We start from the raw sequence: 72,089 nt of genomic DNA on the forward strand, positions 1-72,089 counted from the left end.
GCACACCTGGAGAATGTCTATGGATGACCGTCTTCTAGGATGTGAATTCACCTCATCTCATTATCGTTATACCAAATGTGTACCTGCTGTAAGCCTGCACTTCTCTGCCATCTCCTCCTTCATTCATTCTTATTCACTGCTATCATCCTCCCGCCCATCCCAATGGATGCTTTTCCGTGACTCTTTCGGTCATTTATCTCATTTTCTTACTATCGCTTATGGCTGGTACATGCCAGTTCACAGTAGCAGTGCCTTTTAAGAGTGACACTGACTTATATCCACTAACTTTACACTACTTTCTAGGATGGCTCCCTTGATGGGTATAACAACTTATAACCATTGTTTATCCACATGACTTTTAGGCCGAAAGATTGTGCTATTATGGCATTTTTAGAATTTTAAGTGAGAAAAATTTATTCTGGACAAACTTAAGCAAAACATATGTTTAGGACACAGATTCTGCTCTATGTAATGCATATCAGGAGGGGCCACAGTGAGGCCTCAGCACACCTGGAGAGGCACAATAACACACTGGGATGCGCCCCTTCATTTCATACGTTGCACGTTTTCCTCACCTGTCTCACTGCCGAATGGTTGTCTCTTGTTCACATGGCAGAAAGCAAAGCCATTGGTAGCTGCTAAGTTTGTTTATGTTGCAGTTTTATCTACCTGAGAGGAACTGAATGATGCTTTCTCCAAAACAGTTCCAGATGCTGAAGGAGGGGCTTGCTGTTTCCGTGGCTTGGAAAGAGGGAAGGGAACTCTTCACAGAGGAGAAACACTTCATAGCATGGCAGGCAGAAAATAGCAAGCACCCAGCAGCAAGCCTGCCTTCCACCTTTCCCTTCTGTTTCTCTCAGGTTTCTAGCCTTTTGCGTGATGCCACCCATACCCAGGTTGGGGCTTCCATTATCCACACCCAGAGCTATTTGAAACTGATATAGTTATCATACACCCTTAATCCCAGTATCACACATCCTAATCCAGTCACCTCTGAAAAGCCCCACCTACGAGCACATGAGAATTCGGGGAGACATCAGGATATAAGACCTAACAGTGACCTCCAGAGCCATGACCCATGAGAGTCTGGTTACTATTTGAGCTGGCAGTAGACCTTGGTGTCACCTACATGTTGCTGGTTTTACAGACATGCAGAATATAAGAGTTGTGGGGTCCATGAGGCTTCTACCCAGAGTTAAGAAGGTCTGGAAGGTCAGGCAGTGTGTCCCTGAGAGGGCAGTATGTGAAGCTGTGAGAGAAAAGCTGTGTTGGTTTGGGGCTTATTTTGCAAGGGGAACAACATAATACAGGACATGTACTTTCTATGATTATTTATAAGTCACCCAAAGAACAGTATACAAAAGAGTACAGGAAATCTATCCACACACTAAGACCAAGGAATCCAGCTGAGGGCCTGGATCCCACAACAATGTCCTACATGAGTTGAGCTGAATACCCACAGCTCATAACAATGCCTCCCATGAATCCAACTGGAGGCCCAGAACCCATGACAACGTCTCATGCAGGCCTGTTTCACAGATCTGCTGGGAAGGCCCAAAGGTCAGTGGTGGAATCTACAAAGTCTGTGCCAGCAGGATGAAGGACCTGTGCTAGCAGGCTGAGGGATCTGCACTGGAGCCAAGAAGTGATGCTCAGAAGAACCAGAGCTCCCCCAAAAAGGTACCACAGCCATCCTCAGCAACAGTGAGGTCCCAAGCTCCTCCAATGAGCAGGATGGCCAAGTTCCAATCAGGGAAGCCAACACAGCAAGCTTTTCCAGGAGGCCGGCAGTGCACCATCTTCCTCTCCAAAACCAGGAAGCGATGCTCAAAGTGAGGACCAGAGCGCCCCAAAGTGAACTGAAGCCATTCTCAGTGCCAGAGAGGTCCTGAGCTCCTCAGAGGATGAAAACAGCCAAGTTCATCAGGAAAGCCAGCTCCCCACAGCCTCTCTCAGTTCCCAACAGCCTGCTTCTTCTTCTCCAGGTCTGCCTCTTATGCTGCTGGCAACAGTCCTCAGGTGGGCCTCCCACACCCGGCATCACAGTTACTCAGTTCAGCTGGGGGTTATAAGTTGACCACCAGTTATCAATCCACTACAGAAGCTGAAAGTGTAGTAGAGACCTAAGGAAGTTGGAGAAGTGAGGGACATGGAATGTCTGAGGAGACATGGAGTCAGCTCAAGAGAGAAGACATGAAGGCTACAATCACTGGTAATATGGTAGGGGCAGGGCCACCCAATCCCTTTGGAGATCCTTTTCACTATAACTTGCCTGGATTCTGGACATGGAACTATAGTATTTAATATTGGCCCTGCTGGATTGTGGTCTGGCTTTGGTCCCCTTCTTTCTAACCTCCTATTTTTTTTCTTTTTGGAATGGGAATGTTTAGCCTGTGCGGCTGTATGTTGGCAGAGTAACTTTAACTTTCTTTTTGATTTTTACATGGGCTCACAGCTAAGAGCTTGCCTTGAGTTTCATAGGAGACTGTTCTTGGACATTTCAGCAGTGTTGAAACTGTTAGAACACTGGCAACTCTGAGAGATGGACTAAATTTATTTTGCAAAAACAGGTATATGAGACTTTAGGAGGGCTAGGGGCAGAATGTGATGTTTTTTACCTAGATGTCTCCCAAAGCCTTATGAGATCGTAGCTGGGAACTTTGGATAGTTATTGTGTAATAAGGGCCATTGTGTTACACATAGCTGACTTACTGTTAAGAGATGGTGTCTGACCTGGAAGGTTATATCTCTCTTCAGGGCTCTTCCCTTGCCCCTCTGCCTCCTGCCTGCCGTGAAGTGAGCAGCTTTTCCTGTATGATGCCCCTCTGCCATGCTGTCCTGCCTTGGAGCCAATGGGCTATGGATCTACAAACTGTGAGCCAAAATAAACCTGTCCTCCTTTAAGTTGTGGGTGTTGGGTATTGTGTCTCAGAAATGAAGGCAGAGACTAAGATGCATTCTTTAATTTTAAAATAAAAGTTAACAGTTGAAAAGAACACATTTTCATTTTAAAGATGCTTAAACTTAGTAAAATGTTTAATTATGATTTATATTTCACACTTACTAAGAAAAATATTAGACTTTATAATTCACAATTTGTTTTAAATTTAAAACAAAATTCCAAATATTCCCATAGAACAACAATTGAAATAACTTATCTTGTGATTTTTGTACTATAATTTTTTTATTTTGGATTTCATGTAAATTGTTTATCTTGAATTTGTTTAATTGAATCTTGCATATACTCAGAAACATGAAGTACTACAAGAGGAAGAGACACAAACTCTACCTGGCACAAGTGTGAATCATTTCAAACCATTAAGAACCACTCTTGGAATGAATGAATATAGCTGAATCTGCCAGTGTCTTATGGGGAAGGAGAAGGACTAATTGTGTAAGTGAACATTTTCTGATTTAACTCTCATGTAGAATACAATGCTTAGTAAAGAATAAACAATAGCTAGGCATAACGGTGCATATCTGCAACCCAAGTTGCGTGGGAGACTGAGGCAGGGAAATTGCCAGTTGAAGAGCGGCCTGGGCAACTTAGTGAAACCCTGTCTCAAAGAAATAAAATAAAAAGAGAAGAGAAGAAAAAGTAACAAAAATGTACAAATTTGAAACTTACATGGCACAGAGTTTCACTAAGTTGCCCAGGCTGGGCATGGTGGCTCATGCCTGTAATCCTAGCACTCTGGAGGCTGAGGCAGGAGGATCACTGTGAGTTCGAGACCAGCCTGGGCCACAAAGTGAGCTCAAGACCAGCCTGAACTGCATAGTGAGACCTTGTCTCAAAAAGACTAAAAAATAAAATAAATAAAAAATAAAAAAGAGAGAAAGACTCAACAGTAACTATAACTATTGTTTACAACTTAATAAAAGACCCACCACCACCACTACCACCTTCTATCTTGGAAGGATTATGTTGTCACTGATACTGTTTTAACTGGTGATCATAAAAATCGAACCCACACATCCTTAATCTTATCGTTGTTTTAAGAATCTCTACAGTGTTTTTCCCTGTTGCATATACTGCGGATGATCATCAGCTCATGCTGTTCTGTTCTCTCCTGAGACTCCTTGGATTTTAAACCAGAGGAACGGCTCAGTTAACCTAGGATGGAGGTATAGCTGGAGACTAGGCCAGGACTTAACCTCTAGAGCAGTGATGGCGAACCTTTTAGAGATGAGTACCCAAACTGCAACCCCAAACCCACCTACTAACTGCAAAGTGCCAACGCTGCAATTAAACCTGAATCTTGAGGTTTTAGTTTAGAGAAAACAACTCAAACTTTAACATCTTTTGTCTTAAAAGAACAAACAACACATGGGCCATAGTCTCACCACCACTGCTCTAGACATTCTTATGTGTAGGGAGTTCCAGGCAGGATGAGGGGAGGAGGCAGAAGGGAGAGAGGCAGGTGTGTCAATATGCTTTATTTTTTTCAAAGAAATGTAAAGCAAATACGGCAATGATTTTAAGATTGAGATAGAGCTGAGCAGTAGATAAAGAGGTATTTTATATAATTTTCTATATTTTTGAAACATAACAAATGATAAGCAGCGGAATGAATGACATCACATTCTGATCACTTGAAAGTAAACACAATCTCTTTTCAAAATCATCACAAAAAGTCCTCATTGAAATCAAGGTTTCGGGCCTAAACATTCTCATAGTTGCTTAAATTTCTCCATAGCGAAGAGGGGGAGATTGGAATGGGATAAGAATCTAGAAGCAGACCTGCATTTCTTGGCAGGCAGCGAAGGGTGGAGAAGCAGCCGGTGAGGCAGGTGGGAGGGAACGGTGGGAGGGCAGAGGCTGGCATCAAGGTGTCTCTTACTCTCTCGCAGTTTCTCACCACAGAGGCCTGGGCATGTGGCTTGGTGACAGGCTGCCTATCTGCCACATATGAGGTCCTGGGTTTGATCCTCATCCCTGGAAGAAGAAAGCCATAGAGTCAGCTTTGAACACAAACTGGTTTTCTGAGACATATTCACCTAAGGAATAAAAATCAACCTCCGGCTGGATGTTGTGGATTTCATCTCTGTTGCTATTTCCCTAGGATCCTCTGGCTCATTGTGAGACCACACTGACACCCCAAAATTGTTTCTTCCACTTTGTGAAATACTAGTCTCATTGGTTCACTTGGGAACCTAAATATTTGTAATGTTAAGAATATATGTCCCTGCTAGCCACGGTTGTGTATGCCCGTGATCTCAGCATCTGGATGGCTGAGGCAGGAGGATCACAAGAATGAGCTCAGAACCAGTGACTTAGCAAGACCGTGTCTCAAAATAACAAACAAAAAAAGGACTGAGGACACAGCTCAGTGTGGAGGCAATCAAAAGAAAAACAGGAAGGTGTGTCCAAAGAATCAAACTGTAGAGTGCCAGTATATATTTGGACACGAATCTGTTTATAAATTTGGAACAATCCATTTCTCATTAGATAATTATAATGGCTGATTGCAAAATGGCTTCCCTTCTTCTCTTCGGCAATGTTATTTTGCAGCTCCTCCCATTCAGACATGAACACTGCCCCTTCCACCTTTGAAACCAGGCTGGCTTTATCCCTGTGACCAAGACAGTGTTATAAGAGAGAGCATGCACGCTGAGCCTAGGCCTCAAGAGACCTTGATTGTTTCTACTCTTTCTCTCCTGACTTTGCCATGAAAATAAACTTGGACTAATTGCTGGAGGATGCAGCACCCTGTGGAGCAGAACTAGGAAGTCTGCAAGTTCAAATCTAGCCTTGGCAACTTAGCAATTTAGCAAGACTTTGTTTCAAAATAAAAAAAATCGAAAAGGAGCGGAGATGCAGCTCAGTGCCGAGGCCACCCTAGACCAAGGAAGCCACAGTCAACAAGGCAGCTGACCATCTGAGTTAGCCCAGGCCGGGTCAGCCACGCTACTTACCATGATCTCACATAAGCCACAAGAATTAGAAAGTGGATAAAGTTCAAGGCCAAAAGTTTCGTCTTACAGAACAGCAATAACTAATCGATTCAATTAATGTACATAAGATGGAAGCTCGGTGCTCTAGATTAGATACACCCATACTTTCTCAATTGCTTGAGACTTTAATTTGATATATACTAGAAGTCCACTACTTTGAACATTGATTTGTGACTGTTACTTATTCATAAAGATGTGATTTTTAAACGCATTACTGAAAGAAGTAATCATGGGAAAGGAGTGGGTTAATTTTACTCAGATTAAAACGGCTTCACTCAATACCTGTCACATGACCGTCTCAAATCTTAATGTTATGGCAACATAATCACATTCTTTTGCTCATTAAGTAGAAGGATATGATTTCAATTTGGCTACTTCTCGGAGAGCAGAAAATTGCTGAGATGATACTAATGAAATGCTCACTGACTTACATGCCCTTACAAATATCTCAATTATTTGTGTCGTTCTCTGTTTTCCTTTGACCTTTCTCCACAGACATCTACTTGGCATATCATACAAAGGGATGTTTTTCAGCAGAGAGGGAAGAAAATGTTCACCTGTTTCGAAAAGCTGCCACCAGGATCCTGACACTGGCAAAGATTCTTTCTCTCATCGCCATATTATTTCCCTGAACAGACTGTAATTTCATCAATTTTCCATGCTTACGGTCATGAATGCTCGGCATTACCATATCTTAACGTTAACAAAAAAGGAATTTCATGCCTCCGGTTTTCGCTTGAAGGCAAGGAAGGCGTGAAGACCTCATCAGAAATATGGTGTGTTCATGCTGGCTCATTTGGGGCTCTATGTGTAGGCTGGCCTTTGCCGTTCTTCCGTCTCCTGATGCCAGCGGTAAATGTCCCTCCTACCCTCTGTGCCGTCCTCCTGCCCAGACCGCTGAGGTAACAAGGAGGTCAATACATTTGCTGCAGCCAGTTTTTTGATATAGACAATATTAGTGCTTAACAAGTTGAGACTCTTTTATTTCTAGAATCAGAGTAAAAACCATTTATGGCAACATTTGGATAGCATTTATAAATAATGGATTTGATTTTCCTAGAATACTCCTATGGTTTTAAAATTAGATAAACGTATGTGTCACCTTTCAAAATTTGTAATTATAAGTCATGATAAAGCCTACTTAGTGTTAAAAAAAAAAACCTCTGTCATGTGGGAGAAGTGCCTTACTACATGAACTGATTTGTGCCTCTGGTCTGTTTTGAACTTGTTTCGGACTCTGGTTGTTATTTACTAGGTATAAGTCTTCTGGGGAAAGTTACCTATTATTCAGATGCAAATGTGGCTTCTCTGTGCTTGTTTTCTTGTGTAAAATGATAATTGTGGTGCCTAAGAGTGAGGCTTCAGTTTGTTGACATAAAATGCTCGGAGCAGCTTTGGGATGTGTAAGCACTCAATAAATGTTTATTTAGTGATGTTAACTTGTATTTTAAAATTATTTGTGCATATTTTACTTTTAGGATTTTACTGTTCCTCAAAAAAAACAAAAAGACTTTCTCATGCTCTCTTACGTGAGTTTGATGTTTGGGTCTCTGAAAGCTGTGGACAGAACAAGGATTGATTATCACACCCAGTTTACAGATGAGGAAGCGAAGGCTCTGTGACTAGCTTGCGCTCAGTTAGCTAGGAAGGGTCAAAGGAGGGTCTTGAGTTTGTGCCTCTGGACTTTTAGTTCTTTGTTCACTGCTTCCACCTGCTGTCATTCACCTTTCACAGATGGAGAAGATGCCGTGGGAGCAAAGTCGGGTCCTCATCTTAGCAGTGAGCCTCAAATGTTGGTGTAAGTGTTAACAACTGGGGGTTAAACCCAATGCAGATACGTGGACCCCTTTCCAGAAGATGTTGATTTTAGGCATCAAGGGACTTAGTCTGTGACTTTAGTGACTACCCTAAGTTGTTTCAATGTCTAAGATTCGTGGACCGTACTTTGAAAACATTGTTTCAGAAAGCAGCTACCTTTCCCTGACTACAACTAATACCCATTTACAATTGCCCAGATACTTTCAAAAAATGGAAAAAAGGTATTTTTTATTTGGAGAAGTAGCATAAGCTGACTGAAACATGATCTTGTTTTTGATAAAGCAATGAACAAGATGAACAATGACCCTGCAGCATATAATTCTGGCAGAGGAGATAGGAATCAAACAAACACACAAATAGAACGCAGCGTATAAACACTATGTAGTGGTTAGTAAGAGGAAAACACTGGAAATACGACATGATTCCATATGGAGAAAATCCTAAGAGCCGACAAAACAAATCTGTTAGAATAAGCAAATTCAGCAGGGGCAGACTATAAAATCAACACAGGAAATGTAGTTGTATTTCTATATATTAGCAACGAACAACCCAAAAAGGAAATTAAGAGAATAATTCCAGATACAGTACCATCAGAAGAATGGAATATTTAGGAATTAGCCATGAACTAAGAAGGGGAAAGACTTGCACTACATTGAAAACTATAAAATATTGCTGAAAAATTAAAAAATAAGTAAATAAATGAAAAAACATCCTGTGTTCATGGAGTGGGAGACTTAATGTTGTTAAGATGTCAATATCCTCCAAGCAATCTGTAGATCAAATGCAATGAGATCGAAATCTTGAAGTTGTTTTTTTGCAGACTAGAAACAGCCATTCTTAAATTCCTGTAATCTGAGGGACCACATAGCAAAAACAAACAAAACTGAACAGCAACAACAACAAAACTTGAACAAAGAAGAATAATCTTGGAAATTGGAGACTCATAATTCCTGATTTCAAAATTTATGAGAAAGCTATAGTCATCAAAACAATGTAGTACTGGCATAAGACAGACAAACGGAGCCCATGGAAAAGAGTAACACAGGAATATTTGGTTAAGTGACTTTCAACAAATGCCCAAGCCTATTTGAAGGGGAAAAGATATTCTTTTCAGTAAATGATACTGAGAAGTCTGGATACCCACATGCAAAAGGATGAAGTTGGACTCTTAGATTATAGCATATACAAAAGTCAACTCACAATGAATCAAAAACCTAAACAGAAGATGTCAAACTATGACACTCTTAGAAGAAAACATAGGCAAAAACTTTCAGGACATGGGGTTTGGCAATGATTTCTTGGATATGACACAAAAGTATAGGAAACAAAATAATAAGATAAATTGAATTTCATAAAAATGAAAAACTTTTGTGCAGTAAAGTATACCATCAACAGAATTAAAGGACTACTCTCAATGGGAGAAAATAACTGCAAGTCACATATCTGATACGGGTTTATATCTGGAATATAGAAAGAACCCTGAACTCATTAACAGCAACAGCAAAAAAACCAAGCAGCCTTATATAAAATGGACAAAGTGCTTACATAGACATTTGTCCCTAGAAATATTCAACTGGCTCATAACCACGGGAATGCTGCTCAACATCATTGATCATTAAGGACGTGCAACCCAAAATCGCAATGAGACATCATTTTCACATCCATTAGGATGGCTCTCATAAATGCGAATAAAACCAAATACTCAGGAACCAACCAGCATTGGCCAGGATATGGAGAGGTGGGGCCACTGCACATTACTAAAGAAATGAAATGGTACATCTGCTACGGAAATCAGTATGGCAGCTCCTCAAAAAGTCACATAAATAATTATCATATAACCCAGCAATTCCCCTTCTAGGTGTGTACCCAAAGGAATTGAAAGTAGGAACTTGAGCCAATTTTCATAGCTGCGTTGTTTACAATAGCGAAAAGGTGGAAGCAACCCAAGTGCCTGTGGCTGGGTGAAAGGATAAATATATGGGGTATGTGTGCAAGTTACCCTTAAACATAAGTGAAATCTCGATCCATGTTCCCACAGGGATGAACCTTAAAGGCACTCTAAGTGAACTAAATGGTACACCAAAGAAGAAATATTGTATGAATCTGCTTATATGAGGTACCTGGAAGGGTGAAATTCATATTATATATTTTACTGCAATAAAAAGTAGGGGTTTCTACATGTTTCATAAGTATGAACAATGAAAATACTTGGAGAAAAAAATGGCATCCTATTTTACTGTATTAATCTAATTATGAGAGAAGCAGGGCTTTTTGAAAAATTTTTTAAAAGTATTTTAAAAATATAAAATTAACTCATTAAATTTTGAAGAAATATAGAGGGGCACAAAGTAAAACTAAAAACCTCTCTACTTCTCTGACACTATTATAGTCACACTTTTCTCTGTATGCATAAGACTTTTGTCTGGGTGCACATAGAAGCATACACAGTGTGTATGTGCATGTGTGTGTGTGAGTGTGTGTGTGAGACAATGTGTATATGTGTGCTTTTTCACTTACGGTAGGGTTATGTCTTGATAAACCCATTGTAATTTAAAATATCCTAAATCATAAATGTGTTTAAACGCTAGATATGGTAGAACATATCTGTAATTCCAGCACTCTGGGAGGTTGGGGCAGGAGGATCACAAATTCAAGCCCAGCCTGGGAAACTGAAGAGGCCTAGGGAGACCCTGCCTCAAAATAAAATAAATAAGAAAGGGCTGGCCTCGTAGCTCAGTGTGAAGGCCTTGTATTCAATCCCCAGTCCTGAAAGACAGAGAGGGACAGAGAGAGATGGGGGAGCATTTAAAGCCAGATGTGGTGGTATTTGTGCCTGTAATCCTAGTTACTCAGGAGGCTGAAACAGGACGATCACAAGTTCAAGGCCTAGACAATGAGACACTGTTTCAAAAAAAAGAAAAGAAAGGAGGTGGGGAGGAGAGAGGGAAAGGGGGAGAGGAGGAAAGGGGGAAATGGGAAGAGAGGGAGAGAAGAAGAAGAAGAAGAAGAAGAAGAAGAAGAAGAAGAAGAAGAAGAAGAAGAAGAAGAAGAAGAAGAAGAAGAAGAAGAAGAAGGAGGAGGAGGAGGAGGAGGAGGAGGAGGAGGAAGGGAAGAGGAAGAGGAAGAGGAAGAGGAAGAGGAAGAGAAGAAGGAGGAGGAGGAGGAAGAGGAGGAGGAGGAGAGGAGGGGGGAGGGGAAGGGGGAGGGGGAAGAGAAGAGAAGGAGAGGTGAAGGAGATGAAGAAGAAAGAAAGGAGGAGAAGGAGAAGGAGAAGAGGAGGAGGAAAGAGTGAGAGAGAGAGAAAGCAAGCAAGCAAGCAGGTTACATACTGGGTTCAGTCCCCAGTACCACTATGACCACACGCGCACACACACAGGGGATTCCATAACCTAACCTATTGAGTTTTGGAGCACAGCAACACAAGCAGCAATTGTGCAACCTCCTGACTGAGTAATTATTTGGGCGCTGTAGCTGCTTGGCCCCACCCAACCCAAGAGTATCAAACAAAATTTTGCCAGCTTGCAGAAGAAAAAAATCAAAATTTAAAGTGTGATTTCTACTAAATTCATCTTGCTTTTTGGCATTTAAAATTGAAAACTATCCTAGGTTGAAGCACCCTAAGTCAGGGCTGTCTGCTATGCATACTGTGTTTGTAAAAAATTCAAGGGTCTGGGCTTTAGCTCAGCAGCACAGCATCTGCCTGGCAAGCGGAAGGTTGTGAGTTCAGTTCCCGGTACCGGAAAAAAACTAAAAAAAAAAAAAAAAAAATTCAATTAAGTGTACTGTCCAACAACTCTCAGTTTTCACTTAACTTTATATCTTTCCATTTGGATATTTTATCCTATGGCTTTTTTTAATAGTTACATAAGTTCCATAAATTTTTTCCCACTTCCTTCTCCCTTCTTTAAAAATCCTCAAATTTTCTAAGACATAACATGAATACAGCAAAATACATCTATTTTAAAGGCACAATTCATCAAGGTTTTAGAACTGTATGGACCCTTGCAGCTGCCTCTCCAGTGAAAACAGAACATTTCTGTCACCCCAGAAAATTCCTTTGCACTCTGACCCCAGCAGGCCACACACCCCTCCCCTCTTCCCCTCTGGGCAACCACATAGCTGGTATCTGTAGCCGTAGACCCCATTTGCGTGTTTCAGAACTTGATCTAAAGAAATCATGTATCTCCTGTGTTTGCTTCTGCTCACTTTCAGCATGACAGCTCTGAGTTTTACCTATGCTCACTTGCGGGTGAGAATTTGTTCATGAGATGAGGGTAGGACAATTTGCTTATTTATTCTCCTGATGCGACAGTGTTTGGGTTCTTTCCAGTTTGAGGCTATTAGGAATAAAGTAGCTGTAAGCATGTATGTGCCATGTTTTTTTTCGGGACCTATAATTTCACTTCTCTTGAGTAAACATCTAAGAGTGGACTTCTGTGGAGGAGAAGTATGTGCTCAGGTTTGTAAGGTGCTATCACATTGCTTTCCGAGGTGGATGTACCACACTCATGTACGAGACTTTTAATTACTTCACATCTTCAGCAGGACGTAGTATCTGATGGAAATTTCAATTTCCATTTATCTGATTTTCTGGATATTGACCAATTTTTCTTGTGTTTATTGTCTAACAATAGTATGTAGGTATAATAGAGTCTCCTCTCTCTCTCTCTCCCTTTTCTCTCCCTCTCCCTCTCTCTCTCCCTCTCTCCATCTCTGTCTCTCTCTCCATCCCTCTGTCTCTGTCTCTCTATCTCCCTCTCTCTCTGTCTCTGTCTCTGTCTCTGTCTCTATCTCTCTCTTTTTGTGAAGTGAACATTTAAGTCTTTTAATCACATTAAGTTATTGGCCTTCTTATTGTGAATCATGTCCTTTATATTTATTTTGGACACAAGTCCTTTGTCAGGTACATGCACTGTAAATACTTTTTTGCTAGTATGGGACCTGCCTGTCTCTTGAAGAACAGAAATTTTAATTTAGAGAAAATCCAATTTGTCAATATTTTTCTATATCTTCTTAAAGAAACCTTTGAAGCCTGGTGGTATGGCTCAGTGGTGGAACGCCTGCCTGGCCTGTGTTGGCTCATAAGTTTGATTCTCTGTTGTGCAAATAAAAGAATCTTTGTTTACCTCAAGGTGGTGAGGACTTTCTTCTGTGATCTATCTTGAGTTTATTTTTGTGTACAGTGAGAGGTTGCCCTCTAGGTTCATTTTCTCCCACTGGGGTAGCTGCTAGTTCTAGCATACATAGCCATCAGTAGAAACAATTTGCTTTTGCCACTGAAGTATGCTGATCCTCTTTTTAAAAGTCAATTGAATACATATGCAAACATATATAGTTGGCCCTCTCCTCTGTATTCTGGTTTTGCATCTGTGGATTCAACTAACTCAGGATGGAAAATATTTGAAAAAATTGAATCTGCACTGAACATATACATGCATTTTTTTCTTGTAACCATTCCCTAAACAGTATAATGTAACGATTGTAACACATCTTGTATCAGAAATTGTAAATAATCTAGAGATGATTTAAAGTGTATGGGACAATATATGTAGGTTATATGCAAACAATATACCTTGATATATGTTTTTGTGATTATATTTCCTGGAATCTATTATACCTTATGGATCTGTGGGTTGATGTTTGTCATTAATTGGGAAGTGTTTCCAGCCATTAATTCATCAGATTTTATTCCCTCTACTTTTCTGTCTTCTCTCCTTGTAGGAGTCCATTTACTGCCTGATGTTGTTTTACAGTTCCTGAGGTTTTCTTCAATTTTTAAAGCTTTTGCTCTAGTGTGGATAATTTATGATATAATGTTAAATCCAGTAATCTTTATTCCATGGTATTTAATTTTCTGCTAAATTCATGCAGTATTTTTTTATTTCAGAAGCTATATTTTAATATATAGAGATTTGCTTTTCTTGTTTTTATAATTTCCATTTGCCTCTTCATATCAATAGTTTCCTGTAAATCTCCAAACGTTTTAATAACGTATTTTAAAGGCCTTTTCAGCCTGGCATGGTGGTGCACACCTGTAATCCCAGCACTCAGGAGGCAGAGGAAAGAGGATTTCTGTGAGTTCAAGGGCAGCATTAGCTACATAGCATCAAGGCCTGCCTTAACTACATGGTGAGACTCTGTTTCAAAAAAGCTAAAAACAAAACAAAACAAAATAAATAAAGTCCTTTTCTTCCTCTCCCATCATTTTTCATATACTGGATCCATTCCAGTGACTTTCTTTCCTGCTTGTTCTGGCTCATATTTCCCTGCTGCTTCATAACCTCATAATTTACAAATTACAGTCTGGAGATTGCGGATACTAAAGCTTTGAGGGACTGGGCTTTGTTGGCTTCCTTTAAAGCTTATTAAGTTTTATTCTTATAGGTGGTTAATTCTCTGGCATGTCACATTTATCCTTTAGAGACTTTTTAAACAGTTTATTAAAGTATACTAGGAAAAAGCCTTCACTCTCTGGCTAATTTAAGCCTACTTTTAGGCATGCCTTTCTGGGGGCGTTATTAAATGTTTTCACCTTGTGACAGATCTCGGTACTCTGGAGAGCTCAGTGTCCCCAGCCCTAGGCTTCCTCAGCTCCTGGCGTAGTTCTTCTTTGCTGGACTTGCAGAATCCCACCCTGTGTTTCACCACAAAGGCTCAGGGCCCCTGCAGACTTACGCTGCTTTTTCACCGCCTACCCTTCTCTTTTTCAGGGCTATTCATTTTATGTTTTAGTGGAGAGAGCCTCCCTGAAGTCTGACCTCTGTGCCATTTCTTCAGTGAGGCTGCTGTGCCCCGCTAGTTTCTCCATAACGTTGTAGGCGTTTGGAAAATGCCTCTGGGGAGAATGCTGGGACAATCACTGTGGCTTTCTCCAGTCTGGAAGTGGCTGTTGCGCAGTGTATAAAAATAAGTGTTGCATATACTTTGTCCAATTTTCAGACAAATGTTTACTTTTCCTGGTCATTTTGACTTTGGGGAAGAGCCAGAAGTAATACTGTGAGATCCAGTAAATAAGGTGGATGAAGACACACCCTAATATTTTTACCTGCATGCTTTCCATTGGCTGGCACTGGACAGCAGCCTTCCCCATGTTTTGGGTTTTTTTGGTGTTTTCCCCCTTTTTTTTTTGGTTTTTAGTCACACCTTGTAAAGACATAAAAGAGGACTTCCAGAACTGCTTGAGAAAGTGGCAAGAATGATGGGATAAGTGTTTTCAGAGTGAGGGGGAATATTTGAGGAGGATTAAGGGCAATGTGTCTTTTACTGTATTACATTATAAAAATCTAAATAAAAAACATATTTTCAACCAGCTCTCATATACTATGTACAGTTTATCTTAATCAATAGCACCAATAGTAATGGCAAACCAAGGAAACATTAGATTGTGATCAGTCCCTGCGAGCAGGGATGTATCAGTTTTACGTGGCACATTTGGTGCCAGGCGCATAGTAGGCACACAATAAATGAGTAGAAACAGGAACTTAAGAGTTAACACTGATGTTTCTGGTTATACAGGATTTCAGACCTTTCCATGGGTCAGAGAACTTTCACATGCTCGGTCTCTTTAATCCTCAGAAAAGTAGGAAGCAAAAAGGTGTTTTATTCATTTCCATTTCACAACTGAGCAAGGCAGTGCAGACAGGACCCCTTAAGGGAGATCTTGAGGCGGGCTAGGGAGCAGCAGGGAGCGCGGGAGAATGTTGTTCTTCCTTCCCCGAAGTGGCCAAGGGACTGAGATTGCCTTGGGGAGGCAGGCAAGAGGAGCAAGCCTTTGCCACTGACCCTGGAAGACCTGGGCTCCCAGGACACACGGAGACAGTGACTCCAAAGTATGTGCTAATCGTGTTAGGCATGAAGAAAGAGCTGTTTTTTAAAAACTTCCCCTGAAAATAATATTTCTTTAAAATTTTCTGATCTAGCAGAAAGCTTTAGGGTTCATAGTTCTGAGCACAGAGGTGGCGGATTAAGCATAACCACAACAACTAGCACGAATCGCATGTCTGACACATGTGCTACACGTGTGACTTGCATTATTTCATTTAATCTTTAAGACAACCCAGTGAGGTGGGAACTACCTCTACTTCTAGTTTAACAGGGAAGAAACCTAAGGCTGAGGGGATAAGGAGAAGGATCAATAAAGTCTCAGAGAATCAATTTCTTCATGTGGCAAGTGAGTGTTTTCTCTTCATTTTACCTACCGCCAGAGGGCTCTGTGCAGAGAGGAAGGGCTACATGAAACCCCACAGAGATTTTTCTCTTAAAGCTCTCAGGAATCTCTGAAGTTTTCCTCAAACATGGAAGCATGGCTTCTATAGAATATACTCTAAATAAATATTTGTTGGTTGTAGTGGGAGGAGGCCCATTGATATAGAGGGGGAAGAATCAGTGACCTGGACTCCAGGCACTCATTCCTCTATCAAATGGCTGTGAGATTTTAGGTAAGTCACACAACTCTCTGGAACTTTCCTGGTAAAACAAAAACAGTGGGGTTATTGGAGGAAATGAAATAATACAGATCTTTAATAGCATACTGGAAAGTATAAAACACTAAATAATTATGACAGATTAAAAAAAAAAATCCCTTTAAGAAAACAAAGCAAAAAAGTTCTTTCTACTATCTTGTCCTCTATCCATACTAGTAAACTTTTCCCCAGCCCTAGCTCCCTATGGTCATTATTAGGATCTCTAAATGTGTTTGCTCATAGGCAACGCCTGCGGTCCTTCACTGGTGTTAATGTGGAGGCAGTTTGTGCTCTGGGTAGCCCTTCTGGCCACAGGGCAGAGTGGTCATGGATTGGCTGGTAGTTGTATGTGGTGATGGAGCCTGACTTGTATCCACCTTCATGCTCTGCTGGGAAATTACATCCGTCCTTGCTAGTGGCTGTTGTTTGTTCATTCTGTGGAATTCAACACCCCCCAGCGACCTTGCTCTCTGCATGGAAATCCAGAACACTTGGTCTGAGAAACACCCACCGTCAGGGCCTTTCACTGTCCCCTGATAAACTGCCTGGTGCTCAATGATATCTCCTGCTGTTCCAGCTTGTAAGAAGCGGTGGTCTTGGAATTTAGGAGCACTTCACTTATCCATACGGCTTCTGTATTTTCTGATCCAAGAATAGAAACCACCACATTTTGGCTGTCCTGAAGTAAATTCTCCTGAGATTATGTTTTTGTCTTTCTCTTCAGGGGCTGCTCCATACATAGTTGCCCGATTCATGTTCTCCAATACCCTTACGCATCAGCCCGCTGCTGGGTTCCCAAATCAATGGAAGATTTCCCGCTTTCTGCAGAATTCAGGCAGCCTCTCCAGGGCCCCCAGCTCAGCCTGAAGCCCCGCGCCGGCAGAGGGCTACTTCTGGAGTCCCTCTGCCTTGCACACCTGCTGAGGCTTTTCTGTCTCTGCGCCCCTTCCTTGCAGGTACCTCTGCCACCCCGGCTGGTCTTGCCTCCTATTCCCACATACACACGGGCATGTCCTGGCCTTCAGGTAGAGTTTAAATGCTATCCCCTTTACTCATTTCTTGGTGCTGAATTCTGCCTTTCATAGTTGTGCTCCAGGGAGTTGTGACTGTCTTCCTCTGGGGTCTGCTTTATCTTTGTATTCCCACAATTTCAGCACAGGACAGGCCCCCTATAAATATTTGTTAGACAACATGAATGATTGTAATTTAAATGGCTTTTAGGGCACATCCCATTGGTATCCATATTCACCCAAATTAAAGGCGCCCTTTTCTTTCAAAGTGGCTGTCTGTCGTCCCTCTGAGTTCCCTGGCTGACCCCTTCCCGGGGTCTGTGCTTATTCTTGCTAACTTTCTGCTTTTCCCCATATTAAATTTACTGCTTATATGAAGCCCGCTTGTTTAATTTTTTTTTTCTGTTCCCACTGTTCTCATCTTCCTTTATAATGTATGCAATTACATGAGCTGCCTTTGAAAGCAAGATTAGATTTTAAATCTTGTGATTAACCTTTCACATTTCGGGGATTGCCCGCTCCAAGATCCTTGTGAGGAAGCCCTGTTGGATGTGCGCTAATTTCTCGATTTCGCCTTTTCTGTTTTGTGCTATTACTTTACAACTGGGTTCTCCGCGGCGAAGCTCCTGTTGGGAGGACTTCCTGCCTTGCTACATTTCATGGAAAGATTCCGGTGCGAAGCCTAGCAAATGTAGAAATGTGGAAAACACTCTACACTGGACAGTTGCGGAGTTTTTGCTATTTTGCTGTTTTGCATGCAAGACCTTAGAAAAGAGAGTCTTAAGTTTACTGGAAATCGGAATTACATGTACCTAAACAGAGAAAGTTTTCCTCAGTAGAAAACCGCTTAGTTTTAAACTGGAACATTAACATGCAAGTCATTTTGGCTTCATGAAATTCTCGGTTTTTGGATCATAGCTGTTTATTTTTTATTTTATCAAAGAAAAAAGAAACTATTTTAATCCTTGAAGAGAAGTGTAACTTTTTAGAATTCAGCAGAAAAGTGTTTCTCCAGTTCCCAGTAAAAATGGTAAAAATGTATATTTTTTAAAAATTTCATTCCCTCAGGAAATAGCTAACGACTAGTCTTACAAGTAAACAAGATATTTTCTAATTCAAAGTATTTTACTTCAGATAATTGCAATCATTTCTAAGAATACTTCATCTCCTGGCAGGTAAAATAAAACTAGTATGAATAAACAATCAGTATTTACACCGATGAAAGAAATTCATTTATAGTAATTGGTTATAGACAACATCCTAGACATGAAATTAATTCAAACCCGATTTGAAAGCCCTGATAGTGTTAGAATGGATGTTTAATGTGTTATTAGTTAATGAAATTTTTTCTGAAGACCTGATCAAGTTGCATGGAGCAAAGTTCTTGTCACTATTTTTTACCCTCCCAAAGTGACACTTTAATGAATCGTGTCAGCGCACCAGCGTTAGGATGCGTTTCATTAATGCTCAGCCCTTTTGTTCTATGCTTTACATTTGGAAACAGATTTAAGTATTAAGTGCCTCTAAGGTCTGCAGCCAGGGAATCCTTTCCGAATTTGTAACAGTGACCAGAACAGACCGCATTACACTCTCCAAATGGTGCGGTTTTGCATTTGAATGTCTGAATTATCCCGGTTTCTTAGAGACGACCACAACACCAACATCTTAAATCCTCAAAATACTGTCCGCTTCATTGAATGCTCGTGATCTAAGCATATGTGTAATTATTCTGTAATTCTCCCCAAAATGTGATTCCTTGGAAATGCATACTAGGTTTCCCCTATTGTAAATCCAATGACTATTTCTTTGTGGCCACTTCTTTAAATAGGGTAACAAGCAAGTCTGTGTGTCTGAGCGAACCTCCTTGATAATGATGATTTCTTCTCAAGCTCTCCTTGGGACCCCCATCCCCATCGCAGAAATATGCCCTTCATTTGTTTAAGGATAGAGACCACGATCACAAAAAGGCCATTTAAAACAGTACACATTGCAATGAGAGGATTGCTTGCCAGAAACACGCCTAATGTCACTCACAATAGCCTTCAAAATAGTCTTAGGTAGTTGAGTTAGAATTTGCAAATGTTATCAGAGCCAGCTGTGGTAATCCATGGCTGCATATGGATTTTAGAGAAGAAAAGACTCCCGTGCCTCTTAAAAACAGCTTTGGATGTGATCGACCATGGAAAATTAAAACATACACTTTAAAAACTGACAGCTGGAAAGAAAAGTTGCTGGGTGGTGGGGGGAGGAAGTAGAGTAGAAGAGAGACTTAGGGCTCTTTCTAACTTCAGTTTTTATATTGTAAAGTTTTGCACATTCTTCAGGAAAACGCCTGGGTGGTGACGTTCCCAGAAGCCTGCCTTGGTGTGCAGAGTTTCGGGTTGTAAACGAGATCCTGTGTGAGGAAGTCCTTCGCAAACCATTAATGCATCATTCCAGCTTTGCCGGGCTCTCCTTTCCCCAGCCCCTCGTTAACTCTACTATCAGCTGTCTAATTTGGCCTTTTTTGTTTCGTAGGTTGCAGTGGGTCTGTGGGTATTTACTGGTAAATACGAATGACCATGCAGCGGGAGTAAAGTCAACGTGCAGGGTCACAGTTAGGCTGTGAATAATTTGCTAATCACTCCGAAGCAGGTGTTTGCACTGAGTAATTCCTTGTCGTGGTATAATTTTGCAAAGCACTTGGCTCTTCTGTCCCACACCACTCCCACAGCCCTGTTCCGAGCGGCAGCGTCAGAAGTGATTTCAGCATCACAGGCGCTGGGGGGATGCTGCCCTGTCTCATTGACTTGTTTGTGCTTGGTGAATATGCTTCTAGAAATTCAGAATCTGGGAGAAAATATTGTGCTCAGTAACACAGTCTCGCTGATCAAAGAACTACTACATTTTCAAAAGTCTGGGTGAAGGGAACTATGTCTTCATCATTTCAAAAATACACAAGCATTGAGTGAAGAAATGAGAACGCTGGCAGAGCGGAGGGCAGCAGCTGCTAGCGGGAGAAGAGGAGCTGCCTGGTATCTGACATCTCCCCTCCCTGCCACCAGGCGCTCTGCAGCTTGGCGGGCTATGTTTCTGTTTGCTCTCTGCTAGGCTTTAGGAGAGACCAATTTTAACTTGGAAAGTGACTCTAGAAATTTGAAAGAAATTGCTTAACCCATTTGCCATTTGCCCCGAGAACAGTCACCGAGGGTGCCTGTGGCTGCAGGGTTTGCCCTGAGATGATTTGTGAATTCCAGTCCTTACCCCCAAGTTTGCAACAAAACACTTCGCCTTTATTATTATCTGCACATGTCTCTAGTATATCAGTAGTCTTTGGAAATAAAAGACATCATTCTATTTATAGCATTTTGGTTTTAGTAATACTTCCACTACGAATATCGTAATGTTCGATTGTCGAAAATGTTAAATCTTATTGCAGCATTCCTACAAGGAATGGGAGGGAAGTCAAATCCATCTAGGTCGCTCCAAAGTTTGATGCTAACCTAATGTTAAAGATGGCAAGAAGATCCAAAGAGAAACGTGATATTTTTATTTGGAATGTGATGTTTCACTTTGTGTTACTCATGCTTTGAAATTTATCACACAAAAAATGATTAAAAACTGATCATCCTATATATTCATGTTACATTAGGATTAGTGACAAGTTCTGTTCAGAAACAACTCCAAGGATAGTTCTTATATTTTATTTTCACAAGGAAAACCAGTCAGATCTGCTTCAGCCTCAAAGGGCATGTTTATGTAAAAGTAAATGAAGGCTGGCAGTGAGCTAAACTTTTTAGTTTTCTAAATGGGAAATGGGTTAAAGGCCCCAAAAGCCGTTCTGCTACTGAGCAATCCATATTTCTTCCAAAAGGAAGATTGCTATGTATAACTAAGCAAAGGATGTCTGAAGTCTTCATGTCTAGTTATATAATATTTTTTTAAAAAGTATTTTACTATATCATTTATCTGGGCATTATTTATTGGCCAATCTAAAGTGAAAATATGCTGAACAAGGCTGCCAACCAATTGAAATATATGTCTCTAAGTCTGCTCACCAATTTTAAGATCAGGAGAGCTTCTTAGTACTCACCCAGAGCCTACTTACTGTTATATTACAAGTATTTCTACTAAACACAGATATCTGCTTCCCCCGCTTATAGCAGATTAGAAGCAGCACAGCAGATGGGAAACAAATGAAGAGAGGGTCTCAGACATACTGGAAGCAGCAAGAAATAATAGCTGACAGCTTGATTGTGAAGAGAGAGACAGAAAATCCATATAAAGCAAACATAAAACCATAAAGGCTTAGTGGTCCAGAGCTGCTGGAGGTTTTACAATTTCCCAGCCCTAGGTCTCCCCGATATTACGGCACAGAAGAAAAACTGATGCTCGTCATTATGCCTACACCATCAAGGGAAGATTCAATGCTGTTGAATGTGCCTGACTCTGAAAAGGGACATTGAGAATAATCTCTATTGAAATAGGCTAATATTAAGATCAAAATCTTTATACTTAAAAAGCTGACCTTTTCTTTGGAAATCTGGATTTATAAGGAGGTGATTTCTTTCCTTATCACGCCAAATTAGTGCATCAAAGTTGTTCATGGTTTGGGCGCGCGTAGCCAAATGTTCTTGCTCAAATTGAATTTTATAATTGCAGTTCCTGCTAGAGTGAGACAGCTGGTCCAGTGAAAGCAACAACACTAAAGGGGAAGCAGAGGAGTGAGGGCTGCCAGTCGGCCTCCAGTGCCCACACCGCTCTTCTATTCATGGGGTTCTCGGGCCATCCAGTTTCACAAACAAGGCTTTTATTTTCTTAAACAGTAGCTCAGTAAGTCGTAGGTGATCCTCTCGGTGCTTGACACAGAGCTGAGCCATGCAGTCCCCTCCCATCTTTGGGGAGCTAGGGCCCTGACCTCAAGTTCGTCCTCACCAGCACCTTATTGAGGTATTGCAAAATGGCTCTAGAAGGATTTGGGACCTAAAATATTAATGATTTTTATCTCCTAGTGGTGAGAATGTAGATGATTTTTACCTTCATGCTTTTTTGTGTGTGTTTGCAATGTATCTAGAAGAAATATATTATTTCTGTAATAAGAAAAAATCCATAAAAGCTATTTTAAAAAATACAGACACTAAAGAAAAAAACCTAGGGTGTGAAGCCTTCCAAATCCTCTGTCTCCAAGGCAGAGCTGTTTGCAATAGAGGGTATGACAATGCCTCATCCTGGAAGAAGGATGTGCATTTTAAAAGACATCTTGGCAGCTGTTATCTCTGCCCGTGCAGGCGTCTCCAACTCAGGGGCAACATCTCAGACTCGAGGAGTAAAGTTAGCATCTAGTAAACCAGGGAGATATGGTATCACTGGAAAAATCCCCAAAACAGTTACTCATCACCGGGGCCTCCGACTTGTCTCTGTCATCTAGATTATTACTGTGAAGTACCCTCCTTGCCGGGAATGATCCCACTGTGATTCATTAAAAACCATTTGGTAAGGAAGGAACATTCTTCCAGACTGAATCTCTGGCTCCTCTCTCTGGCTAGGATCATGTCCCGTACAATGTCAGGAAATCCACCGCCTACTAGGAGCCTATCTAACAATACTGGAAAAAGAAAAAGATCCAGGAGGTTAAGGAGGCTCTGTGTGGTTAATGTCACAACAAACACTTCTGGACACTGCTGACAACTTGGAAACAGATTGATTGTAACTCGGGAAAAGAGACCTGGCTTGGGCACCCCCAACTCAGCAACAGCTTGTGGGCACTAAATCCTCTCACTGAAGGTTTCACCTAATCTGAATGAATTCATTTTAAAATCTACCCTTGATCTAGGCCCCTTAAGCTTCTATGGAGGACTAAGGACCTTTAGAGTCAGTGCTAACATAAGATAGGAAAAACCCACCGTTCTTTGTAGCTCGTTGCTATATCCTAGAAGATGACTTGCTGCAGAAACTGTTTTCCTTAATGAAGTTGTGTTCAGAGAGTTCCCTGCCTTTATTATAAAGGTGACATTCGGTGCTTCCTTTTTGGGTGTTTGATACATTGCACAGAAAGGGCACTGGACATGGTGCTAGGACTCTTGGGATGTAGCTGTGTGCACCAGCAGTAGATTTTGGCAAAGCAACTCTTTAGACCTTGGACTTAGCATCAGAAGAGGGAGGCAGTTGAGCTAGGTTGTAGCACTTGGTTTTAGAAGTGCTTTTCCAAGGATGAGGTGACTCAGAGCAAATAAGCTTGGGAAACACATCGGGCCATATCCCTACTTGGAGACTGCAGTTTCTGTTTGCATATTCAAGGCTGAGAAATTCTGGAGTAGAAAACTTTTTCCAATATGTATTTTCAACCCAGTGTTTCCCAAACTTCCCCACTAAGTCACGGGTCCCCCTTTGTCTGGTAATTGCTATTACGAAACCAGCATTCCATAAGTGTCCTCTGAAAATGGTAGACTGCAAACCTGGCCCTGTATCTGGACTGCATTTTGGCAACCAGCTCTTTGTGTAGAGGACTCGATCAAGATCTCCCGAACTGCTAATGGCTTACGGTGGGGGGATCTAATTATTTCATTGGATTAGGGACTTAAGATCCCAAAGTACTCACAGTTCTATGAGCTTCCTATAGCTGCTGTGACATATTCCAGTGAATCTGGTTGCTCAAAACAGCAGCAATGTATTTTCCCAGTGCTGGAGGCTGGAAGCTGGAACCCATTGGCCCTGAGCCCAATCAAAGTATCAGCAGGGCTTTCCCCGCTGGGGCTGTGCTCCTCTAGGGGTTTGGGGAGGAGTTGTTCCTCTGCCGTCCTAGCTTCCTAAAACTGCAGCTCCTTGATTGGAAATAACCTCATTCCAACCCCCAGGCCACACTGTGTCAACCTTTTCTCTGGGGTGTCATATCTCCTTCACATCTCCCTTGTCAGCTACGTGTGATGGCATTTGGGTCTCACTTGGATGACCCAGTATCCCGTCCCCCAGGGTCTACAAAGACACTTTTCCAAATTAGGTGACATTTACAGGCCCTGGGATTGGGTCCTGGTATCTTTGGGTTACTATGGTAGCCTAAACCAGGAGTTGGAGCTGACAAAGTGTTTCAGGCATAAATGTGAAGTCCTGTACTTGGCAAAGACTAAATAAAACAAGATTAAAAAGTACAGGGATAGCTAGAAGGTGTACTGATCTCTTAAATGCTGCTTATTAGTTCTGCCAGGCAGTGCTGCCATCATGAAAACGTGAGTCACTGGAATTGTGTGACCACCTGTAAAAGGAAATGTGACATGTCTTATAGTTATTATCCCCACTCATTTTTGGAATAAAAGCCCTTGTGCAACAAACCTAAAGAGCACTATTTTATAGTGTTGACTCAGGAGGGCAGAGACCCATCTGCAAATACATGAAGCTTCGTGCAGCAGAAGAGCCAGCAGGCTTGTTCTTGTGGCTGTAGGCCTGATATTCTGTCCCAGGAGCAGGGAGAAAATCTGGCTCAGTCAAAGGAGAGGCTAAAGCTCCTGCAGGAAGTGAGTCTCTCAGCACAGAGGGAGTTCTAGCAGAGACAGGGCAGCTGATTGCAGGAGGGCTGGAGAGCCCATTTCTCACCTGAGCGTTGGGCTTTGTGAGTTCTTTTCCCCAGTAGAATGTCTGCCCCATGACAGGGCACGTCTAGTCACTTTCTGTGTCACTGAGACACAATACCTGACCCCTGCAACTTCAAGGAGGAGAGGTTTATTTTGCCTCACAGTTTTTACGGGTTCCAGTCCATAGTTGGCTGGCTCCACGGCAGAGCAGCATGGCAGGGGTGCGTGGTGTCCAGGAAGGAGAGAGGGGGCAGGTAAACCCCTCCAGCCACGCCCCCAGTGACTGCCTCTTCATGCCAAACCCCGCCTCCTAACAGCAAGTCACGTGCAAACTCCTAGAAGTCACTCACCTTCCAAAAGCCCTTCCTGTGAGCTCAGAGGCTTGGGGGGCAGCTAGATAGGAACCCTCATAGGGCATATGGCCTGTTTTATCGTACTACATTCCCAGCCTGTTTAGTGGTGACACACAGGGAGTATTCCAAAGTGAAGAGATGCGTGTAAGCACGGAAGAAGTACAGCGTGATAAGATCGTACCGACTAAGTTTCAGGAAGATTGAGGTCAGCACCTACCGGGCGTGGTGTGAGGCACAGTCTGAAATGTGTCTGCAACTGTGGTGAGTGTCCAACAGCTTAATAAGGCTGAGCACAAAGTGCCACGTGAGCACGTGGGAAGAAGGGGTTCCTTTCATCGGGCCTCGGAATGGGGAATTGGTGCGGCGTTCTTATTGGGCCCAAGGGCAGTCAGGGAAGGGGCTGGGGCAGAGAGCACGGTTAAAGCAGAAAGACTTGCAGGGGGAAAGGCTTGGAGATGTGATGATCATGGCGTATTTGGAGAAAGCCAAGGCAGTCTAGGTCAGAACAAGAGGCCGGTGGCAGATGCGACCTAGAGACGGAGCTGGCAGCAGAGACCGTGCTCAGATCATGAAGTAATCTTCCTTCCAAGGCAAACCAGGAACCCTCACTTCATCCTGAAGGCAGGAGGGACCCTGGAAGGTTCAGGAGCAGAGCTGCTGTGGAATCTTGTGCCACAGGCTTCTGAATCCCAGCTCTGGTGCTACAACTAATTTGGTGGCAAGGACCTTCCTGTCTTAACGTTTGCCTCATTGGTCTCCTGTGGCCTCCAAAATGCTCTTAGCATCACTCCTGAGGGCTTTGTGAGTTCTTCTCCCCAGTAGAATGTCTGCCCCATGAGAGGGCACGTCTTGTCACTTCAGCATGGCAGTATGTAACCCTTAGCACCACTGGCTATGAGCATGGGGTAGGGTTTCTCTATTTCTGCCCTGGCTTTTTTTCTCATGGGAGACTTTCCTGTGCATTACTGCAGGGCATTTATCAGCTCCCTGATCTCTGACCATGAGATGCCAGTCACACTGGCCCCCACTCCTCAGTTCTAACAACTAAAAATGTCTCTAGACATTGCCAAATGGCCCTTGGGGCAAAGTTGTCCCAGTGAGAACCACTGGTATAGAGCAATTGCACTTACGATCTGGAGACACCAGAAGGAGACCAGCTTAGTTCCTTGATGGGCTGGGTATGATTTCCCTTGCTGCTTCCTTTCCTCTGTGAAAGACTTACATTCTGCTTCCTGCCTGGTTTTACTGGGCTATCTCTCAGCTTCTCTCTATTGCAGGCTCCTCATTGAGCAGGAATCATTTCCAGGACCGGAGTGTTAGAACTGGTAGGAAAACTGATGGCCCCTACCTCGAACAATGAATGATGGGCTTGCGGACTTGAGCACTTGGCTTTTCCAAGGGCCACTCTGTGCAGAGTACAAACTGGCTACAGGAGAAGGAGGCACACCTGGCCTGCAGATATGCAATCTGTGGTAGGTACAGTGCTGTTTACACTGCAAGCAGCACACCTCTTGGTGAGGCACAAGCTGTCTGGCTTACTGCAGTAGCCTACTGCCTTGGTGTCTAAGACCTATCTAACTGGCACAGGTATCTTAGCAGCTTGGGCACTGTAAGCACCTGAAGTTCATGACCCATACTTTAGATGAGAAGTGCCCATCTAAATAGCATATTGTAAACAAAATTTATTCACAAGGAGAAGCTCATGCTATTAAAGGGAGGAGGTGGGACAATTCTGCAGGTGATTTTATTTTGTATTTCTATTGTGGGTTCACCATCATTAACTCTATGTATATTTATTTATTTTTTCCCTTAAGTACAGTGTTTTGGACTAGATGTTTTCTTCCTCTCATGTTCATTCTTTCCCATTTGTATTCAAAGATTCACTGTTATGCATAGGGGACAAAGAGTCCAACAATGAACCTAGGTGTCCCTGTACTATTTTGGTGACCTTGTGCTATTTGAAGACTCTTCAGATTCCTTCTTGGATATGTCACCTCTTGGCAATGGATTGCTAATGAATAAAATGTTTCTGCTGTTTGGGCAAATAAGGAGCTCATCAAGCTGTGGCTTAATTTGATCAAAATAATTCAGTAAATAAAAGCAAAACTAGAATAGTTCCAGCTTCCCATGGGAAGGTAGAGTCTATGCAGATTCTTACAAAATTGAAATGCTTCTACCAACTGGTTATCTATCACTCCAGCAGCAATCCTTGTGGCATTTAATAAAAAGCTGCTCTTTCACATCCTCAGAGAAATCTCCTCTCTTATCTTCTATAGCATTTCTTTTTTTTTTTTTTTTTTTTTATTTTAAGGATAAAAGGAGGGAAACATTAACAGACATACAACATTTTACAACATATCACAAGCACAATACAGACAATACAGAGTTACAAACAAAGTGGTAGGGAATTAACAATGGTGGTTGTATTACATATTGATATCTTCAAAGTGGCTTCTCATGAAAACAGATATAGACATGCAATACTGGTCAACCAAAGACTCATTGACAGTTTCTTTCAGCATAGAAACAGCAGATAGAAGAACAACCATGTTATCTATCCTGTATATACATACATACAAAATTTTTCCTTCTTTCCCTTCTCTTTTCCCACATCCCAGAAGCCCTTTACTCTTCGGTGGTTTCCTATCATTTCACAGTGTCTATCATACCTCCGAGTTTAACTTAACTCTTTCAAGTTTTACACTAGTGACACAATGCGGTGCTTGCACATGTATGTTTGATTTATTTCACTTATGAGTATGGTCTCTAGTTGTGACCATTTAAATATAAAGGCCTCGAGTTTATCTTTCTTTACAGCTGAGTAATATTCCATTATATAAAAGTACCATAATTTTCTTATCCAATCCTCGGTGGATGGACATTTGGGTTGCTTCCACATTTTAGCAATTACAAATTGTGCTGCTATGAACATAGGTGCACATATATCACTGTGATATGATGTTTTTTCATTCATTCTATTTTAAGGAACACTCACATTACTGCCTTTCTTTGTATAAGGAGCAGTTGCTCCTTCTACACTGTAAATTCCTGAATACCTACAACTGTCGGCCTCTCTGCCTCTGTGATGTCTACCCAAATGCACAGATGCCCAAATGACACTCAGAATGTCCTTGTTGGCTGCATGAATAATAAATGATTTGAAGTTGGAGGTACTACAGCTTTTGAAAAACATACAATATATTTAAAAAAGAAATTTGGAAAACAAACAAATAGAAAATGAAGTCTCTATTTCCATTGTCAATGTCACTGTGTATACTTCAATAAATTAGTATTTTTCTTTATATAAATGCAACATATTTTACCATAAAATTACATTCATATTTTTGGGGGCTGAGGATTTAGCTCAGCGGCAAAGTGCCTGCTTGGCAAGCGCAAAGTCATGAATTCAATTCCTGGTACTGGAAGAAAAATGAAAAACAAAACAAAAAAAATTACATTCATATTGTTTAAACAAGACATTTATTTAAATAGCAAGACACTGGACTGAGAGGGAAAACTATATAGGATTCTTTTCTTTTTAAAGAGTAATTCACTCCTGTATAAAGACAGATTACCCTACATGTAACAACCATGTACAAAATGTTATAGAGTTGTCCTTGATTTTACAGTGATAAATGAAAAACATTAAAAATTTTCCAATCAGACAAGGTATGCGAGGATTTTTATGTTGTCTTTTCTGTTAAAGCAGTGAGAGCAAAATAACTTACTGTAATGTAAAGGTAAGAGCTGATGAGCAGGCCACTGATGGAGAAAAGGGATTATTTTCATAGAACCGGTATTTCCCCATCCCTTCTCCATTTGATGTCAGTCAAAGCATATTGTTGGCCATTTAGTAAAAAGAAAATGCAATATGCTTGTGCACATATACCAGATACTTTATATTCGATAAAGGAATGGGGAAGGGGTAAATGAAAGAATAGAGAAAAGTATATGGCAGTAGTCAGCATGTAGTGGAACCAAATTGCTGCTTTCTAATTGAGAATGTATTCTTGGTCTGTAAGACGCATTCTGGTAACTGGTCTCCTGGAGTAGGGTTGTCGGAGGTTCTCTTTTTAGTAGACACCTCCTGTCTGCTGCTGGACCGTGTCAATTGTATCTTCACCCTCCATTTCCAACTGTGCAGGTGTGTCTGTTTCATTGATTGGCTGTCATCAAATTGCAATGTGATCTGCCTCATTGACAAACCCTATTGTTCACAATAGGCTTTCATTCATTTACTAAGTGGTGTGTGCCTCTTAATCTTAAACTGCACTGCAGAGCCATCCTGTGCTGCCACCTTCAAAGTAATAGTATTGTTATTCTCAGTCTTGACTCCTTCTTGGGCTTTTCATTGGCCGTAATGAGTGCCTGAGTCTTCTCAGCTGCTGCTTTACACAACAGGTACCAGGTCCACACCATGAGCACACGAGCCGCTCCAAGGACGGCAGAAGGAGGCAGCAGAGGTGGCCGAGGGAGAGGGCCTTACAGTCACATTTACACATGAGTTTCCATCTTGCTTTATTTCCCCTTACAAGTTAATGGGAGCATCTTGTATACCTTTAAGTATTTTCCAAAACACCATTTTGAACAGATGCATAATATGTCAGTGATGGCTGGATAATGATTTACTTCCAGATATAGAATTGGCTTTAGTATCAACTATGTAAAAAAGTGTTGAGGAATATCCATGCAAGAATAGGCTACCTGTTTCAAAGAAGTAAAGTTATTGTCCCAAAAATTATGAATAGTTTTAAACTATTTTCTGCAATTTCTTTCCATTTTTCTCCATAGGTGCCGAAAATGAAATATGCTGGCGCTGTATAGACACTGTACTCACAACAGTGAATGAAGATCAGTGTGTGAGTGGTAACAGTCACAGTAACCACAGTAAAGAGTAACAATGACATCTCTGCAAGTTATAGCTCAGAATGTGCCTGGGCAGTCACTCAGCTCCTTTTGGATCTAAGCATATATCAGTTCCATCTTACAGATGACAAAACCGAAGCTTGAGAAGGTCACGTGACCCACTGAAGTTGTTTATGATCTTTGACCACATCAAGAGACCGAAAGAAAAAAAAAGAAGATATGGAGGTGGAGAAATGGGGGCCAAAGTCACAGAAAGGATCATGTGAGGTTGCTAAGTATATCCTCAGAGGCAGTGTGGAACACTTTGTGAATAGATCAATAAAACACTGCTGAAGGTTGAGGGGTAAATTTGAATTCTTGGAAATCTTCACAAAGATTGGCCCCTTAAGGTCTTATATCTTAGAAATATTTTTCTAAAATACCTTGATCAATTTACACCATTGTGTGTGCCAATTATGAGTTGGAGATAATGCCCAAAGCTGGAGGTGATTTTATCAAGGAAAGGATGCGGAGAACTTGTTTCAGACACCCAGAGAATGTCAGAGTTAGAAAAGACTTCCCTACCTGAGTGTGGTGGTGCAGGCCTGTGATCACAGATCCCAGGACTTCTGTGATCCCAGGACTTGGAAGGCTGAGGCAGGAGGACTGTGGTGAGTTCAAGCCCCACCTGGGCTACATAGTGAGTTCCAGGCCAACCTGAACTATGTAGTGAGACCCTGTCTCAAAAGACCAAAGATAAATTAAAACATCATCTTCTCCCACTCATACAAATTAAGTCTCAGAAAGAAGTAATTCAGTCAAGATTACACAGAGATTCAGGATCAGGGTTGAGGCCAGACCTGAGCAATACAGTGTAGATCTGGACAGAGTACAGAGAAAGGACCACATTAAAACAAGGCAAAGCAATTATTTTTAAGTTCTAGAGCAAAAGGGTATTAACTTACTTGATTAAATGCTATTGTGTTATATCCAAATCCAACCTCACTTTGAGCTTAATACTAGATAATGTCTGTATAAATTACTAAAATAAACTTTCCAGTATTTTTGTCTTATTCTATGCTGCCTTTCACCTTTAGCTAAGTCATTTATTGAGGTTATTTTATACAAGTCATACAAAGAAGAAAGTAAAATCATGAAGGATAAAGTGCAAATAAACCGGTATTTCTAAACCTAGTTGATTCTCAAAATCACCTGGTTCCTTTTTGAAAATAGATCCCCCGATCCCCCTTGAAAGAGTAATTTAGTAAATCTGATGAACTTGACTATTTCCCATGAAATTGCTTTTGAAAAATGCAAGCATTTTCAGTTTTAACCAAATCACTGAAAATGGCACTGTGAATGTTCAAAAAGTTTTCAGACCGTGAACATAGAACTGTTTTTTTTTTTTGAAATGCCAAAACAAAGTGACCATACTGCTCAAAAATTAACTGTAGGAAGTAAACTTTTGCAGATCTGTTTAGAGTGACCCCATATTTGGATATGTCTGAGAAAATTAAGTTAGGGAGTCCGCAATAGTTAATAAATGGATTTTCTGTTGTGTAAATGTTTATACAGATGTTGTAAGTGAGACTTTTTAAAAAACTCCTCGGGTTGCTGACAGCAGACGACTTTGCATATGTGTGTTAACAGGAGAACGTGCTGTGTTTCCGATGAATGGGGAAGCGGGTCTAAATGACTTTCAGATTAGCTGGAACAGATGGGAGGGTCACAGTCCAACAACTTGACACAGCGACATAAAGGCCCTGTTGAAGTGGAGTTCATTGCCTCGGACAGACACTGTCAATCAGCCCAGGCACTCCCTCAGTTAACTAACAGCCTGGGCCTCGAAAGATTTTTTAAAAAAGAACAGTGAAAAAAAGCATTTGGTGGCAAGAAGTACAGTTTATCCATTCTATGTTAGCATTGAACTCCATCTCAGAATGACCACAGTTTTAGAAACAAAGCAGTAGATGGTAGTCACTGTGGAAATGAACCTGGTATATTCTTGGTATCAGCAGCTTTCGCTAATAAACAATTTTGCAAAACTTAAGACCACATTATGCATTATGCTTTTGAGGTTCCTGCTAATACACTAATTAGAAAACAGTGCAAAATACCAGAACAAAGCAAATACAAGTTGGTTGGTTTGGTTTTGTTTTTTGATTTTTATAATCTACTTGAATTTTGACCTACTGTTATCAGAAAGACATGTCTGTACAGTTATTAAAAGTTGCTCTTCTACCAGGTCTAACTTTATCACTTAATCTGCATTAAGCTCTTGTATGTGGCCCAAAAGGCAGAAAGCAATCAGCTTCTTTTTTTGTCTGTGGCAGTGGGGATGGATGGCAGGAGCTCTACCCCTGAGCCACGTCCCCAGCCTCAGCAGTCAGCTTCTCTTCCGCTGTGAGCTACTTTTTCAAATTAGGTGGCGTGGGTGTTAGCTTTGCAATCTTCAGGCCACTAGGGGCCCTTGAAGGTCTGAAGACTCTGCTAGACCATGAAGTTGTTGGTGGCTCTCTCCAGAAAGCCACGGCTTTCTCTCCTGCTTTCACACTGCTGTCTAATTCTAGTTACAACCAAGTACCCCTGTGCCTCTGTGCAAGTTGCTCAGAACCTGGGGCGCTAGCAGGTGCAGATGGGGAGGTGGTGTTTGCACTTCCCGGTCAGACAGAGACTCTGATCTGGACCATTGGCTGTCTGTGGACCTAGTCATTTAGTCTGCCAATGACTGTAGCCTTCATGTCTTCTTTCTTGAGCTGACTCCATGGCTCCTCAGACATTCCACATCCCTTGCTTCTCCAACTTCCTGAGGTCTCTACTACACTTTCAGTTTCACTCTCACAGCCTCACACACTGCGCTCTCAGGGACACACTACCTTGGGCAGCAGAAGTGCTAATTAGTAGAAGCATTGGAAATCTTGGACAGCATGTATCGTACTACATCATGACCTGATAGCCAGATCTTTCTCCTTGTACCTTACATGCATTTGAAATGGCCTCTTAAAATCAGATAGGCAGGGAGAGCATCTCACTGATGTTGCTTCTATGGCATTTATGACATTGGTGTCATTTTACATCCTAAAAACATTTTTAACAGCAGCCAACTACTGCAACTATAGCCAAAAGCTTTAGCAGGTGCAGCTTGGCTCTGTGTTTGCTCAGCGAATAGCATCACTGTTTCCTCCCCAACAATGGCCTATCTTGGTAGCCTGTCTCATAGAGAGGGAGAGGAAACCTGGAGAACTGTATGACCCCAGCCTAGTCACAGCTGCTTAGTCCCTTGTGGACCCTGGGTCCAAGTTCCCAATGAGAATCTCTCTCCTGGGGGTTAGAAATGTAGGTAGTGGAGCAATGTGCATGTAGTTTAGCCAGCAGGGATACCCAAAGCTTCATAAAAATCAGACTTGGGGATAAAAGAAACCAACAGAAGCTAATCTGTAAAGAGGAAGAATAGATTAGCTGTGGGAAATGAGCCACAGTAAGAGTTCTCTAAGGCTCTAGGCAGAGGAGATAAAATGGATATTCTTTGTGATCCCTCAAAGCCTTGCCATCCATTTTGCAATTCTTTTTTGTTGTTGTTGTTTTTTTTTTTTTTTTTTTTTTTTTTTGGTACCGGGAATAGAACTCACGACCTCGTGCTTGCCAGGTAGGCACTGTGCCACTGAGCTATATCCCCGGCCCTCCAGTTTGCAATTGAGTAATGGTCAACTCCCCTTTATTCTTAAACTAGACTCACTTCTATTCAAATTAATTTGATGGAGTTTCTGTTCTTTGCAAGCAAAGAGTCTGGCCAGGACGCCATGGAATTTCCATTTCTTTATTTACAGCTTGCACTGAGTACTTATGATGTACCTAGCATTGCCCTGGCATCATGGATACAGCAACGCATAAAAGGTAGGATACCCTCCTGAGGGGCTTAGAGTTCACGCCAGCTGCTGGGGGGCTTCTGCCGAGGAATGTGAGGAAGTACATCAAGGTCTTCCCACTCCACCTCCTTTCCTTTTCCATCTATTTCTTTGGTAACCTGACCTCTAGGTGGCAAAAGGCACTTACCAGGTGACTATCTTATTTTTTGTTCCCTGCTTTCTCGTCTTTCTCCAAGTCCAATTTTCATAGAACCCTGCTAAGGCATAGCTATGTATTACTGATGTATTATAGTTTACTGTGGTGTTTGTGTCTTTTATATATTCCGGGTGGGGGGTCTCCCAAACTTAGTGGCTTAAAACAACAACAGTCATTCCATTCTATTCATGCATCTGTAATTAGAGCACAGCTCCACCTTTGCTTCAAGTAGCATTGCTTGGAACAATTAAACTGAGGACTGGAAGACACACTTTCAAAATAGTTTATCTACTTGGCTGACGGTCATCTGGAAGCTTAGTTGGGGCTTAGACCAGGAACTCAGTTCTTTCTACAAGGACACTGCTGCTGCTTGGGCTTCCTTAAGGCATGGTGGTGGGTTCTAAGTGTACACCTCTCATGAGGAAGAAGTACTTGAATGTCCTAATCTTGAAAGTCACATAGAGCCAAATTCACCACACTGCATCAGTTCAAGGAAACACCAAAGAGTCATCAGGGCTTAATGGAAGAGGAAGTAGATTCCACTTCTTGAGAAACAGCAGGGTTCTTGAAGAGTGAGGTAAACAACATTTTAATCTGAGTTCTATTTTAGTCAGACCTCATCCAAGAAACAGACAGCCACCAAAATCAGTGAAAGTTACAGAGGTATTAACAACAGGAGGGAAGGATAGCTCATAGTAACAACGTGTAGGAGGCATAGCTCAGCCTTCCAGGAACTGGAGCCTGGTCAGCTCACTCTCCATCTCCCTCTTTCAAGAGTCTGACACTTGCTTCTCACCATATGTGCAGTTCGGCCTCCACATACCTTACCTCCAACATCCATGTGACTGTAAATGGCTGCCGTGCATAAATTCCACACAACTATCTAGACAACAGCCTGGGAGCCTTCTGTATCTCTGCATCTCTTGGCCAAAGTATATAAACTATTCAGCCTTACCTGTAAGTTGGCACCCTGGGTCTGGTGTCTAGCCTTATTCCCATCAGCTGTACTGAAGGAGGTGTTGTCACACTGGATGAGTATGACTTCCCTCAGGGATACAAGGGGAGACACTGACAAGGAGAGATATGGTGCTGTCCTAGTCATTGTCTTGACTCTGAGACACAATACCCAATAACCTCAATGTAAAGGAGAAGGGTTTATTTCAGCTCACAGTTTTAGTCCTTAGTTGGTCAGCTCCAAGACGGGAAGGCACAGTGGAAGGGCCTGAGGAGTAGAGACCTGCTCGCCTCATGGTGGCCAGGAAGAAGAAGAACAAAGGGAGGAGCCAGGGAGCGAGATATATCCTTCCACGCCAAACCCCCAGTGACCCACCTCTTCTGACCACACTCCACCTCCCATAAGCTTCCATGAGCCCCCACTTCTACATGCACCAGCTGTGGGACATCCAGACATAAGCCGTAATGGGTGGAGCAGGGCACAGAGTCGGGGTGGAGGGGTTGAACATGGCAGAGCACCACCTTCTTGTGAGGTCCAGGTAATTTAATATAAATCAGGCTTTAAAAACATGTCTCTGCATACAGACAATGCTCAAGAACCATTTGATATTCTTAGTATTTATTAGGCAGTCATCCCAAACAGGCGTTCTATTGTCTTCCCGAACAACTAAATAATATGTGTGTTTTAGATACTGTGAGACAGGAGAGGCAATGTTTTGAGGCAACATTACGCTTAGCATTAACACTGAATGATTGTCATAAACATAGGCTGATATTAATGCTGAAAACAATGGCAAAAGTAGGCTAGAAAGAAAATACCTTGAGTAAAAGCACGCTGATGCCTTTGTCTCAAGTGTGTTCAAGATTTTAAAAAATCACTAATGATATAAATAGGATAATACATGTGGATTAAAAAATGTAATTCCCAAGGAAGAATTAATCATCACAAATGTTCAAAGGTCAACTAACCAAGTAGCAAATATATATAAAACCAACTTGGGCATGGTGTCACATGCCTATGACCCCAGTACTTGGGAGGCTGAGGCAAGAGGATTACAGCAAGTCTGAGGTCTGCCCAAGCTGCACAATGAGTTCAAGACTAGACTATAATACATAGTAAGACCATATCTCGAAAAACAAAACAAAAACACAGAAAACAACACACACATATATATTTGGCATACACACACACATATATATTTTGATATCAAGTAGACAAAAGGACAATTCTTTGGATAAAATTAGAAAAATATATAAACAAAACTTTTCAGGCAACCATGTATCATAGAAAACATTTTTGTCACTTTCTAAATCATTACTTTTTAGTTTTTTTCTTTTACCCAGTGGTTACTTAGGAACATAGTATTTTAAGTTGTATATTAGGTTTTCATTTAAATTTTATGAGTACTTAATGCAATTTGAAATGTGTTGAGCTTTTGTTTGTAGCTATCTGGTATAATATTTTGTAGCCATTGAATATAATTTTTATTGTGGTAGAATACGCGTAACCTAAAAACTTACCATTGTCACCATTTTTAGGTGTGTGATTCAATGGCATTTAGCACCATGGAGTAGCTGTTTCAGCATCACCATTATCTAGTTATGGAATGTTTTCATCATGCCAAAAGGAGACCCCATACCCATCAGGTAGTTACTGCCCATTTCCCCTTCCCTGATCTTCAAGCAAACACTAACCCACTTTCTGTCTACATGGATTTAGCTATTCTGGACATTTCATAGAGAATTATACAATATGTTGACTTTGCTGTCTGGCTTCTTTCAGTTAACATAATATTTTCCATATTTATCCATGGCATATCATCTGTTCATCCATTTTTGTGGCTGAATAATATTCCACTGTGTGGATATACCACATTTTGTCTGCCTGTTTGGATTGTTTACAACTTTTGGCTATCTTGCTTAGTACTTCTATGAACAACATTATGTGCATGTTTTGTGTGTAAGGATGCATTTTTTAAAGGAAATTTAACATAAAAGGATTATAAAATTTATGAGACAAAGTCTACAAAGTTATATTGCAGTAAGATTCACCTGAAATCTCCAAAATATTCACAGTAATTATCAATGAATCTCAGAACTATGGATATTTTATTTATGTATCTTTTTATGTTTTTCATTATTTCCACCATTAACAAATGTTATAACAAGAAAAAAAAAAAAAGCAACGCACTGAAAAAAAGTGCTTGGGCAATGAGAACATAGAAGTAGTGACTATCACCTCTTCTTTTGGGGACCATGATGGACAAGGAGATGACAGATGATGTGATACCCAAAAGTATGGAGTATGGCAGGGAATTTTTTACAGATGGGTAACTTGAGAAGATTTATATTCTGCACAAAAGGACTCAGGAGAAATGAGAGGATAATAAGTTATGAGAGGAGAAGGAACAAAATCCTGATCAACTTCAAGAAGTCAAAAAAAGGAAGTGATTAACAATACATCTTAAAGGACTGGTTTAAATAAGGAAATCTGTAATTTTTTTTAAGTTTTCTGGTGAGAACTCAGGCAGATGGAAATTAAGCTTAGGTTTACAGAGAAAAATTTGATGGACTTCATATCAGATAGACTTAATATTCACAGTGAACTAGGCAAAGCCAAATATTGGAATGAATAGATTAGATTTGTGTTGAAAGTTTGAAAAAGAAAAAGGAAAGATTGGAATGTACAAGGTAATTACTCAATCTGCTGTTTTTGTCTTCCTTGCATTCTCAAAATTCGTAACTTATATTTGCTCACTTAAAACTTTCCTCTAAGTATTTTTTTGCTTTTTTGTTGCTGCTTTGATTCTGTTTTATAGGTCAGTAGGTTTTAGTACTGATTACAGTACTTACTGGAATTGTTTCTATAGTTTTCCTTTGTTTCTTAGAACAGCGCATCTTACCCCCTTTTCTTTTGATTCACTGACTATTTTCACATAGGCAGAGAATTGCCTTCTTTTTCTCATCCTTACAGTGAGAGGTGCTTACTATTTGTCCAGTGTGGAGAGTTCTATGATTCTGTTTGACCTTTATAAAGCTGCTCTATCCTCAAGTCAGGGAAAAGTGCACATTTCAGATTCTGATTCACTATAGCTTTGTTTTCTTGAATCAGTTAGAATTGAATCTGGCCATATCAGAGATGTGAAATAATATTTGAAATGAGACAGAAATGTTTCTAGCTCATGTAAAAATCCAGCAGTAATCAATCTAAGGCAGTTCTGTGTCTGTAGGAATGTAGGCTCCTTCTAACTTTCTCCTTTACTACTCCAAGGATGTATTCCCTATTCCCATGATCCATGACAGAGTTCCGGTCATCACATCTGCATCCAGGTAGGAGGATGGAAGAAAGAGGGAAAAAGAGACACTAGCACCAACCTCCCTTAATCACCTATTCCTACTTCCATCCTATTGGCCAGAACTTAGTTATGTGGTCAACTCCTACATGCAAGGAAGGCTGGGAAATGCATTTTTATTGCAAATAGCTGTGTGTCCCACTAAACATTCCATTTCTTAGGAAGAGGAAGAGAATGACTGGTTTCTAAGGCAAATTCTGTTACTCTTTCACTATCAGAGACACGTTCATTTCATGGGGTAGAAGGAAGTGACTATGAGAGGTGTCAAAGTGGGGCATGTGCTTCTGCGTATGAGTTGTTTTCTTTGTGAGTGTGGTTGTCTGAATTACTGGTATCCTGGCTTTCTCTCTCTAGTTTGCAGTACTGCTCATGCTAGGCACCACTCTTGGCAGTTTTGTGGAAGTTTTAGCAGCCCATCCACCCCGTCAGGTATGATGTACTCCACACATTCCTATTCTTTTTGGAATACAGCAGTCTGCCTTCAGGATGTCTTTGGGGGCTTGACATGTGTCATTTCATGAATTTTCCCCCAACAAATGCTACAAACTACAGACTGTTACCTGGGTCCCATTAGTGTTTCTTCCAACTCTAACTCAGAACATCTTTTTTCCCACGTGGCATAACAATAATCCAGAAATATGGTACTGCCTATGCTACTACCTGCAGAAGTTCCTCAATATTACTGGCATTATTCTCTAGCTTTCAGGTAAGAAAGATTTCTCCCTCTAACAACTGGTTTTCCTTGGTAATTTTAGAAGAAATTTGTTGAAGCCAAGGACATTCATCTAAGGCTTATTATTATATTCTCCAATTGAAATCTTTTTTTTTTTTTTGGTCTTGCCTGGTAATATTATAGTTGTAACTTAACATTTCACATGTACAAATGGGCTGCCTCAAAAGTTGAGATATTAATATGCATAAGACTTTTTTGTTATTGTTTTCTTGCAGTTCTGGGTATTGAACCCAGGCCTTAGGCATATCAGGCAAGTGCTCTACAACTGAGATAAATCTCCAGTCTTATACACATGAGACTTTAAAGGACTCAAATCATTTTATCAAAAAAACCTCCAGGAAAGATAAATACCACTGTGCTTAGAGAAGTTTGGGCATCTTGGATCGTAAGCCAAGCTTATGGAGAGAGGATTTTGGGGGTAAAGAAGCACATTAACTGGGTGTGGAGTCAGAAAACCACTAATATCACAGGGATCCAGTCCCTCAGTCTCTCTGAGGGGCCATGTGGCTTTGTATAACATTGCTGGTGCTTTTGTACCGTTTTGATCCTATTTCCTTGCTCTGTATCAAATGGCTTTCTCCAAAATTCCCCAACTAGATATTCCAACACCAGGTCTGCCTCAAAATCTTTCTACTTGGCTCTAGTAGTTAATTTGTTAATTTCAAATTCCCAAGAGAATTATCTGATGAACCCAGTTCCAGTTTGCTGGCAGACATACTTTACTTTTATTTTATTTTATTTTATTTTATTTTATTTTATTTTATTTTATTTTACTGTGTTGTGGGGATTGAATCCAAGGCCTTGCACATAATAGGCAAGAATTCTACCACTGAACTATACTCTCATCCCTGCCAGCAGGTTTCTTAAACCTTAATCACGGGTCACCAGAGAAGCTGCTCTCAAGTTTATGGCCAGCTCACTTCACATCCCTGTGGTACAGTAGAGCAGCAGGAACTGTAGCTCCTACTGAACTTGCTTGCATTTGGCTTTACCCTATGTTGCATCTAGGAATGCTACACCTTTATCAACTCCTTTTAGCCAAAAAGAATAAATGCCAAACTCCTTAACCAAGCACTGAAGGTTTTATGCTTTTAAGTGTGAAGCTCCCTTCCCAATCTTGCCTCCCCTCTCACTTTCTTTTCCAGCCTGACCCATCTATTTCCTTTTCTCTCACACTCACCATAGATACTCCCATCCCCAGGCTTCTGCTCATGCTGTGTCTCCCTTGCCGTCTTCCACTCCTGCCACCTTTTGAAGGCCAGCAGAAATAGCCCAAAGAGGAGCTATTCTTTGTCAAGCATCTGCCACATATCAGGAATTCTCTTAGGCACTTTACATGTGTAACTTTATTGAATCTTCTCCACCTACCTTTGAAACTAGCCATTGCTACTCCCATTGTGCAGGTAGGAAAGAGAGGTATAAAGAAGTTAAATTACACACCCAAATTCTCACAGAAAGTAAGTGTCCAAGTTGAGATACTCAGTATCTAACTTTAAAGCTGCTACTTTCTTTGGCATCATGTGTAGTCATGAAGAATTTCAGGCTGACTTGTACCTGCTGTTATCTTGTCCTCCTTTGAGAAGGACTTGCTGTCTGTTCTGTGTGACTGGTTTGACATTTAATCAAAGATTACTTATAATACCGATTGTTTTTCAGAATGTGAACCTTCACTCTCCAGCTAAGTTTTAAGACACTGGCTTTCAGTGGGAGTGGTACTGGCCCCATAAAGCATTTAGAGATTTGTATGTGGAGACTGGTTATCACAATGGCTGTGGAAAACAGTTATCACTTACTGTACAGGAACAATGCCCAGGACAGTCTCATGCAATGAAGAATTATTCTGTAACCCACAAGATTTTCCAATGTCCTGCTGGATATCCAAGGTTAAAATGTGATTATAATTAATCAACTGTTATGGTTTGGATCAAGAATATCACCCGAAAGTCTCATGCACTTACAGGGTTTTGTGAAGGTGATTGGATCATGGGTTCAGAGCTGAATGTGCTTTTAGGAGGTGGAGTCCAGTCAAAAGAGGTATGACACTGAGGGGATACCCTGGAAAAGTACAGATTCTTCTTCAGCTCCTCCCTTGTTCTCTGCTTCTTGAACACCATCATGTAATCAGCTTTCCTCCTCCTGGCTTGGCCAGTCTGCTATTTCTGCACTGGAGCAAGCCAGCCATGGACTGAAACTTCTGAAACTGTGAGCCAAACAAACCTCTTCTCCTTTAAGTTTCAGGATTCAGTGTTGTTTTTCACTGAGAAGAATGTGACTAAGACAGATTTTGGCATCAGGAGTAGAGTTGTTGCTGTAACTACCTGACCATATGGTTCAGAAGACTTTGGAATTAGTTTCTGGAAGGAATTTGAAAATATTTGGAGATATAGGGTAGGGAAACTCTGTAATGCTATAAGATGATCTTGTTAGGAGGTTCTAGTCAGAGCCCAGAAGACTGGAATCCTGATAGAAATGCAGACAGTAAACACTAGGTTCAGGAGGTTTCAGTTGGAAACAAGGACTCCACTAGCAGTTTGGCCAGAAGCATTTCAAGGCAGCTCAACCTTCAAGCTGTGGCATGAATACTGCTGGCTTCCTTTAGCCCCAGTTTATAATGAAAATTAGGAGCAAAAAGTCCATTTGAAAAGTTTTCACTTTCCCTAGAAAGAAAGTGGCTGCATAAGGAGGGTCTAGAGAATTTGGTTCCTAAAAATATTAGCATTATAAGGAAGCCAAGTATCTTGGTTACTTTTCACTCATTGCTGAGACAAAATACCCGACACCTAGAATTAAGGAAGGAAAGGTTTAGTTAGCTTACAGTTTGTAGAAGTTTCAGTCCATACTTGGCTGGCTCCAAGGCAGAGTGGCACATGGCACAGGACAACTGTTCATGGTGGCAGAAGACAACAAAAACAGCCAGGGCAAAAAGGAGGAGCCTACAAGCAGCCTCTTTTTCTCCCTTCCATATGCAAACTATCTGCCCCAGGGTGGGTGTAGCATGCACACCCATAATCCCAGCATTGGATCATGGATCAATCATAAACTCTAAAATCCCACCCCATGACTGCATGAGGCTTCAGGGTGACATCCAGACACAAACCATAACACCAAGTACAGTACTTTGCATCAGGATAGTAGAAAAGGTGACTTGAAGGCATCTTAGGAATCAGCAAGATTCCCACCCTTTAGAAGATATCTCCAGGTCAGTCTGCTGAGAATGCCTAGGTAATTGGTTCCCAAGAATTTCTCTCACAGTTCTCAGCCATCAAGGCAATTGGAGGCCTCTGTAGCCATTATACAAAGGAGCCTGTTTACTGCCTAAGTGTGCAACAGATCCTGCTATCCATGCTGCACAGATATCCACATTATTGATATGGTACTAGCTTTATGGGCATGCAAAATGCAAGAGCTATGGGCTCTAGGAAGCTTCCACCCAGATTTTAAAAGAATGCCTGGGAGGCCAGGCAATGTGCTCCCAAGAGAGTAGTGTGTAAAGCTGTGAGAGTGAAGCCAAAAACCAGAGAACCTAGGAAGTTGAAGAAGACAGGAATGTGGAACATCTGGGGTAAGATGAAGGCAGTGAGCAATCATGGGAGATGTGGCACGCAATGTTATAGGGGCAGCACCACCCAAACCCGTTGGAGTTCACATTTTACCACTACTTGCCTCAGGTGCTGGACATGGAACTAGGAGATTTAATGTTTGCCCTGCTAGATTTTGGTGTTGCCTTTCTAAAAAAAAATTCTATTCACCTATTTCTCTCTTTTGGAATGAGAATTTTTACCCTGTAGTGTATGTTGGAAGTATTTATTTTTCTTTTAAATTTTTACAAGGGGCTCACAGCTGAGTTTGCCTTGAGTCTCAGAGGAGACTTTGTACTTGGACTTTTTCAGCAATACTGGAATTGTTAGGACTTTGGCAACTCTTAGAGATGGACTAAATGTATGTTGCATAAAGAAACATGCATGAGTCTTTTGGGGGCCAGGGGTATAATGTTATGGTTTATATCAAAAATATCCTCCAAAAGCTTCAAGTGCCTAAAGCCAGCCATTGCTTTTGGAAAGTTATGGATCATGGATTCAGAACTAAATGTGTTGCTGGAGATAGGATCTGGCTGGATGAGGTGGATTATTGGGGTTGTGACATAGAAAGGTATATCCCCCTACCTGGTTCCCTTTACTTTCTGTTTCCTGGACACCATAATATAAGCAGTTTTCCTTTACTTGGCCCAGTACCATGCAGCTTCTGCTCTGAAGCCAGCCAACGTGGATTGAAACTTCTGAAGTGTGAGCCAAAATAAACCTCTCCTCCTTTCAGTTGTGGGTGGTGGGCATCATTTGTCAGTGACTAAGACACGAAACTAAAACCTAACACTGTTTTATATATAGACACTAAATAATTCTTGCCCAGTTTTAATGCATAGGAAAATTTTCAGAAATGCAACTACCATTGTTAAAAAATTGACTAGGACCATTATACATTTTTTAGTTTGGTGTTTGGCCAGAAGTTTTTTACCACTACAGAGAATTACATCCACTGATTGCAATGCTAATTGTGGTGTTTAACATATAGCTTGACATTCTGCTTTGATAAGTACAGTAGTACCTCAGTTTATGAGCTTAATTTGTTTTATAATTTGGAGGAAGATGGCTGCGTTTGTATTTGTGTGGGGAAGATGACCATGGTCTTGTTTGTCATCCAATGTGGAGTTTGTGAACAGAAGCAAAATTTTGCTGAATGCTTTTGTTTGCAAACTGAATTGTTTGCAAACAGAAGTGTTTTTGTACCGAGGTATGGTACGTAGACGAACACTTCTGACCTCTCATAATTATTAACCTTCCTCAAGCAGTTACACATTGAAATACATTCTGTTTGACTATAAATTCATTCTGTTATATTTATCCTTTGTATTGTTTATAGGCATCACAGAACTTGTTTAGAAAGTACATCGGTTACATCACATGGTAACATAGGGATCATGTCAGCACAGTAAGGGGATGGGTAACACTGTAGTGTTTGGAGAGAAGAGGGCTGGAAAACAGGGCTCTCATTCCAGTAGGGCAAGGACCAAGACTCACTGTGGTTTGACTTCTGAGACTCCTGGTGCAACCTAATGTATTCTGAAAAGAGCTAGAAAGCATATAGGATCTAACAAAGAGCGAGATGGTGGCTTCTAGCAAGCCACTTAATTTTCAAGGGAGAGGGTGAAGAAGGTCCCTTTCTCTCCAGTGTACTCCTGCCAGATAGCTGGGTAGGCACAAGCCCAGCTCCTGAATATGCCTCTGATCCCACAGTTCCCTGCTTTGACCTCTTCCTCCCCTGGCCAATCTCAGCAATGCCAAGTCCACTTAAATTTCTAAGATATAATTCAAGAAGATTTTCCTGATACTCTGTTTTGTTCTTCAAAATGAACTAGTCTTTCATCTGGACTACCATGGCATTTTCTCTATACCCCTCTAGTAGACAATGGGATTGTTAAAAACCATGTCTTACAGTTGTTTGTTTATAGTCTCATTTTCCCAGCCAAACAGTGAGTTCTTAGCCACAGGGTTCTATCCTGGCTCATTTTTGTATTCACATACCTAATATAGACTGATCACAAATAGTTGCTAAAAGCTAATTGATTGCTCAGATGTAGTCTTGCTTTACAAACTTGGAGAAAATATGTTTCAGAGGAATATGTTCTTCCTGGTGGATGAGAATTGGGGCAGGATTTCTTTTGAACAGCTTTCCCTAGTACTTTCCTTCAGGGAAGACTACACTACTCCTCAATGGGAAAAATTAAAACAATAATGTATTAGTCAGTGTTTTACTAGAGAAACACATATAACACAAGAAATATAAATGGGTAAGAAAGTATAAGATTGGCTTCTGATGGTCAGCCACAGAGTAGGATGAGGAAGTGTGTAGCTCTGGAGCTCACTGTAATGTCCCATGTGAGTCTGCATCTGGAGGTGGATAGGTCTATAATGGCAGGCTGAAGGATCCACAGCAGAAGCCAAACAGTCTGTGCTGACATCCACGAGATGACATCAATGCTGAAGGTGAAGACTGGAGCTCCTCCAAAGTACAGAAGCAGACCTATCCTTCCTCCTCATTTCCCTGTTACACCATCCAGGTGATGAGCTGCCCTAGGGCAAGTCTCCTACACCCTAGGGTGTAGAATTGTTAAGCCAGTTTAGTTAAACTTCTCATAACTAAACTTCTCAAATTGACATAATCAAGTATGCACACCCAGTACACACACCCACATCCACTCTGGTGAAGAAAGATAATGGTAATATGCTCAGTGAGGCAACCTTTTCTCAAAGGGCCAGTGCAACTGACAGTTGAAGACCAGGGCTACTCCATGTAAGGAGTGAATTCCTTAGGGTTTCATCCAGTGTGACTGAGGTTTGATATTTTGAAAGTGAGACCTCAGGAGTAGGTTTCCTTGAAGTTTGTATATTAATCCATGACATTCCAGTGAGAAGGAGAGAAGGCTGCTCCAACTTTTGGATTCATTATCCTTTTTCTAGTTAAAAGATCTCTTGATTCTTCTAGGAGAGAAGAGCAAAGTGTTTACTTTGCTTATTTCACATAGAGAAATAACAACTAGGCAAAGAATGCAGAATTTTTAACAAAACAATAATTAAAAGTCCTATGCAATGTCTTTTTTAAGTCCATTTTCTCTGTCCATTGCCTTTATGACCTTTTAAACAGTCCTTCAAGATCACAAGCACTGGGCTGGGGTTTTAGCTCAGCAGCACAGTGCCTGCCTGGCAAGCATGAGGTCGTGAGTTTGATTCCCAGTACCGGAAAAAAAACACACGCACACACAAAAAAGATCACAAGCATTTCCATTCCTGATGTTTTGGTGAGGCAATATAACAATATGCATCTACCTAGGACATTTTAACACTTGGACTGTAAGTATTAAGGCAGACATAACGTCTCCTTCACTGAGAAGCCAGTTTAGAAAGATCCAAATGACAGGGAGGTGAATGCTAACATTTGGAAGGCAGAGGCTGACCTAAAAGGGCTCCTGAGAGGCCAGTAAACAGAAGAATAACACAAGCTAAAATATGGTAATAAATCTTGTCTTTATTCAACCCTGTTACCAACTGGAAATATTACCAACTGCAGCCAGTTATTATGCAGCTAGTTATTTTTCTGTTGCAAGTATATTATCTATGTTAAGCTTTAAAGAAAAGCCTGTGAGATAGGTGATTATGAACTCTGCTTTTCAAATGAGAAACCTGTAGCACAGAAAAGCAAGTGACTGGCCTGAGGTCTCATACGTTAGTAAGTGGTAGAGCTAGATCCAAATCTAGCCTGGTACACACAGCTCTACAGCCCTTGATCCCCTGGGATACACAAATTCCCGTGCTCTGTAGGGACACTCTTCCTCTTCCCAAAATCCAAAAGCACAGCGTGAACAACAAAGAGAGGATTTTGTTTTCTGCAACCAAAATAGTAAATAAGAAGAGCAGGAAGAGGCCACAGCTGCTGGGAGTTGGCCCTCACCTGCAGAAAAAAGCAGAGATTCCTCCTGGGGATGGATGGCCTGTTTTTTTCTGTTGTTTTCGAAAGAGGCTTGGCTGTCAGGCTTTGATTCAGAACAGGAGTGCATTCAGAAGCATCCTCTGGAGAGGCTGGGAAGCTGCTCACATCCCCGGAAAATTCAGTGGGAGAAAAAGTTTATGGAAGCGAGTAGGAGTTTATTCAACAGTGTCTGAGGCCTTTCAGAGCGTGAGTGAGGGGCTATAAAGGCGCAGTCAAGCATGGGCTGGGAATTATCTCTGTTGGGTGCCTACCTGTGACAGGCCCTCAAGAGCTGCTAAGAGGCTCATTCAGTGCCCGAGGAACAATGGCCAGTGGGGACAAACAATTCGGAGGAGTCTATCATTCTGGTGGTGTTATCTTTAGCACTGAATAAAACCGGAGTTCCCCCTTTCTGCCTCCTACTCAGCACTATTTTTAGGAGCCAGTGGTACTTTTCAACTCTCTTTCACTATTTTTCAACAGGTTCACAAGGGCACGAAGTGCAGTATATAAAAAGAGGATAATGACTTGGCTTGAGTGCAGGAAAAGGACGGTGAGCGGAGCAGCCAAGCTTGCCGGGACTAGAATAGATGAAAGTTTGCAGAAGAGTCGAGAAGAAATGGCTTTGTCTGCATGGAGAAACTGCCTGTTTCACATACAGTACTTCTGAGATGCTGACATGGACCTTCTGAAGTTCAAAGTTTAGAGAAGAAAGAGGCAACTCTGAACAGCTGAGTGAGAAGTAGGAGGGATGGTAGGCGGCCCTCAACACTATTCACAGTTGTCCAGTGCGTGGCTTGGCTGCACGGAAGCTGATGTGGGAGCTTTCTTTGCACAGCTGGCTTCGTGGGCGACTGACCCCTCGGTCCCAGGGAACCCATCCTTAGAAAGATCCCACATCGATTTAATGCTCTGTGTAGCCGTCTTGAAATTCTTAATAATTTTTAACAAGATATTCCAAATTCTCATTTTGTACTGGGCTCAGCAAATTATGCAGCCAGTCCTGGCTTAGAGACACAAAGAGCTGTGATATCACACAGCCTCCTGACACCAAGCCTTGCTGTGCCCAAGTTACCTATAGGGTTAGGAATATAATTTATATTATATACACTCCCCAGCCATGCAGCCACTTTCTTTTCTGTTTGCTTGTTATGCTTGTGTTTTCCAGTCTTGTTTCTATGATAGAGAGAGAAGAGAGGCTGGTTTGGGGTTTTGTTTTTTTAATGTGTGCTATTTTAACATCCCACAGGGAGTAGCAGTCCCTGTCCAAACCTGTATCTGTGTTATGTCATGAATCCTACCATACAGGGTCCACACCGAATACCTTATTTGGGATTTTCTTGCATGATTCTACCCCAAAGGCTGAGGGTGAGGGGAATGTGGCTCTTACTGAAGCCAAGCAAGAGCTGGATTTGTCTTGGGTAGACTTTTTCTTAGTTTGCCAGGTATGGAGAAAAGAAAGGTCAGCCTTTCTGTCAGAGAGAGCAATGACTTTTATGTCTAGGGTTTTATCAGCCTAGCCATAGTCCCCAGTCACTGTTGGTGCTAGCCAGAAGGCAATGTTCCTGGGAATAGAGGAGGGACAGGAGTCAGCACTGTAGGAAGGGTCTCCTCCACGGACCGGGACTGGAAGTCTCTGCCATTAAACCGTAGTAGATAAAAACCCTGTTCAACAGTATAATTATGGACACATGACATTTGACCTCTCTGACTTTTGAAAGAAAATCCCTCACTGAGGGTAGAAACTACATATGGCAAACTGTATGACACATCAACTTTTGCCTTTTAAACTTTTTCTGCTTTTAAGAAGAAATTATAGTGAGGAATGATAACAATGACCACACCTCCAGGAGACACGCTGGGATAATGATGACAAATGTGACTTGGAATCTTGATTCCTGCATCTCTCACTGACCATGGGCAATTTCCAAACCACACTGATCCTTGATTCCTTCATCTCAAAAAAAGAAAAAATTGGTAATAATGTTCCAGTGTCCTGTGAGGACCAAATCGCTGAGCACTCTTACACATGAAAATGGATAACATTGGAAAAGGGAGCTCGCAGCTGCAGTCCGCTCTATTATGCAGATACAGCGTCCTGGCCACCTCTGTCCCCTCCCACCTCTGTCCCTACTACAGCTTCCCAGTCTTTCTGGGCTCTGGGAGTGGACTTGCGCCCCGCATCTGGAGTGTCTGGGTGACCTGCTAGCGCCAGAACCTCCATCCCAGTCAAGGCTTCTGGAGACCCCAACCCCTCAAGCCAGGCTTCTTCGTGGGGTGATCTCCGCGATCGCCATCCTCCCCTCGACACTGCAGTGTTACCTCACAGATGGAGGACCCAGGCTGTGGGAAAGAGGAGACCATGACTTATCGGAACATATGGTTTCTTAATTCAAGTTAAAATGTCTGAACCCTGTTGCATCTGGTGCCATTTCAGTTAGTTAAAAATGCCACACAAGGCTGTGACTAAAGGGGAAGAAACGGAGAAAAATACAGTTATTACACACTCAAGAGCTGGGTTTTGCGGCTCATTACCCAGTGGCCTCCGTGACTAATTAGGTTTTGTCACTGTTGCCGGGTCATTATGCCTTAATTTTTTTGCATAGTTATTCAGCCGTCACTTGAGGAGAAATGAAGGAGAGAAATACCCTTCTCTGTCTCTCCTGCTCTGAATCACTCAGGCTAAACAGCTCTCTGGGCAGAGAGTACCCGAAACTGATGAAATGATCATTTTGCCACAAAGGGACAAAGCACTGTGAGTGGATTAAAGAGGCGCTTCTTTATCTGATGGCGGAGACCTCATTGAGCCACGGAGGGTACCATTCAGTGGGGGAGATCATTAACTTTGAAGTTAGTCATCCAAAGATAATGTTTGTCCCTTTGCTTCCTTTGTCACCCAACTGGCCTTAGCAACCTCTATTTTTTGACTCATCCTTGAAAAATTGGGGGAAAATGCATAGTAAAATAAAGCCCTTAGGTCTTCCACAGGCTGGAGGCCTAGGTTAATTTTTGCTAGCAGCAAAGGAAATTGAAGACACCATGGTATTAGCACAGTGGGGCTTGTGTTGGGTCCGGGTAGTAAAAGGACCCATGGGGAGAGGAGAGACATTGGTGTCAATCACGGGGTAGGACGCCACAATGGCCTGTAATTGGCATGGGTCCACCTTCTACGTCCGTCCCGCTGAGCCTGAGGCCCCCGGCCCACTCTTGAGCTCCATCGCTAACAAGTAAACAATTTATCAGGGTTAGGTCTCCTGCGGGTTGCCCCATCACACACTCCATTCAGCCCCGGTACCCCCCAGCCCTCGTGCTAGCCCCACCGCACACACAAAAATTTACGTACACCGTGCAATTTGGGGCAGACGCACCATGTAACAACAAATTTACAACAGGCCTACCATGAAAATGGTTGTGTCAATATAGCTGCAAACTGGGGTGGCGGCACAGCTGTGTCGGGCCAGAACTGGTGGTCCCGGAGGGCTGGGGGGGTGTCACAGGCACCGAGTCATATCAGAGCTGATTATGACCCCGTGTTCTTGACACAAGGGCTCACACAGATGTTCGCTGGAATCAATCAATGTCTCACAAGCAACCTAGCCATTTGGGTACCATTCTCTGGATTGGTTTATTCTGAGTTTTGTTTTTCATGGGTTGTAGTTGTGGCTCCTCAGGAATCACGGGGCAGGGCCCCAGTCTTCCATGGGACGGTGAGGATCCTGTGAGGAGGATTTAGGATGGAGTTAGCTGCAGTATGGACAACCAGGTGCTAGAATGATCTTCCAGTCTGTTTGGAAGTCCCACCTCTGACCATCTCCACCTTGTGACTTGTTCAAGTTAGTTCCTTACCAGAGCATGTTTTGCAGACTGCACGCACTCTGTTGGTGTTAGACATCCAGCCTAAGAGATAATTGCACATAAAGAGGGAGGTTGCTTTGATGGGGCATCTCCTATGTGGCATGCTGTGTCTCACCTCATTCTACAGCAAGGAAGGAAATATTATCATCTACGTTTTACAGATCGGGAAAGTAAGGTTTCAAAAAGGAAAAGGATTAGTAGGTGCCAAAAATGGAGTTTGAACCAAGTTTACCCAAATTTGGCCCTGTTTCCATGCAGTTTTACAAGGAACCAGGGTCATTTAGAGACTTTCACACACAATTTCTTCTCCAGGTTGATAAATCACAATCCTGTCTTCTGAGAAGTAGTTCTTTGTACCATTAGGATGGGGAGGGAAATTCCTATGAAATGGACCGAGCTTTTCAGTATGAGGTGATTTTGTCCATTTGTCATTAGTTTTAAACATTCTCTCATTGCCTTTCCCTGTGAGTTTTTTTTTATCCAATCCAAGACACCTTCTACTATCACATATACCATTATTTTTATGCCACAGACTTTAGAGTGTTACTGACTGTAGCATTTATCCTTATGCAGGAGATACTAAAATTTTCAAAAAGTATGCACTTTCAAATCAAATATATGTATCTGGATCTTGATACTGTGGGGCTGGTGAGTTTTTGCAAGTTCCTGGATGAAGCAAGGACTTGGCCTACTATTTCTTTTTCTCATATGCTAAGGGTAATCTGGACAAAACCAGTATTTAGCAAAGGGCTGAGACACAGTCACCACTGAATGAACATTAGAAGAATAAAGTGGTGAGTGAAGTTTCTGCTGTCTTAACTTTCAGTTCCTAGAGGAAAGCAGGAATGATACTTGGGAGCAAAATACAAGTCTCCAGGTGACATTTTACACCTGGACCCAGGGAAGAAGGAGGTCAGGGGCAGAGGGGGAGCCCCCTCCTGCTGATACGGGTGGAAGTGTGGCTGTCTGTTTTCCTGGACATCTTGGGGGTCAGGCTGCCAGCATCCCACCTCTGGGCATGGAAGGGAGAGGAGCAATCTAGGAGTCCAGGAGTGCCAGCTCCACTGTTCTCCTTCACAGCTGAGACGAAGGAGCAATGCTATGCTAATCAGTGCATGAGATAAGCTTTTTTCTTTTCTTTTTCAATTTTTGCTTCTTTTGCTTGGAAGCTGGATAAACAGCAGAGCCTGTGCAGCCACATTCCTCAGTAGAGGCCATGGGCCCTTGTCAGGAGTGTGTGGGAACCACAGAGAAGTAGACAGAGCCAGCCTGACTGGGAGCCCCAGCAGTGGGCAGTTGGCAGCAGGATGAACTAAGGGGAGTTACAGGCAACTGTGTCCAGAATCAGGGGCAGAGAGTAGAAAAGCGCCCTCATTAACCAGCCCGACATGAGGCCTCTAGAGAGGAAACTTCCAGAAAAGAGCAAGTCCTCTGAAAGAGCAGAACACTCACATGTAGTCTCCATCCTCCTCAAGGGGTCTGCAGCCTCCTGTCTCTTCCAAGCCTCTTGGGCTCCCCACTCCCCGCTGCCCAGCAGGCTAGAAGCTCGGCAGGTTTCTGCCTCTGCCCTTGTGCTTGCTTCTAGTAGCCCTTGCACTTGTTGGCTCTTCCCACTTTATCTCCATCTGTCAAACTCTTCATGATCTAACCCTCCTCCTACTCCATGTAGCCTTTCCTGATTTCTTCTTTCAGGAGGGATACAGCGATGACCACCTTTCAGCCCTGTGGCACCCAGCATTTTATACTTTGTGTGATTGTCATTTGGTGTCCTTTCTGATGTTGGTTAGAACTGCCCAATGCTTTAGCAGTCCCATGGCCTGAAAGCTCCGTGTCTGTGAAATCGACCCCTCCCTAGGTGAGGCTTAGCACTAGGAAGGGCAGATGTAGATGCTTAGAAGTTCAGTTCACCATGCTGGACACCGAGCAATTTTTAGAACTTTCTCCCTCAAAACACATCTTTAATGTCAAAGAATACAAAAAATGCAGAAAGAACCTCTTAAGAATTGCTGTAATCATACCATTCAGAGATGCCTAACTTAAAAGATTTTTCACTTTAGTTTGATTTGCATTTCTTATGTATTTAGGTAATTTTTTTTAAAATTTGATCTGCTATTTTTTTCTCTAAACAGTACTGTTTGGACTGATTTCCTTCTGTTAAATTTTTCTTCTACAGATAGTCATATTTTTTTTTCAATATGGGAAATTTCAAATACAGGAACACACAGAGAATAAAACATGGAACTCCAATAGTACAGTGAAGACTAATAGATTAATACTATGATGAATTAACATGTGCCTCTGTCCCCTTATATTTCTTGTAAAATTAAACTTAGACTTCAAAATGTGGTCCTAGGCCAACAATGCCAACAGCACTTGTGGTTAGAAATGCTGATTCTTGGGCCCTACCTCAGATCTGTTGAGTCATAAACCGTGGCTGAGTGTCCAGCAATCTGTTGGGTCACACCCACCAGGTGACTTGAATGCCCTCTCACACCTGAGAACCAGGGCACCTGAGCCCCTCTAGGCTCAGGACTGATCTTTCTGGGGTGCACCTTTTGCTTCCCTTCTCTATTTTGTGATGGTTGCCACCATTCATGATCACTGCCCACAACAGGGTTTCTCCTCCTCAGCACTACTGACGTTTTGGGTTGTTGTTTTGGGGCATTGTGCTGCGCACTGTAAGCTTTTGAGGAGTCTCCCTTGCTGTCCACTCACTGCACACTCTGAGCACTGCTTCCCCTCAGTTGTGATCACCCAAATTGTCTCCAGACATTGCAGATGTCCCCCAACAGGCAAAACGGCTCCCACTGAGAACTGAACTCTATTCATTATTTTCTTGGGCATCTAAGTGATGCCAAAGTTAAATATCTTATGGTTTCTCTTACATGACAAACTCAAAATATGATCAATTTGAACAATACAATAAAAGATAAATAATAGGAAACAGGGAGGTAGACCTTATACAGATGGGAAGAGGATCTAGAGATGGAGAAGGGAGGAGACAGTAAAAGAAAAAGGACTGAGATACAATATGTATGTTTACCAACTCACCATGAGGAATGCATTCATTGTGTATCACAAGCACACACTAACAAAAGAACGTTGATGTTCTAAGTATACCATTCTATCTTCACATATTACCTGGTATACTTTTACAAAGAATTTGCCGTCCACAACAGATCATTTAAAGTCACAAGATACAATTAGTCCAGCAGAGAGTTAGGTTTAGTGCTTAATTCTTTTAACCTCATTTACCAGTTTTTAAAATAATGAGTTGGTTCTGTATGATCTTCCAAAGATCGTAGAGGAAATTTTGTTGTAGAATCATATAATTACCACTGAGAATTATTAAATAAATTAGGCTGAATGTATTTGATCCATGGTTCTGTATTATTCTCATTGACACTCAAATTGTCTCAGCTTTGTTCAGTAAAAGACCCATCAAATTGGCCTCATTTAAGTGGTGACAAAATACGTAAGAAGGTATGTGGAAGTTTAGTTAGATAGAGTTTGAAAGTCATCAGCTGTAGTAGTACGAGGAAGGATAGGCCCCAGGTGATGCTTTGTGTCATAGCTTTTCCTCAACTCATTTACTCCATCAACAGACACATACTGACCCCGTCTCCCTGCCAAACCCTGTGTCCAACGCTGGGCATAGAATGGTGAAGATGGGAAGGTTCTCGCTGCTCATAAACAGGGTGACCATGTGTCCTATTATGCAAACCAGGATACTTTTAAGAGCAAAAGAGAGTGCTAGTAATAGTAAGGACACTGGCTCAATAGGCATAAACTGGAACTGTCTTAGGTAATCTTACAGAGCTCCCACTTGCCTGCCTGGATTATAGCCACTGGGCTTAGCAGGTGCAGCATCCAAACCCTAGATCTGGGTATGACTGTTAAGAAGGAATCTTCATTCCAGAGGCCAACTTGCTGATCACACTCCCAAGTACCAAGAAAGAAAGCGAAATCCAAGTTTCCAAATCTAGGCAAGCCAAGTAGGACCAATAGTGATTGATGCTCATTCTTCAGATAAAGGTTCCTTAAATTCCTTTGATTCAGACTTTCAGTGTCAGAATTTATCCTGTGGATTGGAGCAAGCTCATTGTCAAGGGAGGCATTAAGTGCCCAGCAGTCAGTCTGAGGGGTCTGATGTACTGTGATCTTATCTTACATCCCCCCTGACCCAAGACAAGCTTCTCCAGATCTTAGGATGTCTTATCATTTGCTGCTACATTCTAACTTGGCCACTTGGGGACTGAACTATAGTTTGGTTTGCTAGGCTGAGCAATTGGCTGCAGGCCACAGAAATATTTCTGGCAAATTTAAAGAGGAATACTCTTTAAGATCAAGGTATATCGCATAATCGACAGCAAGTTAGGGCTCTAGGCTCAGAGAAAGTGGTAAGTCCTGTTAAGGTCATGCACAGAAACAGTCTCAGGAGGATCCTGGACCACAAAGGTGCTCCGGAGTGAAGCGCCCCCTAGTTGTCCTTCATCCTTGCTTATAGAATGAGAAGGAATAGCTGTCTCCTTGTTACTTTTTCAAGAAACAGAGCTGAGTCTCCCACAGGATCCATGTGGAGGGGCTTTCCCCCCAGGGACAGGGACTCTGATGCTTACCAGCTAAAAATAATATCAAACATCCACTGGAGGTGTTTAAATAGAAGTATCAAATGAAAAAGTGCTTTATTTCCATGTATCAATTTCTGCATTGTGAGAGAAACTCAAGGAGCTGAATGGGGTGACGGACCTTCTCTTTGTTTACCCACATAGCTTCAGGGAATACCTTTGTGCCTTAAATGCTACATCTCCTCTCTTTCCGTCCTAAGTCATCTAGTTGGAACCAGTGGAGTATCATAGTTGGTAGAACTTTCGGGCATTGTCTGTGAAGGGTATTATCGGACTTGCAGGGAACTAAAGGCAAAAAGAAGCCTTCTAAAGGATCCAAGAATCTCATTTGGTCCAAGATCTCTTCCTTCCTGGAGTGCTTCTTTCCAGGAAAAAGTATGCTTAAATCGAGAAGAATTGGGACACTTGATATATTAATAGCAATTAACAGCAAGTTATACGTACTTGGCATTTACTAAGTAATAGGCATTGATGTGACACTTTGTATCATTATTTCTTAATCCTTGCAACAATGCTTTGAGGTTGATGCAATTATTATCTGCATCTCCAGATCATATCTACAGGCCCAGGTCTTATAGCCCTGTGCAATCAGCCCAGTGCAGTCAAACTCAGAGACCACTGTAATCAAAGAACCATGGGCCTGCAATATCAACAAGGAAACTGAACTGAAGTTCAACCTTAATTTGCAAAGCTGGACTTGAGTCATGTCAGGCCAGCTCTCATGGCTATGATTGTGAAGTCGTCTAATACAGTTTGACTCATGAATAACTCTTATGTTCACTGACAGATAGTTGTAACCACCGAATAAGTTAGTGGTAGGTAAGTTCTCTCCTGTTGTACCTTGTGTTTAGATGTGCTTCCAAAGTCTCATGCATTCATAGGTGGGGCTTTTTCAGAGGTGGCTGGATCTAGAATGTGTGATTGACTCATAGTGTAATGCAAAGATTAAGGGTATGGGTGCTATCTGTCCTAAAGGTGGGTAACCTAGGTACAATATAAGGGATAGAAAGAGGCTTGCAGCTAGTTACCTGTAGTTTGCTGCTTGCCTTTTTTTGCTACCTTCTGCCTGCCATGAACTGTTTCTCCCCTGTGATGCCCCTCTGCCATGCCACACTGCCTTGGAGGCAGCCAACTATGGATCGAAACCTCTACAAACTGAGCCAAAATAAACCTTTCCTCCCATACATTTGAGTGTAGGGTATTTTGTCTCAGCAATGAGAAAAGTAACCGACATCGCCCAAATTACAAGGGTATAATGAAAGTCTCAGGCTAAATTCCTCCATGCCTTTAGAAATTTCTAATTTCTGGGTATAATTTTTACACCCTGTCACTCTGTCCTCCATGTCTGACCACCTGCCAGGTAGCTGTTTTTTGAGGTGCTCCAACCACACCCTGTATGAAAAAATTCACCTGAAATAGACATGCCAACATCCCTGGCAAGTATTCTGTGCCCTCTAGCTAGTATCATATAATCAGGAATCCTCCTTAAGCAATGGCTGAATACAGAACCAGTTAGGAATCAAGTATCAGGGAAAACCAATCCCAAGGGATTCAGAATGTAGGTCTCAGTGGATTCTTATACCTCCTTCATTCGAAGGTAGGGAGTGGCTCTAAACTATTTTCACTCACCCTTCTATCTTGAATGCCTCTCACATCCCCAATAACAGCCAATTTTCTAATACTTATTATGCTATGAACAGGACACTAATTTCCACAGTTCCACTGGACTGTATCTTTTCTGAGATTGCAATAGATGGATATTAAGTCCTGCACTAGCCAAAGAAGGATTCTACTTAATTTCATTCTTTAAAATATGTAGGTATCATAAATCATCTGAACTGGAGATTAAACTTATTCTCTCATTTTCAGAGTTTGGAGAATACAACCAATCTATCTATTCTGAGATTGCAGCCAATCATTCCTAAGTAGTGAATTCCTGACAGTACACGAACTTTCAACTCCTAGAGTTGCAGCTTAAGCTCTCTAGCACATCCATACTGTTGTGTGGATGATACCAAAGACACTGCAACTCCCATAGTGCCATTTCCAGGGCTATCCTCTTGGCCAGAAAAGTCCCCAGATCATAGGAGCCAAGAGGCAAGAGTCTTTCTCTACTAGTTTTGTTCCTTCAACCTCATTTAGCTTTTCATTTCACTTCAGTTTCTTCATCTGAAGGAAATAGTAACACCAGTCAAAACTGTCACAACACAGCATTGTTAAGAGGCTCAAGTGAAATGTAAATTATTCTCATTATGTCTCTGTCTGCTGACTTGCCCCTAGGTTCTTAGAATCACTTAGGTAAATTCATTTGATGATGGAAGCTCTATAAACTCTGAAAATGAGAGAATAAGTTTAATCTCCAGTTCAGATGATTTATGATACCTACATATTTTAAAGAATGAAATTAAGTAGAATCCTTCTTTGGCTAGTGCAGGACTTAATATCCATCTATTTCAAAACATCCTGATGTGCTACTGATTTCCCCCCACCCCACCAGACTTTAGCTGAATGTTGAACAGGCCTGGTCTGAGCTTTGGTTAACAATTAAGCCCTACTAATTAACATTTGCCTAATCCCCTCTGTGGATCCAAGGTTGTATTCTCCAAAAACGTGAAAAACAGCTAATTATTAGGGCTTTGATATGAGATCCCGGACATCCAGGGTTTTCCCCTTATTTCAGAATCTTTGGTGGTGCAGAGACAAAGCACTTAAGAGATTAACTTAATGTTTCAATAGCATGTTTCATCTTTTGTTGTGCAAAAGGGAAAGGAAGGTTTTGATCCTTTTCCCAAGGAGGAAACCTCTCTCCTCAGGAAATGTATGGCATTAATTTTATCGCTTTTATTTTGGACAGTCTACCCTTTACAATTATAATAACATAGAATGAGGCCATTTTGAAATCAATATCTTGTTTTTATGTAGTTTTCTACCTGCTCTGTGGATCCATTTCTTCAGTCTATCAAAAAAGACAAAATGATTCCCTGTTCTACTGGCCCTTGGAATTTGCAAAATCAAACTGAACATTTGAAATGAGCCAGATTTGAAAGGGGGAAGTCTGAAATAGTTAAGCTATCTGTGGGATTTTCATTCATGAGTTTGTATTTCTATATATTAAATTAATTGAACACTTTCTGTGATGTACAAAGTGAATAAAATATAGTCCCTGCTATAAGGGGCATTCTTACATGTAGGGCACAGACTGTTCTCCTGTCTCCCTTGCTGCTCCTTTTTAAAAATCACTTTATTTCTCCTCTCTGAATCTCATCAGTGTCCTCTCAAAGGTGAAACAAACCCACACTGTGTTATCTGGACTCAAGATTGAAGATTGGCTAATTGAAAAAGTAAACATTTTACATTATTTGAATGTCTCAAATGTCAGTGGAATAGACATAAATGTTGTCTAGTTTAATCCAGTTGGTATTGATTGGATGCCTCCTAGCCCTGATGATGACAGTTGTATCACTTCATTGTTTTATTCTTTCACAAAGGCGATGGATATTAGGTCTTAATAATTCATCCCAAAATGTCTGGATATCTTGCTAACTAAGTTGTATTTGGAAGGTTTTGTATATACTTTTTTCAAATCAGTAATATATCTGGGTGAGTAAATCAATTTTTCTCTTTTGACCCAGCCAAGCAAAACAAAATACCAACAACAAAAATAAACACACACACACACAAAAAAAAAAAAAAAGCAGAAGTTTTATTTTATGAATCTAAAAAGTACAAATAAACCCCGGAAGCTATTCTGCCCTAAGGATGTTGCTGCAAATGTGACACTGATGATACATTCATTCATTATCTAGCTTTGGATGCTGCTAAAATACCTGCCTCTGGGCATCTGCTCCCTATGTAATGGATTTCTACAATCCATCCTTTTGAAAATGATATAATTCTATTTCTATTCAACCATCAAGTATAGGTGAAATAGTGAATTGTGGAACTGCACTTGTACAGGAAATGTCTTCAATGGCTGTTGATACTACAAAGTATTTTGTTAATTTCTTTTCCTGGTGGCCAGGACGGTGTGAGAAAGCAAAGGAAAGTGTCCTCACCACCTAGTACCTGAAGTACCTAGGACAATGATTTCTTCACTCAGGTTCTCAAGGTTTCATCTGAAGCGGGTAATAAAGAGTTTACAGGGATTTTTTTGAGGATGAGTGAGACAAAGAATGCTTTTCTCCAACAAATGGCCTTCCATTAGGCTTATGGATGCATATTTTACCACCTTTGCAAACTAGTATTGTTGTCACAGACTTAAAGCTTGTGTTCTTATGTTTCCTACCATCTCTTCCTGCCTCTCCGCAAATGCCACTGTCTGGATTCCTTAAGCTTGCTTGAAGCTCTTTCCATGACGAAAAATCGTAGTTCCCATTGCAATTGCGTCCAAGGAACATCTGCTCAGAGGAGCCAGTCAATATTGTGGAAAAGTTCAAAGAATGCAGATCATTAGTAGTGTCAGCTTTACAACCAAGAGGTAATGGCATTAAAGGCGATGGTCATAATACCCAACAATAGTGACCTCATTAACCAGTGATTTATCATGATGAAAAGACCTGTTTAACCTTTGGTCTCCACAAGCTTTCTCCTTTTAACAAAAAGATCTATTATTTCAAGTTGTCAGGAGATAATTTGTGAGTTGTTAAAGGACAGATTCAATTACTCATAAGACAATTATATGGTAATGGTGCACACCACAAGGTGCCTACACAACCATTTTTTGTTTTCCTTGGTCATCTTTCTAGGGGAGAAAAAAAAACCCCAAAGCACTCATTCATAAGAGTTTGATGACTTTCATCACAAGAAGCAACTGGACTTGTGCCTTCTTACAGCCTTCCTGTTGATATCTGATTACAAATCAAGTTTTTGTTGAAGTCAATACAAAGGAGACTAGAATTAAATGAGTTTACTGGTTTTTAAGGAGACATATCAAGTTCCTCTGTCAGTTCTGTGTACGATTAATAGAGGGATGGTGGCAGGATCCACTCTCCTGCTGGTTGGGTCTGACAATATTCGGGGCTTCTCTCATGCTAAGGAAACTGACCCAGAATAACTTCAGAAAAGGCAAAAAAAATAAGGAAAAATTCATATCTGGGGTTGAGCAGATTGCTTGGAATTACTAACTCTAATGGCTAAATTGTGTTCCTCTGGTCCAAACTGAATGAGGGATCAGAACTCTAACATCTGTGCCACTCTGAATGTGGGCCTCTTTAGAGCAGAGACTGTCAGTTGTGACAAATGGAACCCAATTGTACGGAGGCTTTTGTGAGGTAGACAAATGTCCATCAAGGTCTCAAATGAGACCACCAAACTCAGTTCACTTGTGCCTTCTCTCTAATTTACACCCTGGGTCCTCAAAGGTGAAAGACCCCGCTATTTGATCATCTGACCACAGTAAATAACACCAACTGGAGAATTTCCAACTGAAGGTGTTTAGAAAAGACCCAGCTTCCCAAGTGTGATGACAGGCACTGGCTCACATTGTCTTAGTCCTGGTGCGGGCTGGGGAAGATGTGTGAAATAAGACCATCCTCCATGAGACCAGCATTCAAGGGTAAACCTGACCCCAGATATTGATTAGAAATTAAAATTAAATTAGAAATTTAAATGCTATTCTGAAGAAAACCTGTTGCTCATTATTTATATCATATACATATCTTACATTTTTCTTTGATTTCTTGTTCCTAACCACTCATTTTAAGTGTTTATACCAGTACTTTCCTTGAGAATAATACTAATTACCCACTACTTAGTTTCCACTGCCTATAAAAATTTCATTTTTATTTTTAAAAATGGTCTTTTCTGGATGATATTCATTTATGATTCATAGCAAATAATTCATTTATGATTTCATTAGAAAAAGATAGACAGTATCAAATTTTAACTTTATATTTTTACCTGATTGGTAAATATTAGGTCTTAATAATTCATCCCAAAATATCTGGATATCTTGTTAACTAGTTGTATTTGGAAGGTTTTGTATATACTTTTTTCAAATCAGTGATATATCCGGGTAAGTAAATCAATTTTTCTCTTTTAACCCAGCTAAGTAAAACAAAATACCAACAACAAAAATAAACACACATACACACACACACACACACACAAAAAAAAAAAAGCAGAAGTTTTATTTTATGAACCTAAAAAGTACAAATAAACCCTGGAAGCTATTCTGCCCTAAGGATGTTGCTACAAATGTGACATTGATGATACATTCATTCATTATCTAGCTTTGAATGCTGCTAAAATACCTGCCTCTGGGCATCTGATTGTATCATTTCATGAATTTTATTAAAAGAAATATATAGATTCTCTTGAAAGACTTATAGCTCCAACTTAAAAATAATAGAAAAGGAGAATCTTTCTGAAATTGCCAGCATTAGTTTAATCAGTTTAGTTTCTATCCATTACTTCCATGGAAGTTCTGAGGCAGTTTAATGAAAGTGCAAGACAGACAAAGTGAGAAGTCTAAAATCATAAAGCAGAAGAGTTGAGTTATTCTGAACCATAGAAAAATGTTTAGTTTAAATCAAAAGGGAAAATATGACATATTATCTATCTCTCATTTATGATAAATGTAAGTACATGGGTTTATCAGTAAAGTCAGACGTTTTCCTGAAAAAAAAAAAAAAATCTACAAGTAAGTCCTTTATAGGTGGCTGGCCTTGAATGATTGGCTTTAAAATGAACAGCATTTAGACTGTGATCTCTTAAAGTCCAGGCTTCCACAGTGTAGCACAGGAAAAGCCTGGAAATAAAATCTTTATATAAACCTGACAGTTCATGACATGAAAATATCGACAAACTAGAGGAAAATGCAAGGTGCATTATCTTAGCTGAAAAACTTATAAGTAAAGAAGTAAATACATTTTTAAAAGCTATTAGCAAATAAGACAAGGGAAAGAAAAGAGAGGTATCAAAACTAAGCTAATTATCTAGGCCACATGACTATATTACAGGAACTAGCCCCATCACTTAGGAAGAGCAGTGCTAGCCTCAGATAATAGTCCAAACAAAGGACAAAAGCCTTAGTATGATTTATAAAAACATTGAAAGATTTTATGTTTGGTTTAATATTTAGTTTGCTGAAGCAAAGAAAAACCTATTTATTTTGACTACTATAGGTGTCAGATCTTGGTAACACCACTGTTTTGGTTATTTTTCTCTCATTGCATTTTTCTCTCAATGCCCAGAATTAAGGAAGGAGAGGTTTATTTAGCTCACAGTTTGTGGAGGTTTCAGTCCATACTCGGCTGGCTCCAAGACAGGGTGGCAGGGCACAGGGGCAACAGTTTGTGGCAGCTGAAGACAGCAAAAGCAGTAAGAGTAAAATGGGAGGAGACTGAGAGTAAGCTCTTTCTGTTCCTTATATTGTATGTAGGCTACCCGCCCTAGGATGGGTGTAGCATGCACCCATAATCCCAGCAATAGACAATGAATCAATCACAAACTCTAGGTTCAGCTACCTCTAAAAAGCATCCCTCCCATGACCGTGTGAGGCTTTGAGGGTACATCCAGACCCAAACCACTTTGCTAGCAGTAAAGAAAAAGACATAGTTGAATATTCCTTATTAGTTACAGATTTTGCTGGCTTTAAGATCATCACTTTGAAGAGCAGTTCTTATAAGGTCTGAATCTCTGAGGGCACAGACTCTGCCTCGGTTGCCTTCTCTCTATTGGTGCTAAGCAGTACCCTTATCTACAGAAGGTCTCCCTACACTGATACTGGCAGCCACCTTGAACACATACTGACCTATCTAGAATAGTACTTGTAGAGCTACCTGTACTGTTGGATCAAGGTTTCTAAAATTCTGATTCCATAGCTGGTCTCTATATATTTGAAATACAGTAAGAATTAATTACTAGATAAGTGAAATGAAGAAAGTAAAGACATATAAACCACAAAGACCAATATTTATTAGTTTCAATTAATACAATAACACAAACAACAAAAATTTAAAAAGAACTACAGAAGTGTATACTTCATTCCAAGTATATGTATAGACAATTGATACTCAGAATTGTTATTTATTGTACTTACAAATAAATGTAAGTCATAACCAAATTGCCATTCCTAAGTCATAACCAAATATTAAAATGAGTGAGATAGAAAATCTCACACTTAATACATAATACTTAATACATTGCATACTTTGACCAAATCTTGCATATAAATGTTATTTTTGTGACCCATGTTCATTGAGATGTAACTGACACACAGCAAAACTTATTCATGTAAGAGGTACACTTCAACAGGACAAACATGCCAAGTAATGAAATCAATCCACACATGGGCTGTTTTATCCTTCCAGAAAGTTCCTTGATACCCTCTTGTAATTAAATTCTTCTCACTGCTGCCAGCCTCTGGTAGCCACTGATGTGATATTATGGTTTTTCCTTTCTGTAAATGACATATAAATACAAGCATATATGATTCAGCTACTTCTGTTTGGCATCTTTCATTGAACATAATGTTTCTGAGATTCAGCCATATTGTTGCATGTCTCCACTAATTTTCACTACTGCATAATATCCCATATGTATGGAATATTGTGTAATTTGTTTATCTGTCCACCAGCATATGGACATTTGGGTCATTCTAGTTATGAGTAATTATGGATAAAGCTACTGTAAATACTCATGTAGATGCCTTTGTGTAGTTGTGTTTTCATAACTCTTGAGTTAATCCCCAAGGCTAATGAAGCTTATGGTGATGATGTTTAACTTTACAAAAAATGTGCCAAAGTATCTCAATGTCACTGTGCCAGTTTGCAATTTGACCAGAAAGATGCAAGAGTTCACTGCTTGTGAATACTTGATATGATCATTTTTTGAAAAAATTGTTTGCCATGTTTATAGGTGTGAAGTGTTATTTTTTATATATGTAATAATTATGTCTTAATTTTTATATATGTAATAATTATGAAGTTGAATATCTTTGTTACTAGAATCTTTTTCAGTGAACTATCTGTTGAAATTTTTGTCCATTTTTTTCCATTTAAAATATTTACTAGTCACATATGCTAGGCGTTATGTTATATGTTGAAGATGATTAAATTTAAACAACATCATGGTCTACTGGAGACATGTATTTGATCAAATAATTAAAATGCAATATGGCCCGGCATGGTGGCACATGCCTGTAGTCCCAGCACTCGGGAGGCTGAGACAGGAGGATCGTTGTGAGTTCGAGACCAGCCTGGACTACAAAGTGAGCTCAAGGCCAGCCTGAACTGCATAGGGAGACCCTGTCTCAAAAAAAAAAAAAAAAAGAAAGAAATAAAATGCAATATGATAAGCACATGGGCCACACTTGATATATAGAATCACAAACTTATGAAGACAAGTGCCATTACAGTTATTCTGCAAGATGAGACTGGCACAGACAAGATAAACAACATAAAACCAACCACATCATTTAAATGAAAAATTTTCAGCTCTCTGGAGGCTGAGGTAGGAGGATCTTTGAGAGTTAGAGCAGCCTGGGCTACAAAGTGAGCTCAAGGCCTCATAGTGAACTCTGTCTCAAAGTGAGACTCTCAAAGTGAAACCTCATAGCCAGACTCTGTCTCAAAAAGACAAAGATAAATAAATAAATAAAGTTTTTAAAAATATATAAATGAAAATTCCACTTTAGAAAACTTAAATAGTGCAGATATAAAATAGAAAGATCACTATTAATATTTTGGTCTGTATACTAGATAAATGAAATGAAGAAATTAAAGACATATAAATCACAAAGACCAATATTAATTAGTTTCAGTTAATACAATAAGACAAACAACATAAATTTAAAAAGAATTACAAAGAGGTATACTGCATTCAAAGTATATGTAAAGACGATATATAGACATGTATGGATATATAGATACACACACATATCTACTTTCTTTAAAAGTGTTTTTTGCTTATTTACCAATATATAATTATTTTACACCTACATTTTACCAGAATGTTTTTACATGCTTAATATTAATCTTCCATGACATCATTTTAATGGTTACAGAGGATGTAATTGTACCATTGTATGAACATTCACAAATTTCTAAAACAAATTTTCTGTTATAAGACATTTTAATTGTTTTCAAGTTTGCATAAGTAAAAACGATTCTTTATTGAATATTCAGTAGATTAATTGTTGCAGACTTGAACAACGTTTTCTTTAAGATAAATTTCTTGCAGGGAAATTGCTGGCTTGAAGGATATGCTTTTTTTCTGGCCCACACAGTGTGTTAATTGTTTAATTAATTTTTAAAAATTTACACATAATGATTATACATATTTGGGGGTACAATGTAAATTCCAATACCTATATACAAAGTGTAATTATCAGATCAAGATAATTGGTATATCTATCACATCAAACATTTATCATTTCTTTGTGTTGGAAGCATTAAAAATCCCCCTATGATTATTTTGAAATGCACAATGTATCGTTGTGAACCATAGTCAGCCTACTGTACTATAGAACTTTTTTCCAACTCTCCTGTTGTACCCACTAACTGTCAAAGGGCAAAAATATTTTTAAAGTCTTAATGAATGTTATAAAATTATTTCCTGCCTATACCTTATAATGTGAGCAACTGCTTTGAGGATAACAATATGCAGCGTATTAACCATTGCTGCTCTCCTGCAATCTTGTTTTGAAACTTATACCATTGTTTTTAGACTTTTTCTTTTCTTTAAAGTAAAAAATAAAATTATTTCCTGGAAAAATTATATAAATTTGTATCTATCAACAGTGCAAAAAGATGAACACAATAGTAATACCTTTAAAATGAATTTTTTGATAAGTGAACATTTTCATCTCATTTTAAGTTACAATTATTTGGTTAATAGTAAATCTGAACATGTTTTGTGTGTTTGCTGTTTGTATGTACTGTATTATGAATCCCTCATTTAGGTGCTTGACCTATACTTTTGCCTAACCGTTCATCTCTTTTTAATTTGTAAGATTTTTTTCTCTTTTGGTGATAAGGATATTACAAATGTGTTTTTTATTGTTTGTCTCTTTTAATGATTATAATTTTTTCTCATCAAAATGTTCAATTTATGGGTTTTAATCTGCCAATCTTTCCTTGCAGACCTGTGTAGAGTTATTCTTATGAAATTCTTTTCTTCTATGAATACTTAAATATTTGTCTTTTCTTACATTTAAATGTTTAATGCAGTTGGAGTTCATTTTGGTATAAAAAAGGAGTAAAGCTTTAACTTTCATCCCATGTAATGTGCCAGTTCTGCTGGTTCCATTTATTGACCTTTTTCTTACTATTTTGAAATGTATTCTTTATCTTATAGAAATTTATTACACACTTAGTATGTTTTTGAACTTGAAATATCATTCCACAAAGTTTCCTGCCTTTTCTAAAAATGGCAGAACACGGTGCCGCAGTCTCTTAATTACTGTTGTCCCAAAATACATTTTGATATTGTGTCCCAAGTCCTGGTCTATTGCACATATTACAATACTTACTCAAAATGTTCTGGTCTTTCCTCAAAATTAATATTTTAAATATACCTAATATTGTATCTGTGTTTAGAACATGAACTAGAATTTTTATTGAAATTTCATGAAATTTACAAATTAATCTGGAAAGAACTTATTCTTTATTAACAATCAGCTTTATCACTGAAGAATAAACTAGACCTCACCACTTATCCATGTTTTGTTTATGTTCTTCAGTGACATTTTATAGCTGTTTCAACTAGTTTTACATGTTTTGGTTTATTTGAAGCATTGTATTAGTCTTACCATTACAACTGACATCTCTGTTTCCATTACATTTTCCAACTGACTTATTTTACAGTGTTTCATGAATAGATTTTTGCTAAAAGTAGAACACTAAATATTCTGATTAATTTCTGTAGCAGTTGAGCTTTTTTTTCTTGGGTTTTACAAACAATTATACAATCTGTAAATAATTATGACTGTTTCTAATTTTCTAATTTTCTACCTCATTTGCTTTGTATTTTATTATTTAGAAGGATTTGGCCTGGTAATTTCAAAGAATTCTTCATAATGTTACATTGTAGTTGTATATTAAATTGCATTATTCATTTTTTATTTATTGGTGTTTTTAAAACTCAGGAATGTATGTTAATAGATTCTATATTGAACAATTTTAGAAAATTTGAAATAAACCCTGTTTAGCTATGATGTACTATTCTTTTAAAATACTGCTCAAATAGATTTAGAAATTTTGTATTTGATACATTTATATCTGTAGTCACAATTCTGGAGCTTAATTGCTATTATTGTTAAGGTACACTGTCAGCTTTGGCTATTCTCATAATATTGGGAATATCTACCTCTTTTTATTGTCATGAGCAGTTTAAATACATAAGCATACTTGTTGCTTTGAGGTGAATTTAACTCACCTTTGTGATTTTGTTTCAATGCTTATTGTAGTCAGGGTTTACAAGGGAATAGATTTAATACAGGACACATAATTTATAGGATTATTTTGTAGTATTCATCCAAATAGTCAAATGCGGAAAAGTGCATGCAATCTCTCCACACACTGGGGACCCAAAAAATCCAGCTGAAGATCTAGAACCCATGGCAATGTCCTGCATGAGTCTAGCTGGAGGCCTAGAGCCCACGACAATGTCTCATACAAGTCTACTTTAAGGATCTGCTCTGGGAAGGCCCAAAGGCCAGTGGTGGAAGCTAGAAAGTCTGCACAAGTGGGATGAAGGATCTGTGCCAGCAGGCTGAGGGATCAGCACTGGAGCCAGGAAGCGACACTCAAGGTAAGGACCAGGGCTCCCTCCCCCAAGAGAACCCAACCATCCTCAGTGACAGTGAGGACCCAAGTTCCTCCAAGGATGAGAATAGCTGAGCTCATATCAAGAAAGCCAGCATGACAAGCTTCTCCAGGAGAATCAACAGCATAGCATCTCCCCCTCCAATTATCTTTTTATGCTGTTGGCAACAATCCTCAGGTGGGCCTTCCACACCCAGAACCATGCTGATTTCAGTTCAGCTGTGTGTTACAGGTTGCCCATTAATCAATCCATCACAGTGCTTTTGTAGGAAGCACCAGCCATAAGATTTTTAAAAAATCAAGTTTATTGGAGCTGTAATTTAAATAAAGTAAAATTCACACTTTCAAGGTATACAGGTCAAGGAACTCTGCTTTACATATGCAGTCCTGTAACCACCAACAACCCAGATCTGAAATAGTCCCAATATCTCCTCAACAATTCTGTTCTTGGTAACTCTGATACTGTCCTTGGAGTTTTGACTCCCCTTATAATGTCCCATAGATAGAACCACATGGCTTGGTTCCACAGCACTTTCTGTCTGTGTCTTCTATATTTTCTTGGACTTAGCATGAAACTTACGAGAATCATTCATATTATTACATGTATCAGCTGTTCATTTCTTTTCATTTTTGAGAATAATCCATTGAGTAGATACAGCAAAATTTCTTTATATTCCATTAAAGAACATTTGGGTTGCTTCCAGTTTAGGATAATTATGAATAAAGTTACTAGAAATATTTACACACAGGATTTGTGTGTGCATATATTGTCTTTTTTTTAAGGTGAATATCTTGAAGTAGAATTGCTAGGTCATATTATAAGTATATTTTTGACTTTATAAAAAACTGTCAAGTTATTTTCCAAAATGACAGAACTGTTGTACAATTCCCACCGCTACGTGAGGTTTTTCATTAGTGCTTGGAATCATCAGTTTTGCTTTCTGTTTTCTCTTAGATATTCTAATAAGTCTGCAGTGCTATTTTTGTAGGTTTAATTTTCATTTTCCCCTTGACTAAACTGTTGGCACATTTACAAGTGATTATGGCCCACCCAGATCTCTACCTGCATAATGCATCTATTCAAATTTTTCCCAATATAAAATTTTTCCTTATTATTGAATTATTAGAGTTTTTTATACACTCTAGATACAAACCCTTTATCAAACATTTTGTGGTAAATATTTTTTTCCAGTCTCAGGTTTGACTTTTCATTTTCTCAATGTCTTATAGAGCACAAAATGTTAAATTTTAAGTCCAATTTACCAGTTCTTTTATGGGTCAAGATTTTTGTGTTTTGTTTAAGAAATTTTTGCCTAATCCAACGTTAGAAAAAGTTTCTCCAGTGTTATAATCTAGAAGCTTTACAGTTCTGGGCTTCATCGTATTTAGATTTAATGAGTTAAATTTTGTACATGTTAGGAATAAGAATTATAAAGCTTTTTCCCCTTTGTCTTCCTCTGCTTTTTTCCTTCTTTCCTTTCACTTTGTCCATTGAATTACCTAGATATTCTTGCCAAAAATCTATTGACTGTATATGTTATGGTTTATATCTAGATGTGCCCCCAAATCCTCGTGTGTTCAGAAATGGGACTGTGTTCAGGTGACTGGATCATGGGGGTGTGATACTCATTGGTGGATGAGTGCACTCATGAGTTTATAGGTAAACTATAGTTTACTATAAACTATGAGTTTATAGGTAAACCAGGTGAAGCCTGGCCGGAGGAAGTGGTCCTTGCAGGCGTGGCTTGGGTCTATCTCTTCCAGCATCTCCCTTGATCTCTGTTCCTGCCTGCCATGCCATGAGCTCTTTCTCTTCTGCTTTGTCCCTTTACTATGCTGCGCTACTGTGGTGCCAGCCAACTATGGACTGAAAACTCTACAAACTGTGAGCCATAATAAACATTTCCTCCTTTAACTTGTGGATGTTAGGTGTTGTGTCTCAGTGACAAGAAAGTAACAGTTTCTCAGGGCTAGGGATTTAGCTCAGCGGCAAAGTGCCTGCCTGGCAAGTGCAAGGTCATGAGTTTGATTCCTGGTACTGGAAGAAAAACAAGCAAATAAACAAAAAAAGAAAGAAAGAAATTAACAGTTTCTCAGCGACAGTTTTATTTTTCCCTTTTCAATTATGTGTTTTTAATTTCTTTTTCTTGCCTTGTTACACTGGCTATAATCTTCACTACAGTGTTGAATAAGGATAGTGGGAGCAAAGAACCTTGTGCTCAGTCATTCAGTCTTTACCATGAAGTAAGATGTTAATACAGGTTTTGCACAGACACTGTTTATAAGATTAAGTAAGTTCCCTTTTATGGAAATTTTATAGTTGACATCTGCTGAATTTTAATCAAATGACATTTTTTAAACCTCTATTGAGGAGATAATAGGATTTTTCTTTTTGGTCCATTGACGTAATTGTTCATGTTGGTTGATTTTCACATGTTGAGTCAACTTTGCATTTCTGGGATAAATTTTATTTGGTTATCAGATATTACCTTTTCATATTAATGAATTCAGTTTGGTAAAATTCTGTTAAAGATTTTGTGTTATCATTCAGAAAGCTATGGTTTCCTTTTCCTTTAACATCTTTCTCTGATGTTTCTGTCAGGGTAATACCAGGCTCATGAAACAATTCAAGAGATGTTTCCTCCTCTTCTATTTTCAGAAAGAGTTTATTTAGAATTCATAAATGTTCAGTAGAATTCACCAATCAACTCATCTGGACATGAAGGATTCTTTTTGGGTTTTTTTGTTTGTTTGTTTTTCTTCCAGTACCAGGAATCGAACTCAAGACCTTGTGCTTGCCAGGCAGGTGCTTTGCTGCTGAGCTAAATCCCCAACCCTCGTGAAGGGTTCTTTGTGGAGAAATTCCTAGTAATGAATTGAATTTCTTTTAAAAGGCAAAGGTGAACTCAGATTATATTTCTCCTGGAGTAATGTTTGTCTTTCAAGGATTCTGTCTAAATTCATTGACATAAATGTACAATCTACTTCATTATCCTTTTAATTTCTGTAAGATCAGCATTGTCATCCTCTTTCATTGCAGATATGGGTAATTTGTGCCTTCTCCCTTTTATTATGGATCACCTTATCTACAAGTTTATCAATTTTATTGATCTTTTCAAACTAACAGTTCTTAATTCTAAAGATTTTCTCTCTATTTTTTAATCTTAAGTTGCATTGCTTTCCACTCATCCCAAATGTTTCCTTTGCTTGGCTTGTTTCATTATAATTTTGTTTACTTACTTTTAATTTCATAGGCTGAAATTTTTTAATACAAGCATATAGTGTTATATATTTCTTCTATGTTACATAGCATCTTTTAATGTGAAAGTTGAGCTTGCTTCATGATTATTAATTTACCTAGGATAGGTTGGATTGATAGGTGTCTAAATGCTTAATAATAATGCCTGCCTTACTGCCTTCTCCTGATCAGTAGTAAATGTTTTGGTCTGCAGATCATGTGTTTAGTGTCTCTGCATTAGAAGATGAAGCTTACCTGGTTAGCTTACCACACATGGAGAGAGAGGGTTGGGGGAGAACCTTGTATCTGTGACCTCTTGGCCAACCATCCAGGAGAGACAAACAGGCCCAATAAAAGTTGCAAACTTCAGTGCTCCACATCACCCAGGACAAAAAAGTGGCTCTGGAGGGTCAGGCTCTTGTGCATCCATTGTAGGCAGGAGTTGGGATGAAGAAGAGCTCACTATGCCTTTCCAATGCCTACAAAGAGTGGGAATTTTCATTCTGTGACCCTATGTGAGAAAGGAAAAAAAGAGATAATAGACTTGCTCTTCAGCCCCTAATCCTTGACATCTCCTCCCGCAGTTCATTCATCTTAGAGATAAACCACATTTGCTGAAACTTTTTAACTGAGGCTCACTGTGCTTAGTGATGTGCCTTCACTACCCTTCAAACACGGGAAGTTTCCTGACTCCTTCTCTAATGTACTCTTGCCACAAAGTTAAGTTTAAAAGATTTTTTTCCTGTCTTTTAGCTTATAACTCAAGTGTAGGTGTGTGTGTGCGTGTGTGCAGAGGGAGGGGAGATCGGGGGAAGAAATGCATTTTAATTATTTAAAGATGCTTATTAACTTCTAGTTAATATAATTGCCAAATCAAAAATTTCCATTTTAAGAAATAGGAATTTCAGTATAGTATTGATAGTGGGGAATGTCAAGGTCAGTTCACATGGGAGCTTAGGTCTGTCTGATTTGAGACTCTATACTCTTCACT

The 72,089-nt window shown here is 40.3% G+C and overlaps 1 long non-coding RNA gene and 1 pseudogene across 1 annotated transcript; one reads left to right on the top strand and one right to left on the bottom strand.

The window, feature by feature from the left end:
- Positions 1 to 2,842: 2,842 nt before the first annotated feature.
- On the top strand, positions 2,843 to 5,028 carry LOC106146375. The gene is made up of 3 exons (XR_001230790.1): positions 2,843 to 2,874; positions 3,250 to 3,394; positions 4,852 to 5,028. It is a non-coding gene; the product is annotated as an uncharacterized LOC106146375 (long non-coding RNA).
- A 24,187-nt stretch (positions 5,029 to 29,215) lies between these two features.
- On the bottom strand, positions 29,216 to 29,644 carry LOC102006453 (annotated as a pseudogene).
- Positions 29,645 to 72,089: the final 42,445 nt, after the last annotated feature.

This window comes from Chinchilla lanigera, unplaced genomic scaffold (assembly GCF_000276665.1).
Source record: "Chinchilla lanigera isolate Chin_1 unplaced genomic scaffold, ChiLan1.0 scaffold00075, whole genome shotgun sequence".
Taxonomy (NCBI): domain Eukaryota; kingdom Metazoa; phylum Chordata; class Mammalia; order Rodentia; family Chinchillidae; genus Chinchilla; species Chinchilla lanigera.